Source organism: Anarhichas minor, unplaced genomic scaffold (assembly GCF_050575085.1).
Source record: "Anarhichas minor isolate MPS153535 unplaced genomic scaffold, ASM5057508v1 ptg000004l, whole genome shotgun sequence".
In the NCBI taxonomy this organism is placed as follows: domain Eukaryota; kingdom Metazoa; phylum Chordata; class Actinopteri; order Perciformes; family Anarhichadidae; genus Anarhichas; species Anarhichas minor.
In genome coordinates, this window is record NW_027466450.1 from 11,570,547 (window position 1) to 11,625,016 (window position 54,470).

General features: G+C 41.9%; 5 protein-coding genes across 6 annotated transcripts; 1 reads left to right on the forward strand and 4 right to left on the reverse strand.

Moving 5' to 3' along the window:
* Positions 1 to 278: 278 nt before the first annotated feature.
* Positions 279 to 8,909, reverse strand: gmppaa (GDP-mannose pyrophosphorylase Aa). Of its 2 annotated transcripts, XM_076109315.1 has the most exons (13): positions 8,359 to 8,909; positions 7,726 to 7,823; positions 7,460 to 7,563; positions 7,022 to 7,214; positions 6,804 to 6,863; positions 6,583 to 6,713; positions 6,419 to 6,433; positions 4,166 to 4,300; positions 3,799 to 3,896; positions 3,670 to 3,716; positions 3,477 to 3,569; positions 2,192 to 2,360; positions 279 to 1,787 (listed from the first exon to the last, which is right to left on the reverse strand). In XM_076109315.1, the coding sequence occupies exons 1-13, from the start codon at positions 8,396 to 8,398 to the stop codon at positions 1,687 to 1,689; spliced, it is 1,284 nt and encodes a 427-aa protein (XP_075965430.1). In that variant the 5' UTR covers positions 8,399 to 8,909; the 3' UTR covers positions 279 to 1,686. The 2 variants fall into 2 exon arrangements, with proteins under 2 accessions (XP_075965430.1, XP_075965440.1); XM_076109325.1 differs by lacking the exon at positions 6,419 to 6,433 and having other exon boundaries at positions 8,359 to 8,754.
* A 1,238-nt stretch (positions 8,910 to 10,147) lies between these two features.
* pnkd (PNKD metallo-beta-lactamase domain containing) lies at positions 10,148 to 17,375 on the reverse strand. The gene is made up of 9 exons (XM_076109336.1): positions 17,082 to 17,375; positions 16,676 to 16,791; positions 16,315 to 16,427; positions 15,672 to 15,730; positions 15,283 to 15,375; positions 14,989 to 15,152; positions 13,505 to 13,591; positions 13,256 to 13,371; positions 10,148 to 11,753 (listed from the first exon to the last, which is right to left on the reverse strand). The coding sequence occupies exons 1-9, from the start codon at positions 17,237 to 17,239 to the stop codon at positions 11,580 to 11,582; spliced, it is 1,080 nt and encodes a 359-aa protein (XP_075965451.1). The 5' UTR covers positions 17,240 to 17,375; the 3' UTR covers positions 10,148 to 11,579.
* Positions 17,376 to 18,356: 981 nt separating this feature from the next.
* On the forward strand, positions 18,357 to 22,721 carry LOC142969451 (protein lifeguard 3-like). Its single transcript, XM_076109348.1, has 11 exons — positions 18,357 to 18,685; positions 18,782 to 18,849; positions 18,994 to 19,058; positions 19,166 to 19,219; positions 19,375 to 19,425; positions 19,566 to 19,605; positions 19,801 to 19,838; positions 19,965 to 20,052; positions 20,407 to 20,502; positions 20,639 to 20,692; positions 21,415 to 22,721. Exons 1-11 carry the CDS (start codon positions 18,412 to 18,414, stop codon positions 21,562 to 21,564), a joined length of 978 nt encoding a protein of 325 aa, XP_075965463.1. The 5' UTR covers positions 18,357 to 18,411; the 3' UTR covers positions 21,565 to 22,721.
* Positions 22,075 to 47,533, reverse strand: dars1 (aspartyl-tRNA synthetase 1). Its single transcript, XM_076109304.1, has 18 exons — positions 47,374 to 47,533; positions 44,507 to 44,609; positions 41,834 to 41,863; positions 41,434 to 41,491; positions 39,729 to 39,821; positions 38,357 to 38,459; positions 34,384 to 34,486; positions 33,811 to 33,891; positions 31,356 to 31,415; positions 28,291 to 28,402; positions 26,524 to 26,658; positions 25,025 to 25,172; positions 24,213 to 24,359; positions 23,867 to 23,909; positions 23,681 to 23,761; positions 22,994 to 23,105; positions 22,752 to 22,823; positions 22,075 to 22,626 (listed from the first exon to the last, which is right to left on the reverse strand). Exons 1-18 carry the CDS (start codon positions 47,394 to 47,396, stop codon positions 22,535 to 22,537), a joined length of 1,596 nt encoding a protein of 531 aa, XP_075965419.1. The 5' UTR covers positions 47,397 to 47,533; the 3' UTR covers positions 22,075 to 22,534.
* A 3,206-nt stretch (positions 47,534 to 50,739) lies between these two features.
* cxcr4b (chemokine (C-X-C motif), receptor 4b) lies at positions 50,740 to 52,723 on the reverse strand. Its single transcript, XM_076109364.1, has 2 exons — positions 52,635 to 52,723; positions 50,740 to 52,400 (listed from the first exon to the last, which is right to left on the reverse strand). The coding sequence occupies exons 1-2, from the start codon at positions 52,638 to 52,640 to the stop codon at positions 51,273 to 51,275; spliced, it is 1,134 nt and encodes a 377-aa protein (XP_075965479.1). The 5' UTR covers positions 52,641 to 52,723; the 3' UTR covers positions 50,740 to 51,272.
* Positions 52,724 to 54,470: the final 1,747 nt, after the last annotated feature.

Here is a 54,470-nt window from a genome sequence, read left to right on the forward strand (position 1 = left end):
GGTCCTACAATTTGCATCGGTTTATGAATTTTCTTTGAACTACGTCTCAGCAGCATTTTACTGAGTTGATTGTGTGTCCTGCCACACACTGCCAGTTTACACAAAAATAAAGTGTAGAAGAAAAAAATAAATACAGATAAATACAGCACAAATGGGGCTTTGAACTTTTATTATGTGGTCTACTCTGGTTTGAAGCTATTCTTTGCCGTGCTGGACTCATGCCTTTCTTAAAAAACTGAAAAGGAAGGTAGTTTTGAAAAGGAAAAATTCACCAAACATCATATTACAACACTGTTTATTGTAATAAACACTATATAGACAGGTATTGCATTTTCATTTCTCCTCAGCTGGTGACTTCAAATTACAAAGACTGTTGTAAATGTGTCTTTATACTCACTATAAGACAGGTGTCACATGTACTATTGTTTTTAATGAGCAACATTTTACTTTACTTATCCGTCAGATCTCTTATTTCAGCTCGTCGAGGCACCACTGTGCATCATGTCCCAGTGAAAAGACTAATAATCAAGAAATCAATGAAAACAGGAAAAGCTATCACAAAAACTAAAGGAGCAGAGCAGTGGGAAGCCTATCTCAACTAATGAATTTTAGGATTGCCTTCCATGTAAAGAGCGCGGGGGTTTTAGCCCAATTTATGATCATCCTACCAAGAGGATGAAAGTAAGGCATCTGAATCACCAACAGGAAGCACAGGCACCTACATATAAAACCTGAAATAAACAATATATGAAAAAAAATGTACATCAACTTGTTTCTTTTACCCCATTCACTGGAGGCTAGTTTTTTTTTTGTTTTTTTTTAAGAGACTTGATTAAAATATATTATGCTGCAGTTCCTGTATCGCAATTTACATCGCTCCTTAATAGACACCCTCTTTGCAATAATTGGAACAAAAGTGCTGAAGTGATCATGAGTGCTCGAGGGCTTAATAAGTAAATGTTAATGTGCTGTATCCATAAATCGGAACAGTTCCTCCCAGTGATTGCGGATGCACAATTTAAGTATCTGCTGTTGCTGTTTATATGGCAGAGTCTCAAGCCCCCCCGCTAAGTTCACATCTTAAAAAAGGCAACAGCACTTGATTGCAATGTAAATCTCAAGCCCGCTGATTTATGTTGGTGGTAGTCAATTTTTGAGACCAACAATGAAGATGCTAAACATTTTTAATCAGAGCTCCACACAAATAATCACCTCTAGAGCCAGTAGACGGGGATTTTTATTTTCTAATAATTCCTCTTCTCACGCTGAAGTAACAAGTTCGTCAAGGATGCCCTTGAGAAAACAGAGAGCGGTTGTCCATAAACTTTTCCTTTTTTTTTTTTTTTTTTTTTTTACATCCAACCAAATATATTACACTAGTGTCTGCAGTCATTTTACAGTTCGGTAAAGTTAATAAAAAACCCAATATTAACCTCTGGCATGACAGCGCTTTGAAGGTGAATCAACATGCGTGATTAGCCTCTCGCTAATGTTGCCGACACCCAATGATGCATACGGGCTAGAGGACAAATATATAAAAATCTATCTTTCAAAAACTATTTAATGAATGCGCCGTAGCTTCATTTTTGACATCTTATATACAGTAACTCAGAGGCAGTGCCGGCGCGTGTCCGGCGGCATCCTTCATCGGTGACAGTAAGTGGACAGCCGAGTGAGGAAGATTAACTAGAGAATAATTTGGTTTTTGAAGCTACGGTTGAGGTCTTTGTGCGGGAGGACGATGGAGTTGAGTATTATCACCTCTGAGGGGATGGTCACGTTACAACCTGGGGAGAAAAGGCAAGGCTGTACTTAGTGTGTGCAGTACAGAGCACATCAGACATTGCATTTCAGTTGTAACCGGAGGATGTGATGCATGTTTGGAATGAAGACAAAGATACCCCAAAAAGGTACCTTTTAGTTTTAGCCACAGTGGAAATAGCTGTGTGGGCTAAGAAGAGCATCCTTTAATTAAATCTAATATTATTAAACAATAATAGACAAAGATCCTCTAGTATTGTATCTACTGTCTGGACAGAGGACATCTGGGAAGGGCAGTGCAAATACACGCTTTAGACAACTGCTAGAAAAAAACCTTTAAAAAGTGCAATGAGAAAAGTACAATTATGATGAATATATAAAAATGCTTCTGAGGGAATGCAAGTCTCATTTAAGGTCAGAGCGCGCTTACCGAGGATAGTGATGGAGGGTGTGAGCTTTCCTTCTCTGAAGAGGGTCTCGCTGTCAATCTTTGCGAAGGGATCATTGGGGTTCGGGTCACTTGGGGTTCCTTCTACTCTTGCCCACTTTCCAATAGTGCTGTCCCATCCCACAATGCTGTTCAAAACACAGCAGTGATCCTAACAGGAAAAACAACATCACCGATTAAAAGTGTTTCAAAGCCATTCATTCATCAGCTGAGAACTGTAATGAGGCATTTCAGGTGTGGAACAGTCGTATCAGCTCATCGTCTCTCCACGTCAGCTAACCTGCCTCTCATCAGCCTGCAGCACATCTCCCCGGTTTCTTCAACTATTCCTCGCCAGGTTGTTGTTTCAAACTCAGCGGTAGCTGCACTTGAAGGCCGACTCTAGATTTATATTCCCAGCGATTTTACTTCTTCGTGTTCCGCATCACTAACCTTGTTTCTCATACGTCTCAGTATCATCACCCGCCAGCCCGTCTCCCTCCCAGCCTGCAAAAGATCTACTAGCTTTCAGGCTAACCCTGCTTGCCACACTTCTGCCTCATTCCCCGGTCACGCCGGTCCCAGTCTCTATCATTTATATCCCTCCCCGCTGGCACCGGATTCCCATTCTCATTCATCAGCCTTTCATCCTGATCCTCTGGTACAATAAAACTCTCTTCTCACCACCACCACCCTGTCCTGCATTTAGATCCCACCTGTGTTCATCACAGTGCTAGATACTATTCCTACAAGTGGAAAAACTTAATCAAAGTACAAGTAGTAGTTTATTTTGAAGTACTGTAGAGTTCAACTAACGAATTGTCCTTGTAGGCAGTATGCAATGAAAGCCAATAAGTCACCCACAGTCTAACTTCTCTTTTAGAGGCACCCAGTGATCACTGGAGACATGGGATTAAATTATGCCCCAAATCGTTAAAAATGACATCTTTGTGAGAGGCACAGGCAGATCATATTTCTGGTGTGACAGAAGAGCTTAAAGATAAATTCTAGACACTGTCACTGTTGAAGTGTGGATAATGTTTCTAATAAAATGTTAGGATGTCACCGGCACTGAATGGGCAGAAACATTTGCATTTCAGCTCACTCAGTTTCAGCTCCAGTTTAATTCCAAACTTGAAGGTTACTCTGTGAGAGAGACTTGATGTTTACAGCAATGGCTGCTTGTATTTAACAAAACCTTGAATAATAGGTTGAAAATGTTTTTTTTTTTTTAATCATTTCTGTGTTGCAACAAGCCCTGGCTGGTCCTGTTTCACGGGGGGCTCACCTGTAGAGTTGCACCATGAAGGATGACGGATTCTCGAACTCTGACCCCGGCACCGATAGTCACTCCAGTGCCAATGGAGACATTGGGACCCAACTGGAGCAATACAGGAAGCAGAAAAGTAATATAGAGTACACCTGTTCATTTCTATGGATTCATGGTGTAAAGCTCAACACAATAGGGGAAGGATGCTTACCGTAGCAGTGGGGTCAATGTTGGCTGTAGGATGAATGTAGACATTACCTAGGGAGAGGAGATACAATATGAATAGATTTGTCTCTAATATTAAAAAGGAACAAAGCTAGAGAAGTTGAATAAATCTTACCACTTATTCTGGGGCCTCCCTCCTTGTTCGAGGCCAGTCTTTCAGGATGAGTTGTGTGATACTGGTTGAGGTACAACCGACTGGCATAAATTGCAGATCTAGGAAAATATGACACAAAACAAAATTGCATTTTCTTTTTTGAAAGCACCGATATCTATGCTATCATTATCACACAGTCTCTTTTGGGTTAGAGCAGTATTGTAAGGTTTTGGTGTTCAAGCATAATGTTTTAAATGGTAATGGTAATGGCCTATATGCATGTTCAATGTCTCTCTCCTCCTCCAACCTTTGTACAGGCTACAAGGTTGACACAAAGGCAAACGTGTGTCCTGTTCAAAGTGACCGTATTTACGACATGTGCACTCACCCTGCAGATTTGATCTGGCTCCAGAAGCTCAGGGTTTTATACACGTAGAGTTTGCCCTGTGCGGCGAGGGCAGTGAAAATGTCCTGCTCCAGCCTGATGGCCTCTGCTCGGTGCCAGCCGTTGGTTGGCTCCTCTCTGCAGGAGACAGACAGTCAGTTTATGGCACGGAGCAACAAACCGGGGCCAGGGGCCTCGTTTATTAAAAAAAAAAAAAAAACATGCAATCTTGTGCACAAAGTTAGGGGTTAGAATGAAAGCCAAGACAAAGTTGGGTTATAAATATAAACTGAGAACATTCATTCTGTTCACTACATCGTGCTAAACCCAGCCACTATTGGGGTAGGGTTGTGATTAAATCTATATTTTCTCACTACATATTTATGAAAAATAAATCAAGTTGATGTACCAAATGATAACCTAAATACTAAGCAGACGATGAGCCACTGCAGGCAAGGGTTCCCAAACAACAACCCATTTATGTCTTTTGTGACCAACTTCACCGTTCTCCCCGACTACCAAATGAACAATTTAAATAAACAGAATGTGTTGTACCATCATTTTCTTGTACCAAACATTGTGTTCGCTCTCTCTTTACCCCACTTGTACTCAAATAGTCTTTGAGATTTCTGTCCGACACACCCAGTGGCCCCATAAACTCTAAAGTTTTCTTTAAAGCCAAAGGAAAAACATGAATTTATTGCCCTGCAATCCAGCCCCTAGAATTAAATCAGAGGAGTGAGTTAAAATGCATTAATGATGCTAACTTTGATGGTGTCAGTGCCGGGTTGAAACCAAAGCTGATTACCTAGTAGTGATCCAAAACATAAGTAGAGGAGTCTGTGTGTTCCATATTAATCAGGGTCTCTGGCATCGTGTATTGTGAGAGTCCCAAGATGAAACGGCGTGTTAAATATTGATGAAAAGAATATTTTAAAGGATTGCATGGAAGTTTTACCAAAAAGGAGGAGATGTGGTTAGAGGCAAAGCGCTCCCCTCGAGACGTTGCAGCAGAACCCATCTCATCTCTATCAAGTATCTCTGATGTGTTCAATCATTTTGCTGATTCAGGGCCCAGCTTGGTTTAAGGGCTATTGATGTGAGCAGGTGGATTATGCACAGTGGGGTTTGACCTTTTGTCATATATTTCAGGTGTCCTCGTGGTGCCCAATGGTAGATCTACTACACCACAGTGAACATTTCAAAACAAAGTAAAGAAATAAAATAAAAAAATGTGGCAAATCTTAAAAAATGTGATAAAATAACAATCCATTTATTGATCCCATTTGTAACTATGGTGTCTGTGAGTGACCAGGGTGCCGTCTGTCTGCATGCATAACCAGGCTGTGATCACACAGGAAGCTCTCTCTAATGTTGGGAGTGTAGCAACTAACTAATAAAGCAAAGATTCACAACAAAACATGCAACTGTGTAACAGAAAGTTTCACCAAATGCAAGCTTTCAAATGAGTCTTTGCTAGCTAGCTACCCTACAGAGACAACACCACAAATCAAACCTAATACCAGACTACGGGTGTTTTTCACCTAAAGATATGGTTCTAAATTCAAGTGAATTCTGTCTTTACTCGAGGACTTCAGACATTTTGGGAAAATTGTATTCATTTTCTGGCATAGTTCGATGAGTAGATTGATAACTCACTCATAACTGTCCATTAAATATGAAGCTACAGTTGGCTTATTGTAGCACAAAGACTGGACACAGCTTGCCTGGCTCTGTCCAAAAGTAACTAAATCCACCTACGAGCACCTGTGAAGTGGTTTGATCCAAACAAAAACTGTCGGGATTAAAATCACCGTTCTTACACTGCGGTGTGGGGTCAATTAGTGTTCTATAAAAGGTCCTGGTAGGTGGATTTTGTTACCATTTGGACAGAGGCAAGCTAGCTATTTCCCCATCCTTGTGCTAAGCTAACCACTGAGGCTTTATATTTACAAAACAGATGTGAGAGAGGCTTCAATACAAAGTCAAATCGCTGACAGGCAAAGACCTTGTAGTGCCTGTTTCAAGGACAAAATTTGCCAAAAGGCACAATTAATTAATTTATTCATTAATTAAAACAAGCTGCTGGCACAACGGGAGGTGCATCACTTGGCAAATACAGTGCACAGAAAAAGGGCAACATTCACAAAGCAGCCTGTGCAATCTCAAACCTTCTCACGGGTCGTCTTTCTACAGCTCACACCATCCACCAAGTGCTCTACAACTACACCGTGCCGCCTAAATGCACCGACTTACCCGTCGTATGGATATCTGATGATTGTGTGAGCAAACAGAAATCATGGCAGGGAGGAGAAGGGAAGGAAAAAAAGGACAAATGAAGAGAGCCAAAGAAATGGAATAAATGGAATTCACATGCAGCCCCACACACACACACACACACACACAGAGATTCAACTCACAACAACATGTCCTGCTGGTTCTTCTGAAAGACGGCGCCGATATGCTGGAAGATGTCGGGCTTAAAGAGGTATATGCCGCAGTTTATTATATCGCTCACAAACGTGCTCGGCTTTTCCACATAATGCATGACCTGAATAAAAAGAAGAGGAGGAGTTGTTATTTCAAGGTGAAATAGTAATTAGTGACAATTCAGGGAAATACAACAGGAAGCGTTAAATACCTCATGTGTTTGCTCGTTTTCCACAATACAGCCGTAGTTCATGGATTGCTTTCTGTTTGCCTGATAAGAGAAGAACGGCGGTATAGATCAGGACACATCAGAACTGAGCTTTCATTATATTCAGCCTGCCAAAAAGCTAAATAAATAACAGAAAGAAAAACTTTTTTTGGAGTTTTACTTTTTAAAGAAAGTCAGAACTGTCAATCATGAAATCTCACCGTCGTCCCGAGAATCACAAGGCTGTCGGGTTCTCCGTGTTCCTTCTGGAAGCTGAGCATCTCTGCGAGCGGAAACGCTGAGCAAACATCAGCATTCAGGACAAAGAAAGCCTCCGGACTGCCGGAGACAATCTGATCTCTGAAGTGATAGATTCCCCCTCCGGTGCCCAGGGCTGCATACTCCTGCAAATACCTGCGGGTGGAGAGTCAGGGAGAACCGCAGACTTGCAGTCATTCAGCAGTGGCAGTGCAGGAAAAGTAGCACCACTTTAAACATTCACTTAAAAAGAAGAATACATGGACGAATGTATACTTCTGTACAAGTGGTGTCTATTCTTTCCTGAACCGCCCCCCTTATATGAGAAGCATATATGCTATAAATGATCTGTATACAAGTCACTAGTAAGCCTGTACTTGTTAAGTGACTCTGATGTTTACCTGATGGAAATCTTGAACTCCTGCTGAGCATTAACCAGGAATCTGGTCAGTTCTTCATTTGGCTGATAGAAGCCGATGAGCAAAATCTCCTTCATATTCGGTACCTTGTAACACAAAAGATGTGCATTATTGGACTGATTTCATTAAGGGCAGTCATCTGAATCACAAAGCAAGGGACGATGCACTAAACTTAAATGTAATTTATATTTGGTTTACTTCAAATTGAACACTGATAACAATGACTTTTGCATTGCAGTGACTCTCACCTTGGCACATGCTTCAATGTGATGCTGCAGCATGGGCACACCTGCCACCGGGAACAAGGGTTTGGGCACTTCAAAGGACAGCGGCCTGAACCGTGTCCCTGCAAAGCAATGCTGGTGGTTACTTGCAAATCAGATTTGTACTTCTAGTGAGCCCCAAAGACTGTAAAGAACCCCCAAGTACATCAGAAGTGACGTAATGTCCTCTCTTATGTATAAAAAGAAAATGTGGTATTTGAAATGTCCATCTTTATAGACAAGCAGATGTTTAACAAAGCTATTTATTCATGAACTGTACGGAATGAAATGTGTGTCCTAACTTAACTTATTTCTACAGTAAATGCACAACAATCTTTAAACAGCTCCTTTTATAAATAAGAGTACGTTCACTTGATACGAGGGATAAAGGGACTTTAGTTAAATGAGACAATAGTGTTAACAATAAGTGTTGCAGTCCTACAAATATACGGTTATAGTCTTAAATGTTCTTGTTTTATTTGTGTGTATCCCCTCATTATGCCACGTCAGTGATATAAACAAGCTCAGCCGGGTGTTGTTAGCATTAGCCACCTAGCTTCGCTTTAAGCAATGTACAGCCGACTCTGACAACAAGACGAGGATGAGATGTATTCTCACCTTTCTGGGGACCTCCGATAAGAATAACCGCCTTCAACATCTTGACAGAAACGCTGTGATTTGTGAGAGACAAGTCCAGCCTGGAGACTACCTGCAGCTCGGTGTGTGTGTTGTATTTCCGAATCCACTTCCTGATTTGTGACGTTTACGGGGTGAGAATAAAAACACGGAGCGGAGTCCGTTAATGAAACGGAGTGGAGGTACGTCTTCATACGTTTGTACAGGGTTGTTATACACACCAATCACCAAGTCAAATTATTGTATGTGCTAACACTGTATGGATAGGACAAACGCATCACGTGACACGTGATAACTCAAATGTATAAGTGGTCATTCCAGTAACACAAGGGATTGCTTTATGTTTTGTTGTAATCTTAGATAAAAAAAAAAGCATTATAGAATAGAACTGCTTAATCTGTCTGGTTATTTCACATACAATTACACTTACAATGCACTTGGAATGATTTGTACATTAAGAATCGATAGCAAATTAAACAAGACCATGTTTTACTTTAGCAAGCAAAACATGTTTTTTTTAACTTTGGCATTTTCGTAGAATTGTAGAAAGTGCACAACAGACAGTAACCATTTATACCATGTATACACTGTTGTCTGATTGTTGCTCAAAAAAAGAGGGAAAGCAAGTATTAATTTAACTTGTAAAAACAATATAGATTCAGCATCTCATTCAGCTTTTTATTTTATAATAATTAACAAATTCACCTGGATAGTTTTAATGATAATCCTGTCTCCTTATTAGACTAATCATTGATATTTTGCTGCATATCACTTAAATATGAGTGTTATTATCTGCTGCTTTCTAATCGTCCCCCATAAACCAAATATCATGTCAGAGCCTCGTCTTTATAATCCTGAACATCAAACAAATATATATAGGAATACAATGAAATATGTGTGTTATTAAAGTATAAAGCTGTGCAGGGATGTGTAGATGAATGTAAATGAATTCAAGGATGGATGTAAGCGTTGAGTCAGGGAGTGACTTGTTGGTCATGATCAGGTTTGATTTACAAAATAAATCCTCCATAATAGAGCTTTTTCATAGCAGACATTTTGATATGTTATGGCTGGAGAAGCACAGATGTTACTAACATTAACAATTACTCCAAAACAAAGCAGCTCGGTGGGATTCAGCCTTCATTCATTTCATTATGTACACCTGTTCTTTTACTTGTCAACATCAAAATGTCTTTGGTGAAAACTACCTAAATGGAGGAATAGTAACAAAATAAAGTGGGAATAGTACTACTGTTGACTTAGAACACATAGTAAATTGTACTTTGATTGCACATAGCTTCGTGATAGATTGAGTTTGTGTTAGTCAGGGCAGCGGTTTCTGGTTGTTTTTAATGATGCATTTCTGAAAGTATTGAGAGATTGTGAGCCAATGCAAGTCAGCGTCTGACTGTATTTAGTGCAGCACAGGTTTAGACTTTTAAAGGGCATTATAATGTTGGTAAGAACAAACTCAAAGTATTATCATTGAAATAAATAGATTCATATTTATACAGAAAACTTAAACTCTAGCGCCTGAGATGGAGCCAAGACCCATTGGTCTGTAATCCTACCGCTTGTTGCTCTGCATTATTACCCTGCTTTGTCGACAGAAAGTCAAGTTCACCTTTTATTCTTTTCCAGAGTATCTTCTGCATGTGCATAAAGTAGGTTATTCTCTTGTTTGAGTTTAGGGAAGTTACAGCAGTGGGGAAAAATAACCCAGCTGTCAGTTTTGAACACTGATAAAGACAACAAATAACACATACGCAGCTCTAATGAAGGAGTTTACTTTCATTTTCCCCTCATTAAAACGTAACCTGAAGTAAAACAGTCTCTCCCATGTGGTGGTATTCATAACTCAAACATATGCAAATAAGATGGGAATCCGCATCAAACAAACAGAATAACATTTTAGTCAACAATCACCAGGGGACGAGGTGCTTTGATACGCGCACTACTGCAGGAGCAACCTGTGTTCAGCTCCTTACAAGTTTAAAGGTGTATTCCTTTGCATTCTGCCCCATCTCCACCTAAACACAGGCGGCATCACATCTCCATTACAAAACAACAACATAAATAATAAAGTGTGTGGGAAGAAGATTGTTCATTATACTGAAATAATTTGCATCCATTGTATCGTCAGACAGTATAATAAATCCTTCAATATATTAAAATAAAATATATGTACAATTTTCCAAAGATTTCAAATTGGCTATAAAGCATTCCTTCTGAGTACCACAGTCTTTGTCACATTGTATTCTCATATTAGAAAGACAATTAAAGATCATTCCATCACCATCTTACTCTTAAATATTACACATTTGAAACAAAAGTGATTGCAAATCATAGTGTTTGCCGACAGATTGCTTGATTCAACATCACCCTGTACGTTTAATTATCTCTATTACGGGCTAACACAAGTAATCATCTCTTCAACAGCAATTCAGTCTTATTTCATACATCACAATGCGCTACCTGTCAAATCCAGATTCAGCAAAGGTTCACATGACAGGCTAGTGTACATTGTGCGAGTACCGACAGCAACGAGTGTCTGTGATTTGTACCATCACTGTTGAAAATACTACAACAAAATAAAATATTCACAATTAAATACTCAAGTCCAAAAATCACAACTTCCACAGAGAACTTAATCACTCTTCAGCAACACTGTAAATGTGAAACCAGCTTATCAACGATTTTCATGTAAGGTTATTAAAACTGTTTACTGCAGAGTCTGCTTTTATTTTAAAGCAATGCATTGAGTACCTAACATGTTACAGTAACCTGTGTAGTGTGCAGACCTGCTGTCCTTCTGTCTCACTCACCACAACCAGAAATCTGCTTTAAAATGATAATAAAAGAAAAAGCTACTCGGAATGATACGGTAGGAATGATTCAGTTCTGTCTATAAACACAAAATAAACTCATTATACATGTGTAGAAGTAATAGGCGTATTGATTAGTATCATGTAAACATGAAGTTGTGACTTCGTTCCTAGTGGTCTCTGATACACGTTGATAAAGGTCAAAAATGACTTAATGCCCTTTTGAATTGACAAAACTGGTTTCCTTGAACACACTTTCATTCAGTACCTCGTAGCTCCGCTCATTGTTACTTTACAACGTACCACTTTCCAGAACCGGTGAGCTTCCTTCCTCTGTTGGCCATTATTAAGCTGGTCATTTCATTAATACTATCAATACTATCTCCTGTTGAAGCGGTCTTTGCGTTTACGCAGCGCCTCCAGGACCCGAGCTCTGAACTGGGTCCAGTCTTCATCCTGGAACTGCTGGACGCCCAGGGCCAGATGGAGCTCCGCAGAGTGGCTGCGCAGGAAAGGGTTGTACTGCCTCTCCTCTCCGATAGTGGAGGGACTCTGAGAATAAAGAGCATGTCAAAAAACAAGCAGCCCTCCACGAAGTTTATGTGCACAGTCTCTCTAAAGCAGCCACACTAATTCACGCGACAATCGTTCATTTGAGGAACACAATTGTGGGCGACAAGTGATCGCTGCCGACTTAAACCAGCGCGGCTTTGCATTTCTGCCCCCTCATGAACAATAAATCACCTTTTATCTTTCCATTTCATGCATTTAATCTAACTATAAAGCAAATAATCTCTGCCTGTCTGTCTGTGGGTATGTCCTTTGCTTACATCAGCTGTTCATCAGATTTACTCTCCACTTGGCCGATTCATTGCTCAAGGATCAGCAGTGTCGAAGTTGGTGCACTTTGTTCTGATGGCGGTGCTAGAACAACTGTAACGTCTGAACCATTACTCTCAGAAATATATTACAATATACTTAATTAACGATATCCATATAATATCCATATAAGGCACAACCAGTTGTGTCTTGGTAGCCATTTAGAATTGTGCTCTAATCTGTTCTTTCACTGCTTATCCTGCACATTTGGAGCAATTGTCACCAAATTTGGCACAAAACATCTCTGAACCAAGTCGTAAAACGTTTCTTTGTCAGATTCATGCAGTTTAGATGGCCTTCAGTGTTTGCTGCATTTCTGTGGGCGGGGCTTGTATTACAAACAAATCTCACATTTTCCACAAGGCGGCGCTGTAGCAGCATCATCTAACAGCTGACATAACAGTTGAGCATAATCCACAGAAATAGCCAATCCAGATGATGAAACCCTGGATCACACAAGTTCAAAGCGGCTCAAACAAAGAGTTCAAGTGTTAACGAGGATCTCTGCGATCATTCTGTTTAACGTGAAGCTCTCCTTCCCCGCCACAAAACAAATAGCAGCTAATGGATATCCAGTAAAAGCAGCAGTGCCGAGGCTGAGGTAGTATCACAGCAAGCCAGACGCACCACTAGAGTTGCTAATTTGTTGTTGCGTGTCACTGTGGAGGAAAGCACGGGGGCAACCACTAAAATTAACGATGGCTGACTTCCGCTAAGCTGCTTCAGTTTCGGGGTCCTGGTACTGTGCACGCTCGCTCACTGTCCGGCTATCACAGCTTACTGGGACACTTGAAGCCATCGTTAATGTTATCAGCAACACCTGTGCTATTTCTGCTGACAAGCAAACGGTATGTTGTAAAAAATAAAATAAAAAAAGAAGGCTTATCATTACAAGCGTGTGAAACTGCCTCCAGCGCCATGCTGTATAATATGGCAGATAAAAACACATCTAAATTGTGGATAGCCACTTCACTCCACAGTAAACCTTTGCTCTGCTACAGACTGCATCACAGAGGAGGCTCCACTGAGAGCCTGGAGGAGGAGCGCTCCGGCACCGACAACACATATACTGTAGGCAGGTGATAAACCCTTTCCCTCCCACGTGCAGGACTGCATGAACCCTCTCTGGGACGGCGTGCTGCAGAGGCATAACAACGGCAGTATATCATTCTCACCGTGCACAGCTTCTGGCCCCGCTGCTGCAGCACCCACTGAGATTTGTTTTCTCTGGCAGCATTACGAGGCTCAACTTCAGCCGCAAACAGTAGGTTGTCCTCCGCATACTCGTGACCTGAGAGAGTGGAAGTCAAAGTCAAAGCACGGAAATCAAGCCACAGCGACACATTCACACCACCACCACATCTACGTCACTCAAACACTGACGCACATGTTGGAGTCTCTGACAACTGAGAAGAAGTTCCTACCAGGCCAGAGTAGAGTTTCATCACTCAGGGAGGCCACGGTGTCCAGAGATGACAGCATTGTTGTGGCACTGCCTTCAAACATCCTCCCTGAAAACAACAACACATTTGACTTAACTTAAGTAAATCTGAACATTTTAAATTACTTAAATTGGTGAACTGCTAAGAGTTGCATCTCATTTCTGATTCATCACAGGTCATGTGGGTTATTAAACCCTACTGTAAATGGGGAGTAAAAGATAAGGCACATTAGCTAATTCATTTTTAAAGGGACATTAGGCTGTGTTTATTAAAGCTGGTTGCATGCTACTGTACTACTAACTCTGCTCTGCAGTGCACCATAGAGCACAAATGTTATTGGTAATGTATAATGAAGAAAGCAAGACCTCCAATGACTATATTCAAGACATATTTCATAACAATTTAAATAATGCTGTACGTTTAATGATGTCTTAGAGACCTGCATGTTTCCTGTAATTAAATTCCTTACAGCCTCTAGGGAAGAAGTTAGTAAAAACGATAACAAAAGGAGTAGCGATGAGATTAAAACACAACCAAACATGGGAAGTATTCAACGTTAGACACGCTATAAGGACATCTACAACAAACACTACATTACATTCTGATTGGCATATGCTTTCTTATTGGAAATAGGTACAATTTGCACATTGTAGCGGTGTTCAGTTAAGATGACAGTGGCACGCATTATTGTTTAGTGGACATGCTGCTCTTGAGTGCATGTGGAGGGGCTAGGTGCTCTCTGTGTGTGTGTGTGTGTGTGTGTGTAAGCAGCAAACATAAAGGAGAGCCTGAGAATGTGATTGTAAGCTGTGCGATAAACAAGTCGGGACTAAAGATGGAAACACCACAAATCTCCGCTTCAATCTTAAAACTCACGATCCAAAACAAAAAGTCTGCCACTGACTGATGTCATGGTGAGCAATCAACCCTCAATCATTGGGGCTTTTGGAAAAGCAACACAATATAAACGGTCTTAAGACTGTGCAAGGGCAGTTTCTACCAGCTGATTGATCTCAGCATGTTCTTGTGTAAAGTAGTGCTTACTGCCTTTACATTGTGGCCACGTTGTGGACACTTATGGGTATTGCAGCATACAGTATGTGTCTCCGGTCCATGAATGCATTTTTCTAATCGCGTCTTTCTCTTCAGCTTTGTGTTGGACAATCATTAGTTTTATTGTTTTTCTTAAAGCAATATCGTCAGTTGGGGAATTCCATTATCGTCCAAACGTTACGGATTTATTTTCACCGACTGTATCGAGCAGATGTCGCTTATTTAAACTGCCAATTCATTGCCTCCTTACAGTCCTTCAGTGGCCCATGTTGTGCGCAGCATGACTTCACATCGAACAGAAAGCATCACAGAGGTGTTTTATGTCTCTTCTGTGTTTTACTTCGAAAGCGCTGTGAAGCACGTCGTCAGTTCTTTATGCTTATTTCTAAGGATCCCGTTGTGTCGTAACTCACCACATCCTGAGAGGAACACCAGGTCACCAGAAAAGAGGCTGGAGGGTGCATCCACCACCTGGCCATCCAGGAGGTAGATCATGTGGCCCACTGTGTGTCCGGGAGTGAAGAGGGCCTTAAAGTGCATACGGCCAACTGTCACCGAGTCCTTGTGTGACAGAGGGCTGGGAACAGGGAAATAAAAGTGCTATAAGAGAACACTTTATCATAATATGATAATGCACCGTGCAGTCAGCTGCTACTAGTGCTGACAGAAGTACAGTCAGACTAATTCTGTGTGAAGCAGGAACTTACTGCGTGAGGCCAGGAATGTTATCAGCTGCGTTTCCATACACTCTGCACGAGCTGTGAATCCTTTTCAACCCTTTGTTTCCCCCACTGTGATCCCTGTAGGTGAAACACAAAGAGCGTTTGTTTTTTCGCCTTCAATCTACACTCGGCGTTTGTCAGCCACGTACTCTTTGATTTAAGATCCAGTCTGGAGAGAATATCTGACGTATAAATGTAACTTTCAAATGTATTCAAATTGATGTTGGTGTTCCCCAATACGTGTTCAAATAGGGAAAAGCAGGATTTGTGTGCATGACGACACCATGTTTACCTTTACTCACTTGACACAGTTTTTATAATCTGTCATATGTGGTACATTAAGCTCCGTCATGTAGAACATCTATAAAACTTACCAATGCTTGTGTGTACAGAGTATTGCTTCTAAAGTCACTCCCTCTTCTTTAAGAACTGCCTGAAAAAGAAATTCAAAATCTGTCACAACCTTCAATCACATTATCAAACAACACTTCAGCAGCAATTTCAAAAGCCCAGCGAGCTGCAAAATATGTCCGACTATTGACACAGTGTGTCTTTAGTAATATTACTTTTGTGATCGTAATGGAGGATGCTGAGAATGCAGACACAAGTTCATTCACCACAACTGTTGACAGTCAATAGCTGTAGTAAAATACAAATAATTGTAAGGCAACAAAAAAGGAAGTGCACTGAAAGCGATGCTGGAAAAATCTGAGGAGTCATTTTACGATACCTGTAAAATGGATATTGAATCTTTTACAGCACTTTAGAGGAGGGGTTTACCCACAAAATGTCACTGAAATAGAGCCAAAGCAACCATTTATTTTAGCCCTGATGTTGTTGCAGTGAGATCTGGCGAATATCTGGCGTGTCAGTGAGGGAATGTGTTGTTCAGCAAGTCAAGCTATCCCCTCTTCTAACAAAGACGGCTACAGTTAATGCACAGGAACATGTCTTTATATGCATAGTAGCATTGATCAGATAGCCGCTTATAGACAGGCGATATCTAGAGGCGTTCACCTGAACTGTTTGAGGGTCCGCAGGGTCTATAACAACTGCAACACTGGAGGCTGTGTCGATTACCAGATAGCTGTAGTTGTCTGACAGTATCGGGATAGGAAGTATTTTGATACCTGTGGGCAGACAGAGAAATATAAATTAAGTATTCAGGACAATATTCCACTTATTTTCCCATTCAGAATGATAGAAGCAGATATGTAGTATTAAAATGTACACATAATGCTCCTAGTTTGTCTTGACATGAAAGCACCTTTGCATTATCGGTAGTAAAATGTATATACAAATATATACAAATATATATAAACATATGAACAACACGCTGTGAACATAGTAAACAGTAAAAGTCCAGACTGCTGCATACCATTCATCTCCACGGGCAGAGCTGTGGAGTGTCCAGCAGGGTAATGCTCTCTGGCTTTCCTCATTTGTCTCTTGTAGTACATGTAGCCCAGTCTGGTCTTAGTGTAGAGTGTGTACCTAGGAAACATATCAGAGAGCTAGGAAACACGGTGCGTGGTACCACCATGTCACGCCTCCTCAAGTGAAACATATGCAACTATAGCGTGGACAAAGTGACATTTTGTGACAAAATTGTCAGGGGTAACATGAGTACGTTTGTCGACTGGCAAAGCAACTTAAAATCGCAACATATTTGAATACAGTTTTGGTGTCTCGGCCTTAATAAGAATGGGTACATGTTGTTCCGCTGCGCTTATGAGGATCACCGCGGTGCCTTGTTTTATCAAGGAAGGTCACGTCATACTCACGCAATTCGGAACAGCGGCTTCTCCGTGCGGGCCATTATTGTGCTCAACAATTTTCTCCACACGACTTGTCCTTTGCGTCTGTAGCGAACACATACATATAAGAAACAGCAAAAGGATGCGGTGGCGACCAGCGTTCCGGTCCAATCAGGAAGCGCCATAGCTTCTGAGCGTGACGTAATGACGTGCCGCGACGCACACACGCCAACCCCGGAAGTGAGGAGATAAAAAAAGTAAAAGAAAAAGAAAATAGTACAACACAAGAAAATAGCGTTAATTCCAAAACATTTTGAAAAAAAAAAAAAACTTCTTTCTTTTTGTGCTTAAAGAATGACATAATGACCTTTAATTCCAATTCAAAGTTAATTACATTACCGTAAAAACACATCCTTAGGTCTAATCAAAGTAGCATTTACTATCTATTTTACCTGTAGGACTTAATTCCACTTGAATTAATTGTATATACATCAACACGGAATCGAGCCACGTTTTGGTCAACTTCTAAATAATTTAGTGACGCCTAATGTTCTGAGACAGCTATAGTTGGCTGTTTAGTAATATGCCTGACATTTGGGTTTACTGAGAAGGGAAATAATATATGATAGGCCTTTGGAAAAACTATTCTCAGGATGACTGCTTAAAAAAAAAAAAAACTCAATGTTGGGAGTAGTGTTACATACTCTACCTAACATACTACATGTTTGTAGGGCACAACAGTCTGTGGGGTTTGTTTATTTATTTGTGTTTTTTTATTATTTTGAATAGGAGCTTGAGCAACTGGAGTCACCATGCTTTCTGAGACACATCAGTAACAGTGTAAGTTTCAGTGAACATATCCTATTACAAAGATGACATCCACCTGTGGTGTTAACCTGCAAACCTCCAAGGAGAGAAAGGACAGAACGGGACAGTGATCCCATTTCAGGCTAAAACCGCCGGGTGAGTAATATGTTTTTCTTTCTTCCCTTTTATTGGTTTATGTTCTCATTTGTGTCTCTGCTCCTATAGACTTTTCTAGTATGACTAGGTTATTGTATCTATTTGTGCACGGACATATCTTTTTCCAGCAGATATTACATACATTTGGACTGCTCCTTTTTTTTTTTTACAAGGTGGATTAATCGTGTTGTAGCTTTTGCATATAATAATCATATAATAACCAGATTTAATTGTAGTAATTGTGACGATAATAAGTATAAGTACATAGTAATTAATTGGACAACTGTGTATAACAAACAGACCAGACTTGAGTAGTGAGTTGGAAGTTATGGGTATTCTTACCTTGTCAATTTGTGTCATGCCAGCTCACTTATCCTGTCTTTAAGGAAAGATCATGACGTCTAAAACTGATAATCCTCCACCCTACGAGGATGCACTACACCATCCTAAGTATGGAAACGACCCCCACCAGCCACAGCGTGGCTCCCCTCTTCCACCACCTCCGTCTTACAGCCCCAGTCCGGGCATGTACCCCGGCCCGCCTGGCTACTGGGGTCAGGAAGGCGTCTACCCGCAAGCGGGGATGTGGGAAGCCCCTGGCTTCTCTCCGTCTGGGAGGCCTACCACAATACCGACTCTGTCTGCTGGAGTGTCTCCATCCAACCAAGGTTCTGAAGAGATGATACTCAAGTCTTGCATTACATTAAATCAGCTTCTCGCCGTAAGTAGTATACATTACCACTTTGCTGTTCCCAATTCTGCAGGAGACATGGAGGATTTTCTGAGCACCCAGTGGGAGAGCACATCTATTCGGCATGCCTTCATTAGAAAGGTAACGATTTCCATCATTGGTCATGTCGCACACAGACTTTTACTGCGTGTCTTACTATTGTTCAGAGTGCCAATGGCAACCGTGTGCACTGAAACATTTTCCTGTGTGCTCAACAGAACTGCTTGGTTTTGTGTTTGTGGGCAGGTTTACTTAATTTTAACAGCACAGCTTGCCGTCACCTTTTCAGTTGTCGCTGTCTTCACGTTTGTGTAAGTGTCCCTGTTCATCACAGTCTAATATTCCAGAGTTTAATGTATCTGATGGAGGGCGAGGAACATTTCACTCCGAGTGATCCCTCATGTCTTTGCTTTCGTAGTGACCCAGTGAGGCTATTCGTCATCAGATACCCTGGCATCTACTGGGCATCTATGTGAGTTACACTCCAAGAACAAAACAACAACATACATTCAGTGCAATTAACCATAGACAGAGCAACTCCCCAGAACAAACCATATTCTCACTGCTATTTTTCTCATGACATGCTGTTATATAAAGTAACAATAATAGTGATTTATCTCTCCATAGTGTGGTTTATTTTATCGTTTACTGCATTCTCGTCTGCTGCAAAGAGCCGAGGTAAGCATGGCCCTGGCCTTTTTAATAAGTTAGCAATACTTTTTCTACTGATAATGTTACATCTTAAATTAATATTCATAACCCATAATCACACTTGAGCGTGTGAACATTTTTAAATATTCCTCACATCTTGTGTTCAGGAGGCGTTTCCCATGGAATCTTGTGCTGCTGGGAATATTTGTAAGTATTCTTTGTTACAGATGTTGGGTCAGCAGGCAATATTGGGTATGATCCACCAGATCCATATGGCCAAACTGAGAACATGTTATGAGGAGTGAGTGGAATAATAAAGCAAAACAGAACAAAGGGGGGGGGGGGGGGGGGGACCTGAAAAAGATTTCAACCCACTCATTGTTTTCATGTTTTATCTTGCAGACTCTCGCCTTGTCTTACATGTCTGGAACAATTTCGAGGTTAGTTTTTGGCTCAAACTCAGGCAATACACCACAATACACAAATGCTGTACATTTTGATGATGATGCATTACACTATGTGATATTCTTAGTTTTTGTTTTAATCACTATATGTCTCTTTTACAGCTATTATGAAACAAAGGCGGTGTTTCTCGCCATGGGAATAACCGCATTAGTGTGCATCGCTGTCACAATCTTCTGCTTCCAAACCAAGGTAGACGCAGATGTAAACTGTGTCTCTCTGGAGCTCGGTAGGCCGTGGCTTGTCAGAGAATGTCTTTGTTTTCAGTGTGAAAGAACGCCTTTGTCTCGCATTACAATGGGGCACCGAGTTCCTTTAAATATTTATCGACATTTTGGGATAAGATGTGCATCCAACTTCTCTGTCTGATGCAACTCGAGACGAATAAGTAACATTTTTTTGCTGGTGCATCACACATCCACCCAACGTTTACTTTTCCTTCACCTAATTCTGATCCTCTTTCAAATTATAAAGACTGCTCTTTCATGCTGCTTCAAGCATATTAGCTTCCCTTTCATCCCGTTGATGACTTGTTTCTCACTACAGGTGGACTTCACCTCCTGCGGGGGACTTCTCTGCATTGCTTCCGTTGTGCTCATGATCATAGGGATTGTTACGGCTATCGTCCTCTCCTTCCAATACGTGAGGACTCTTTTGTTGAGTTCTTTCATTTTATTCTCTCTACTCGTGTTTCTCAGTGTGAGAAGTAGAAGCTCAGTAGAATGTATCTACTGCGTCTGATTTCACATTCAGAGGCCTTTCTTATGTCACTCAACAGGTCCCTTGGCTGCATATGCTCTACGCCGCAATTGGAGCTATCGTTTACACTCTGGTGAGTCTACGCTCACATGAATTTAAGGAGAGCATTTGAGCCTGGTATTTATTAGAAGGTTATTGTTAAATAGCAAGAGGCTTAATGCTCCCAACACCTGAAATACATACATGTTTGTTAGACCTAACAGCATGCGGATCATTTGATATTTCTAGAGCCTTAGATCCAATAAAACTCAACATCCAGTCGATGGGTTGGCAACAAAAGATATTCAAAATTCTCAGAAGATGTATCTAAATGGCCGCGATGGTCCCTTGACGTGTGTTTTACCCCCACCAAGAGGTTCACAGTAGTGGTAGTTTTGAGTGAAATGTCTCAAGTATTGGATGTGTTGCTGTGACATTCATGTTATCCTCATAATGACTTGTAATAACTTCGGTGATCCTCTGACTTCTTCTCTTGCACCATGTCCTTTTTTGACATATCTAATACTATAGTTTATGGACAATCACCTATGAAAATAATGACACTCCCATCAGCCTCAGGTGTACTTTGTATACTAGAAAATATAAGTAAGCACTCGTGCTTAGATGGGGAACAGAGTAAATATTAGCATATTAGCACTTAGCTCAAAACACGGCTGTGCTTAGTGCTTGTGACTGTTTGAGGTTAACAAGAAAATCAGTATGTATTGCCAGCTGTTGTGTGTATCTCCTCCCTATCTTGCACATAACAAATGTATATTCATTATTTTTATAACTGTCCCATCTCTTCTCTGTTAGTTTTTAGTATACAACACCCAGCTTCTTATTGGGAATCGGGAGTTGTCCATCAGCCCAGAGGAGTACATCTACGGAGCCCTCTCTCTCTATATTGACATTGTTCACATCTTTCTCTTCATCCTTCAGGTCAGTGGCTCTGCTACTGAATAAGCCCATGGGTTGGAGCTTGTAGTCTGCAAGTTTCTGCTTGTAGTCTGCAAGTTTCTGCTTGCAGGAAATTGATTGACATTAACCATAATTCTCTATGTAAACAATTATCACTAAGGATGTTTCAATACCAGCTATCAATGTTTCAAGCTATTTAATTATATATGTTTATTTTTTTAATGTCAGTAACACTTGAGCACTTTTATTCTCGCACTGTGTGAATCAGTCTTTCACCTCCCCAAATGTGAATGAGGAGAGAAACTAAAGCATATGTATGGGTGTTATTTCATATATTGCCTTGCCTGTGTTATTGTTAAGTGTTATTTTAGTAGATCATGCGTGCGTCATGTAGCCAAGAGATATTACATTGAGCATACACTGGAATGGACATAAATGTGCACGTTTATAAAATGCATTACTCTGTAAACTATTACTTTTATCAGATGTCATCTGTGTTGAATTCAGAGGCAGTTCACACGAAAAACATACAAAAAAAAAATAGCAAAAAATGAATTGATGGCTTCAGAATTTTTATTATTTGTGTTTAGTCCTCTGATGACGTACAAAACACCTGTAGTTACAGGCATAGTGCATTAGTACTTAGTCTGTGCTGGTAGTAGGAGGGACTCAGATCTGTAGTATGGTAGTTTTTTTTTTCTAAACATCTCCATAGAAAAGAACGTAGACAAACACTGACTCGATTAAAAGAAGGTTTACGTGTGAGCACCTTTACAGGAACTTCAGTAATAACCCTTACTAACTCCCTTTTCTCTGTTATTTGCTGTTGATAGACAATCAATAAAGTACACCCTACTGTTGCAGATGCGTCATTCTCTCATCTTAATGTTTAATCATAGTGGCACGTTAAAGTCATAGGGTGGCACTAGCTCCTATATTCTCCCCCTCTCTGGATTGTGGATTAGTATGGTTTTCCCGTCACCAGCATCTGCTTCGTCTAAAGGTTGTTTAGCAATCAAGGCGTCAGGCGCTTCGGGTCACGTGGGAACATGGAGGTTTGACGGATGTTGTGGAGACCCAGGTACAGCATGCAGACCCTCTCCAGTCCTGGAAGACATGACAGTTCAGTCACATATAGTATATTATTTGAATGCAGGTGTTCAATGAAACAGGAAAAAAGAAAGTTCTGTCTCCTGTGTGTGTGTTGCACAAAAAAAACTGATATTCCTTACCGATGCCTCCACCGCCATGTGGTGGAGCTCCATACCGGAAGGAGTCGATGTATGCCTTGATCTTCTCCAGATCTGTAGTATCACAAAAACAAAGAGGTTGCTAAAGAAACTGTATTTTTTACAGACCACTGATCTAACACATTTCCTGTAATTCACACTGGTCACCAATAGAGGGAGACAGAAATGACATGTAAATCACTTAATGCAGCTTCATCAGAGCCATCTCTACACACTACTCTTACCAATCTGGTGATGGACGGCCCTGTCAGTCAGCAACTGAGCATCGTGCACTCTCTGAGCTCCAGACAGGATCTCCTCGCCCCTCATGAACATGTCATATGAGTTGGAGTATTTCTGGCCAAAAACAAAAGGAAATGTCACTTATAAGGGTCAAGATTCTTTTAAAAGAGAGACAGACAATACAGGAAGACTTTGAAAGTTGAAAGAAGCACTGCAAGTTGACAGCGCTACAGTCTGGATCAGCAAGAGACCACAGTGGTACAGAACTCCAGAAACATTTTAAAGTCGTCAAACAGTCAAATCTTTGGTACGACAAGCCAGATGTGGACTTTTTCCACATACTGTTTGGTGCAGCACAGTGGCTTTTCTGCGACACTGCTAGCAGGTTTCTCGTGATGCTATAAAAATGTCTATTAGTACTTAAGTTAAATTCTTCATGACTACACTGCAGTGTCTTTTACTTCTGCAGCAAAATTGTGTATTGTTTTTCAGTCAGCTGGCTGGACAGGCGGCGGAGGAGTCTTTGGCTAGTCTAAAGATGCTCTCTGGCAGGAATGCAAGTTTAACCGAAAAATATTCTTATTCGCAAACATTTACATAACATTTGTCACGGCACATTTCCTACTATGTAGCCAATAACTGTGTGTGTGTGTGTACTGTTTGTGTGTATGAGTAGGTGAGAGACTTACAGGGTTGTTTGGATCAGGCATCGTGTAGAAGGGTCTAACAGCCAGTGGGTACTTATCCAGCACATAGAAGTCAGTATCATACTAAAGGGGGGGAGAGAGAACTGGTTTTAAAAGCCTGATTTTGGATTCAACAGATACCTGTGGATCAACCATGACAATGATCTGAATGAAAACATTTGAGCATACCTTTTCCTTGACGAGACGTCCAAGCAGCTTTTCATTGGGCGTACTAGAGAACAACCAAAAAGACAAACTTCAAAACTGGTGACTTGATCTTATTGCGTCACATTGTTTTGCCGTAAGATGCCTGAAAGTGAACAATATAAAATGATGTATTTATCTTGTAGTGGTTTTACACCAATAGCAGAACAAATAAGTGTTACACAGAGAAAGGCCAAGAAATATTGCTGAGTTATTAGTCTGATGTTTTACTTCCTCACTTCAAACTCGTGTCCATTTCCACTTTTATCAACTTAAATCATCTGACAAAATGAGTGGGATGTGGGACACAGGGCGTGAGACGTATTCTGACCTGAGGTCCTCCTCGTCACCCATCTCCACCCCGGCCTCGTGCAGCATGGCCAAGCCCTCGGTGTACTCCAGCCTCAGAGTGGGCTCCAGGAATTTGAAAGGCTCACTGGGGAACTGCTTGTTCACCATCTGGATCTCTGTCTGGAAGCTGATGAAGACAGGCACGCACACATCAAACCACCTTCTTCTTCACTAAATAAATGTTCCAGCACATCAGCCACATTTCCCTCAATGTTTGTCTTCCAATCATGCCAACTGCTTTACGGGACAAAAATCTAACAAGTAAAGGTGCAGAAAATTAAATGGGTAACGATAAACTGGCACTAAAACGCAGAATAAGCCATCAGCCTGTGTGGCAGCTCAGAAGGCTCTTCTTTGCTCGGTGCCATATCCAGTCAATGCTGTTCTTCAGCAGTGCTGCAGTGATGGTGGGATGAAAAATAATAAATAAACGTGCACGCCAGAAGAGCTTTAACCACTAGTTTATATGTATCCATGTATTCAGATTTAACAGCTCTCTACACATGCTGCACTGATTCACACCACTAGGAGGCAATGACGCCACATCAACTGATATACACCAACAGCACTGGGTGACCACACTTCATATGGATTCAACAGCTAAAAAAAACCACAATATTTGATTTTGTTTTTGTGGTCCTCTCCAGGAATTTATCCATTCAAAATTCACCTCTTGTGTCGAGTATGAAAACAAGACTTGAGCCTCTATTCTATGTAATTTGCATCAATTTCTGACAAACATATTACACCCCTATTAGTCTGAGAGCTTTACTGTATGAATCCTAATCTCACTTGTCTCTCAGGCCTTTGAAGATCTGCACCATGGTGTCAGTGATGGAGTCAATCACTTCGTGGTAATGGTAGCTGAAGGCCATCTCGATATCCAGACCCACAAACTCAGTCAAGTGACGGTGGGTGTTGGAGTCCTCGGCCCTGAAAACTGATACGATGCAGATTCAATGTTCAACGTCCAAACAAAGTAAATGGAAGTGGAGGAGAAGTGGTAGGTCGCAGCACATCTTCAAGTGAAACGGCATTTTATTCAGCCTCATCACGGAATTAGCACAGTGTGCTAATCAATGCTTTGTGCTCCATTGAAGCACGATTCACTATTTTGTTTCAGGTGCAAGCGGAGAGAGGGAAAAGAGAAAAGTGAATAACTTTGCTAACTGTGCGAGAAACACTGAGTGCCGGTACGATGAATTGATGACATCGTGAGAACTACATATAATTAGCCAGAGTTGTGCATTATGGTTGTACAGAGTCAATGTCGGCTTACTAATGAGACATTGAGCTCGTCTGGTCTTTTAAATTACAGGTCTTTAGACAGGTGGAGCAGTCTGCATGCAAGCAGTTGATTTAAGGGTGCGTCTACATCCCGCATAAGGCCGAACGGTGTGGAAATCAGGTATGTGCACACGCATGCAGTGTCACAATGATCGAGAGCTATAAAACACAGCCATGCATATGTATGGCTTTATATACATACATACTTCTGCATACAGAGTTTTATCTACATCCTGCACAGTTGAATGACTCCGGCATACATTAACAGAAAAGAGTAAAAACTCCAGACATAACTAACAGGACATCCTGTTTGTTCTGTGTGAACATTTAAAAGAAACGGTACTTCTGGCCGAGGAGAGCTGATCCCAATTATCCTTCCTTGCAGAATTGGTGCGACTGTAACTAAGGCAACAGTGGCGAGCACATTGTTGTTGCTTTGAAGCAGAGATGACCTTAAGCCCTTTTATTTCTCCGGTGGAGCTCACCGCCAAGCAAACAAAAGACCTCAGTCCGGTATGTAGAATACGGAATGAGCGAGCACCCCTTCTTCTCAAATGTTTTATTGATCTCGGTGGTGGAATTGTGTTCCGCCGTGAAATCAGATGCAAGCAGCAAATTTAAAATGGAAGGCTGTGAACAGCATGTTTTGTATTCAATGCAGGCTGTTTCGTTGCATGATGTATGTATTCAATCAGATGGTGGCAGTGTTTGCTTACCTAAAGAACTCGGGGTCTCTTAAAACTCAGTACAGCGCCATAAAGTCTTTTTTTTATGACTCCCATTGTGTCACTAACACACTGAGCTCCAGAGCGGCTCTGACCACAGTGAGAGCAACAGAGGGAGGTCTGTTAAAGTTTAACAATCCAAAAAGCATTTGCAGCCATTTTCAGACTGTCATCTCAGTTAATAGGGTCTACGGCTTTCACGACACTCCTGCCGCTCGTGAAGCCGTTTGCCATAAGTGAATGGAAACGTGTGAGTGGACAGTCGGGAGGCATTCTTACCTGGACCCACACAGAAGACCTTGTCAAAGTCAGCACAGATGCACATCTGCTTGTATAGCTGGGGAGACTGGGCCAGGTAGGCGCTGGTTTTAAAGTAGGACACGGTGAAGACATTTGCTCCACCTTCACTGGCAGCTGGAAGTGGACAAAGACAACTGTTAGATATGGGATGAGGCTTCTACTGCCCCACAGAACTAAGTGGACATCAACTGCATAGTTTAAAAAAAAAAAAAATAGTTTTTGACAAATGCAGGAAAGTTCTCACTTCAAAAACTCATCCCCCCCCCAACCTAATGATGATAAACTGTTGCCTGTTGAGCAGATGTGTCAGTTGGGACTCTAATTAGCCAGCTGACAGTCATTTTTGTCTTTTTTTTTTTTAAATGAGAATATTCATATGATAGCTGCGGGCCAACAGAAACTGTGCCACAGACCTTTTGACTGCAAATTACTGGATGCTGAAAAGTCAATAAAAGTCAGATTTTTTTAACGTTCATCTCATAAAGTTGCCAAAACAAACAAGGCCAGACTTACATTATGCATCTGCGGTTCCCTATTTGACAAAAACTCACGTCAGAGCGTTATCTGATCTTCTCACATCGTCAATAGTAGGGTGGGGGTCCGCACGGCACAAACAGTTCACTGTACGTACTTTGGGTGTTGGCAGACAGGAAGATGCGGTTTTTGCAAAAGCACGCAGTGTTGATTCACAGGTGCCGCCAAAATGAGAAGAAAAAAAAGCGCCAGTTTTGAATTTAGCAGTGGCACGCTAAGACGAGATCATTGGCTCTTTAAGAAAAGAAGAAGTGAGAGTGTCAGGAGTTTCACCACAGTTCGTTTCAAATGTAAGAAGCGTGTGGGAGGCCGAGGGCTTGAGATCAGTGAACGATGTACTCTGTTGTAAGGAATACAAAGTATCTATTTGGACCGCCACTTGCTGTAAATTGATGATTTTAGAACAAATCCGGTACCTAATCCCCCATCTGCAGCGTTCATTATGAAATTAGATACACATAACTGAGCGTTTTCTCTCAGCTTTAAACAATGAATTCATTTCAGCTAAAGAGTGGAAAGCTTCTTCCCAAGGTAAACTTTATACATGTAGAATACCAAGTCATCTCTCACACCTGACGTTGAGTAAAAGATCCCAGGATAAGAGAGACACGCTGTGCAAGGAAACGCACAAAATCACTGTCTCTTATGAATGTCTGGAAGGTTTCGGTTTGAATCTTAAGTAGTTGGTTTTTTTTCCCAGCCTTCCCTTCTTTCAGTGAAGTGGAGTGAGGTCTTTCGGGAGCAAGCTTAAGGAAGGCCTCCCCGGTCGAATCAGAGAGGCATTGTGTGGAAATGTAAGAGTAGAAGAGCTGATATGAGGGGTTGGTCGATGCATCAACATTCCAAGTGGACTGGATTAAAATCCCGATAAGTCCAAAACAATAAAACTCTCTCATACGCGAGTCTGCTGTTTGCATGACTCACATCGATGTGCATGACCGTGTTTAGGTGCATAAACTCACTGAAACCGTTTTTTGAGCTTCAACTGAACTTCAAACTGAATTGCAGTCTAGAAAAACAAAAAATGGACAGCACACACACAGACACAGGAAGTCAACTGTACAACTGTCACACGATGAGTCACAGGACACCTGTGGGTGGTGATATGGAAACAAGCGCTCCGCTACTGAAACATCTAATCTAAAATGATTCAGTTAGTCTTACTTTTCCCCCCATGGGGCAGGATCAACGTGACAGAGAGTGTGTTTGTACCTGATATGATTTTAGGGGTCTGGATCTCCACAAATCCCTTCTTGGTGAGAGTGTCTCTGAAGAGCAGGCACACTCCCGACTGCAGGCGAAAGATGGCCTGGCTGGTGGTCGTCTTTTGGAGGGAACACACACAGAGAGGCATTACCACACTTAGCGTGATTCATTGGATTTATTACACAACCGTAAAACAGATGTGCGAAAACAAGACCGCCAATTTCTGTCCGTGCAACTCCTCCCGACAGGAAGGGTTATCTCAACATTTATCTGCTGGCAAGGGAAAGACGTGCGTTCGAAGCCAGCGAGAGCCCCAGGTGCTTCCAAACTATCATTATAAATGTAAATGCTGAAACTAAGGCGGGGAGAAAAATAGCTCAAACCAAGAGATTACTGTAAAAACTTAAGCCCCAAATCTCCCTAAACTGCAACAGTTAGGCGATAGAGCATGGCCAAAAGAAGAACACTAATCGACTGACTCATCTCAAATTGACCACAAGATTTCTACAACCGAGCTTTACAGGCTTTCTACTCCACTTATTACACTCTCATGAAGACAGACTCGGGTGCTTCCCATTCAGAATGCACAAGGTCTGCGTTAATTAAAAAAGGTCTCATTTCAACTCTTCCATTACTAGTGGCTATCCAGTGCCGAGTAGGCCACGTCTGACTAACAGTTTGCAGAATGGAAAGGTGATGATGTCCAAATAGTAGCAAGCTCATTAATCTGCAGACAGTGCTTCAGGGATGTCTGGCTGTAACTTTTCCTTCAGCCACAATCTGAATACTTTACAAAAAGAAGAAGAAGTGGAGACAAAACACTTTAACCCAACCTTTGAAAAGCAGAGAACCAGATGAGCCACATTCACCTCGACTCCTATGACTCATTTCTGTATTACGTTTTGGGCTGTGGCCCATGTCAAACCTGGGAAACCCGACATAAAACCAGTCAGTGCATGAACACATTATGAACATATCTGTAGAGAGAAGGTGTCGAGGTGGGTGGGGTCACATGGTGGGTAGCAGTTGGGGTGCTTTCAAACTGGCACTCTGTCTGCTAGAGTCCTAAAGCGAGGGGCCTCTTGAAATAGACCTGAAGCTGGCATGCCTCTCAGTGGCACACGAGACACCTACTTGTGGTGTCGATCCACCACAGGAAGGTTTCAAAGCACGAATAAAAACGTTCAAATATTGGGCTTGGGTTCACACCCTGGCTCACCCATATTGCTCTTTTCAGTAATGCAGCCAAACGACAGATGAACGATTGGATTCTCCGTCCCCGACATGTTGTGTACTGAAGTTTGAGTGCAATGCATCAAGCCTCTCTCGTTTGTCTATTGTGCTACAAGTCAGTAAAACGACTTCCCACCAGTAGCAGAACTCTCCTTATGTGACAAGAATAAGGCAAGCACAACAAATTAAACTAAAGCTGAAACAATGAATTGATCTACAGAAAATGAATCAGCTATTTCCATAATACTTGTTTCAGCTTCTCAAATGTGAAGATCTGTTCTTTTTCTAGTGTGACAGTAAACTAACTGACTATAGATTTTGGACCCGTTACTAGACATCCCCTGGGGCTTTAGAGAATTGTGCTTTTTTCCCCCAATTCTCTGACGTTTTATAGACCAAACAACTGCATGATAAATCAAGACAATAATTGGCAGATAAATCAATAAAAATGATTGTTAGTTGCCGCTTCAAAATGAACAAATGGTACACTAAGATTGGACTGATGCTTGTATGCAATTACAGTATTTCTTACATGTCTATGATGCTGAGACACTGTTAGAGGATTCAGCGCCAACTAACTAGTCAGGTCCAAAAAAAATGTCTACTTGCTGCGTTATGCCAACTAAATTCAAATGAATACAAGCCATATTTGTAACGGTACAACACAGTGGGAAATACGGCTCCTCATGGTTAAGGATGGTCAAGTTACAAGGGGAGTTTTTGTAGGAACTAAATTATTATCGGGGGAGGTTTACGGTTCCCTTTTGGAGTGTCTGTCTGCCAGTGTGGGAACCGCTTTATAGCTTCACTGGGCTCTAAAGTGAAAAAAAACTGATGACAGACCCCGAGTCCACGAGCTCAAAGAGCTCAGCGTTACAGAAACAGGTGTTGCTGCGAGGCTCGTGAGCTACGCGGCTGGTTGCTGTGGTGTTAGTGCCTTCCTGTCTGCTGCATCGTACACGTGGGAGGCGCAGATCAAAAACACTGAGGCGCTCTGCGGCTCGGTCTCCACTGCTGCTGGCATAGGTGTAGCACATCGACCACACTGCAAAAGATTTCTCCCACTAAATCACAGACTGGCTTGTTTTCACTTTAGAGGTTCACCTCAACGATAAAGAATGCTTAACATTTCTCCTCTTATTGTTTTAACGTTGTAGTGAGTACGATTTATTTATAAAGCGCTTTTCACAGACAAAGTGCTTAACAGGAGCAGAATTACAAACATAAACACAATGTGACCATATAAGGGCCAATCATTTACATTTAAGAAGGCACAAGGAAAAGTACTAAATTAAAAAATGGCATAAAAGCAGGCCTAGGGCATGAGTTTTAAACAAACGCCAGTCTAAACAGGTGTATCTTGAGCTGATCTTTGAACGAGTTCACAGAAACAGCAAACCGTAAGGGTGCAGGCAGAGCCTTCCACAACCTTGGTGCTACTGCCTCAAAAGCTCGGTCACCACGGGTCTTAAGGCGAGCGCGTGGGACGGACAATAGTTTAACACGTTTGACCGGAGAGCGCGGGCGGGTGAATAAGTGTGAAGTAGTTCAGCCACATGTGTAGGAGTGTGACCGCGTAGTGCTCTGTCAGTGACAGTGAGAATTTTAAAGTGGATCCTAAGATGTCTTTTATTACTCGATACTTTATTGTAGCATTTGTAAATTTAAGGAGGATTATTAAAACCATTTATTCTGATGGTAATAATGAAACTTAAACAGGAGTGGCCTCGTGTATCTAAAGTAACAGCGTTTTTCATCTCACCAGACAAGCACGCAAGCTTTAAATGTGAACATGTCACTTGCAAGATTAGATACATTAAGATAGATACTCAACTTACCCTGAGATCAATCACCCGGTTGTCCAGCTTGGTGTCCTGGTTGACTGTGGCTCTGCCTTCCTGAGGGCAAACAAAGAAAAAAACATCATCTCATCACCAAAAAACCCTCAGACAATGAAATATTAAACAACTGTTCTGTTCTTTGTGTTTGTGGCCAGTGATGTGTAAAATGATTTTTTTTCCCCTCACAAGAAAGACAATACCAGGAAACGTGCAATATAAGTCATTCTCTGTGTAAAATAAATAAATAAATCCGTGTTCACATTTTAGCTATTGGCAGATTATAAGCATGCATAAACAACAACTCTCGTGCTATTTATTCTAATAAAACACAACCACGCTCGTGCAGCTTATACCAACAAATTGGGACATCAGGGCAATAAAAGAGAAAAGAAGATAAAAACAAATGAAAAGAATAAATGTTTCATCACAGGAGGAACCACAGCTTCCAGGGTCGTGGATGTCAGGCTTCCTCCGGACCCGCTGGGGTTTGAGCTAATAGCCTGTGTAGCCACATCCTGCTCCAAACAGCCCCACGCAGAGGGACAGAAGGTTAGACAGGCGTACAGTCGGATAGACAGGGCTGTTAAGGCCCGTGTCTCTCGGGAAGGCAGGTGCTGCTGCAAGTGTGTGACTGACATGCTGAAAGCACCTGGGATGCTGCTGCAGCTGCACAGATTGGCTTACCGGATAAACACGGATCAGCTCTCAGCTGTCTCTGGTATGGTGAGAGAGCCATATATCGATTTGCTCATGATGCGTATATTAAAAGTAATGCGATATAACATTTTGAATAAGACGGATCCACGGCTACAGAAAACCGATATTTCTTCTTCTGCATCCGTTACAAATGATGTTGATGCAACAGTTTCAATCTGTTAATAAAGAGGTTTGCGTCAAACAGCAACACTTTGAATTGAGCAAATGGAGTTCTTTAGAAAAATATATAATTTCCCAAAAAGGCAGCTCAATACCTCTTGTCATCGGGTCTTTTTGTTCATAAGGTAACTACATCAAACTTTACTTTACAGACGCTGCATCTTTACAAACAAGCGTGTCAGACAAAGAGAGCAACCGCACGCTTTTGTTCCTCCGAACACAGATCAGAATTAGAGCAACGTTTCAGTTTCCCAAATAAAGATGGACAGCTTGATAAGATGTCTGCTGTACGGGAACTTCATAAAGCTGCACTCAAGTCCTGCAGGAACACTACTAAAGGATCCAATCACCTGTTTAAAAAGGTGAACAACCTGTCCACCGGCTGCAGCTAGTTCTGCTAACCTGCCAACTATTAATGTCGTCAATTTGTTTGACAAGACACAGAGCCGACTGCAGCTGCTACCTGCACAGAGCTACACTTATCTAATGATTTTTGACAACACATGCTGGTTCAAAATTCACAAAACATCGTTCTTGAATTGAATCCCCCAACCCATCACACCAGCGTCAAACTGACTCGCCGTTTGTCAGGTCTGCGATTCACACTCCCAAACAGCAGCCTGAAAGTTTAATGACCATTAAATAACCAACTAAACTGTGGGCCGGAAATATAATGACTTCTTAAATGGATCACGATTCTCTCAAGTTATTCAGTATCGATCATCGGAATTCAGAAGGCAAACTAAACCCTGGCTGTTGGCTCTTAACACTACGTGATGAAATCACAGTTTGCATGGAGACGGGTGAGTCAGACGAGGTGGTGTTGCTCACCGAATGTGTGGTTAATCAGTAAGAGTTATTTTGCTCTAAATCTTGTTTATTTGAACCAGGTTTGATTACCCAATCCTTGGGTTTGCCAAGAACATAAATTTCGATTCTCCTTACCGACGTCTGAGAAAGGACGAAGTCAGTTCACTCACGGATACGCTGCAATTTTGCTTTTAATATAAAGTATACAGATACGTTTAGGTTTAAATGTTCATTATTTAGTTGTCATTGTATTGTCAGACCTATCAGATCTATGGATGCATGTCATGAGACTCAGACAGCGGATTCTCACACTGAGAAGTTGAAGTCTTCTTGAGTTGAAGCAGAGTCTGGAGTCAACAGATCTTTTTTTTTATTTTGTCTGGCTGACACTGAGCTGTCTTATCGGCATTTCATGCCGATTCTTTTCACCTGGAAAAGTTGAAAGTTCCTCCTTGAGAATGTACCAGATTTGCTATTCCACTCCCCTCCATTGTTGGTGGGTGGAGTCTCTCTTTTTCAGCCAAACCACAACACATAGTGGATCCTAAAGAGGCATTAATCACCTACCTACTGTCATACAATGAGTGTGAGCTGCAGTGCATTGCTTCATTGAAAGGAATGAGTGAGATTCGCTTCGGGTGTCTGCCAACACGTGACATTAGTAAGCACAGTGCAGAAAATGGCATTAGAGTGTCAATGGTGAGAATTTTGGGTGAAGCACGCCTTCCATACGCTCTAATCCATCCATCCATCCATCCATCCTCACCTCTTCCCCCTCTCCATCAGGCCTGACGGCATCCTCCAACTGCAGGGGGAGACGAGGCTCTGCCTGGCTGATGACAAAAATCTGAGAGGGACACAGAAAGAAAGGCCATTACAATTCAGAAGGGTGATAAACCGCCAACGCTTCCGTAAGATGTTCTGACACTGGAAAGTACCTGGAGTCCACATAGCACAGCAAGTAAAAGTGAAAAGCACCGACAGCCAAACCTGTTAAAACCTCATCTATGTGTGACTGACTAGGCCGGATACCACGCTCGTGACGATCATGCGCAGCCCAATACTGTGCACCTATTGTTGTTTTTTTTGGTTTTTGAGAGTGTCAGAGAGTTTGTGGTGTTGCATTGCATTGCATTATATGTGCCTGAAGTGTGTGTGCGCCTGATATTTTGCCACTATCCCTCAAATTTAAAGTGCTCACTACCTTAAGTGCCACAAGTATAGTGTATTAATTAAAACATAAACACACATGATGTTTCGGAGATCATGAACTGTGTTGAGTGAAGAGTCTATGTGCATTATGAACTGTGTGTGTTTTGGTGTAACAAGGTGTGCCCACCCTCTCGATGTGCAGCTCCACCTCCTGCTGGGAACAGCTCTCGATCTTCTGCTCCACTTTCCTCACAAACGCCTCCACGTCTATGATGCTCTCCTTGGTGATGCTGGTGGAGACAGTTGGGAGGGTGGAGTGTAAACAGCAGATAGCACTTAGAAAACAAACTCATCTGTGTGGGGGGCGAACAGCCCGAGAACAATATTTCCATTACACTGGGACTGATGCATGCATGCAGACGAGCGTTCTCATGTTTCTCATGGTGCCATGTGCAAAGGCGTCGTGTGGCATATGTTTGTGTGATTTTGAGTTGGGGCTGCAACAAGAAGCAGATTTCCTCCTTCCTGTGTCTCCTGATGTTAGGCTCAAAGTGTTTCACTGTTTCAACACATCTTTATTGGACAGATTTGGCCGTCTGCTACGGAACATCTCAAAAAATACACCATGACACCACAATTTTAGTAACTAATAAATAATAAATTCAGGACAATGGGACCCTGAAAGGACCCCCGTCACAATATTATTATTTTTCCCCAAAAAGGAGTCCTGTTCAGATTCTCTTTGAGGGGTATAAGGTCCTACTTGCCCCAACCGTCCATCAAATGGGGCGTGAGCCATCAAACCAGAACCAGCTCATTTCGAGGCAGATGGCAGCGAGGACACATTATAGTAATTATGCATAATCACATAGTTCAATGGCCTTATTCATTTTGATATCAGTCAAAAAGGAGAAGTAAATAAATAGAAGCCGGAGAGTAAGAGGGGGATTGTCGACCTTTGAGAAAACGTGTTGCAGCTTACATCATTTTACGGCTGCTGGAAAGTACCTCGCACAACTACAACAACGTATTGACCCCGAGGGGCAGGAATTCCCCAGTTGTACAGTTCATAGAGTAAACTGCAGCATGTGAAGAGAAGCCGTTTACATTGTTTTTGTCACTGTGAGGTTTTCAAAACAATGCAGCATCTTCCCACACAGCTTTCTCACTTGAAACCCAGAGCATCGTCACAGATAAGAGCGACAACACCAACTGTCGTGCAGCGCAAGAGGCCAGATGGGAAACCTGCTGTAATCCTTCACTCCTCCTCATTAAAAAGCAGTAATGAGGGACTGAACACTGGGGTGCTGCCGTCCCTTCAGCCCCACGACAGCTGCCGCCGTAGTTCTTCCCCCTCTAGTAGGAAATCAGTTGGATAAATAAATCCCCACATTAAATAACCACTGTTGCGTGGCCCAGAGGCCGGGCGACTGAGAAAACGACTGATTAACTCAAGACAGAGTTGACAGTATCACGTGGAGATGAGAAATACGAGTAAAGGGGAGAGAGACTGCTTTCAGACTGAATCAGTGTCCCGGGAACACAACACTGTGGCCATGGAAGACGCATGTGGCGTTTCCTTCAGCTGCTAATGCAGCACTAAATAACCCGACTGGCGAGCAGAGCTCACCAGACTGACTTTCCAACTCCAAAAAGGTGGAAGACGCTACGCATAGTGGATGTTTTTCCAATCCTGTTGTTTTCAGTCCTCGTGCCAGACGTTACCCTCGGGACCCGAGATCTCTCTCAAACTCATTATCCTGCGAGACTTTTGACCGCTTTATCGCTGAGGCAAACAAAAAGGACGGACAGAGATTAAAGATTCAGCAGAGCTGCAGACCAACATGATGGTTTCCCAAACTGATGCAGGACACCTGCTACATTCAGAGTAAGAGACGTTGCAATGAGTCTTTTACGTTTCTAAATAAAGAGAGCTATGAAATGTCATTCGCCTCCATTGTGTTGAAGTGGAACCAGAACAAAACACAAAGAATCTGATTGGCTACATACCTGTAGATGTAAGTGAGAGTGTTTTTACCCTTGAAACTACTTGGAGAACATTTGATGGAGGGCTGCTGCTCTCATTGACTAGCGAGGGTCTCACACAGGGCATGCTCGGACTGAATCAGCCAATTGAGGATTAAATCAAACCGTCAAACCTCAGTGTACACAACAATCAGCCACAGTTCCCTCCTGCTCTACAGTGGGCACTCGAGAGGTACTTGAGTGGTGTTAATGAAGATCACTTAATTAAATCGTGTGAGTGAGAGGAAAATGACTTGGACACACAATATGTGAAAGGAGACCACCCCTGTAATGCCATAACGGCCCTCGGCATGATTATGAGAGGATTTACTTGTAATCCGGGGTTTTACCGAGCTCGTCAATCATCGCACCAAAGTGTGTGAAACTAGACGTGGGCCAGAAAGCCACAGGAACCGATAGGACCAGCTGTTAAAGACTTAAATATAAAGTGCACGTATGGTTTTGATACTACCAGCAACGCTCAAAAACCCTCTCGGTAAATTGTTACACTGTAGCGTGATTTTGCAATTTCTTTGTTTTGTTGTAAGACCGTGTTGTCTTGGCAATCGTGTAACCACAACATTACAGAATCAGATTGAAAAACTGCTACAAATAAAACAAGTTACGGTATAAAATGCAATATCCTGCGACATGATGCAAACCTTTCTACAACGCTAAACACAATGCAGTTTGAGCTACAAAGCACCGTGGGGCAACAGACACTTTTACTCAGACGGCTGGGAGCAGGCCGGCTGAGTGCGCGGCGCGGTCAGGGGATTCTGGCACTTCTAACAAAGTGGGGTCAGTGTGTTCAGGCTGCAGAGGTCAAGAGCAGCAGTGACGTCGCCCTCATTAGAAAAAAATGTTCCCGTGTTCCTGTAAACCTCAACATACGGCAAGAAATTGTATACGTGTGTAAAATGGTAATTTATGCACATTTTCATCAGTCATTTAGTAGCCCTGATTTGTTTGGATATAACTCAGTCGGGGTGTGTACATAAACTCCATCATTAATCAGTGACTCATTCCATGAAGTCTTTCATGTGTTACAATAAATCTGGCTGTATGCATGTCAATGTTTCTCACCGTAGTACAAGAATTGCTATTGCTATTTAATATACCTTTTAAAAGTCTTTTTTAGGAGTGTTTTGCAGCTGTGAAGAGACACTGGTCCTCTGGTCAACCCAGAGTGGCCTCAGCGCTGGGCATCGTCTGCAACAACAAGGTAGCTCACGCATCCCAATGTTGTTGGAAACTGCTCAGCCAGTGATGTTAATAGCTTTAATCAAACTGATTCCTTTTAACTTTTTTGGAAGATTTACTGGGAAACCGCAGACGTGGCTGTAATGCTACGATAGCTGCTGCTCAATAGGAGGCTTGTTTTAAATACAGCTGCAATCTCTGCATTGCTTAAGTTCTTTATTATCCAACGTCTTAACTGCCATTTCGTTGTGTGGTGGATTACAGTTGTGGGTGTTGCCCTTCACTTAATTAAGCAATGTCTGAAGAGGTGCCATTTAAGTAACACATGACAATTATGTTCTTCCCCATTTACAAACGTGTTCAATTCATCAAACAATGGAATGGAAAGCAGTGGAGAAACAGATGAATTTGCACATCTGATTAAAAGTGCTGCATGTTTCACGTACATTACATGAACGATGTCATTAATGTGTGATATTTGAAAAACGATTTCATGAAGGACTCCCCTAGTGAACATACAATGTCGGCCTAAAGCAGCATTACTCACCCCCTCCCCTCCCGCCTTCCGCCTTTTTAATAAAGTGCATATCCGCTGATAGCTGCGTTCATTCATTGACGACCACTAATGGGCTACACTTTGGCTGCTAACATGAATAATGACGCTTGGCTCTGAAGTATTTCTTCCTCCGCTGACCCGAGCTGCTGTATCCGCCATCTCGACAGGAACTGCTCCATTAAAACACCGCTGTATGCCGCCTTGTTAACAGCCAGCTTTTGTTGTTGAGTGAAAAATAATGGATTCCCCCAAACCCCCCCCCCCCCCCCCCTTTTACTCAGAATGTGTGAAAATGGATCGGTGGACGATTAGGAACCAGGATTTTCCCACCATTGTTTTTGCCCTCTCCGACAGGAAAAGCAGTCTCGGTACTCACTTTGCGGCAAACTTGACCATCTGCTTGCTGGCACGATCTCCCACCGCGACCAGTGCCTGCACGTTGAACTGCTGTTGGCGCAGGACCAAGAAGCATTGCTTCCCTGAAAACAAAAACAACAACAACAGATAGCGCCGTGGCTGTTAAGATCTCTTCTACGCAAGCTTAACAGGATTGTCACAATAAAAGCTCGGGCACTCTCTCTGAAGCAACAGTGCCTTCGTTCAGTCAGAAGGTCTACATGTGACTCCAGATGAAGAGGCTGCCCCCCCCCCCCCCACCCCAGCTGCAAGGACCTTCCTTGTCAACGACAGGTAAAGTGTCAAACATATGGGAACAGAGTCCTCTCTTTGAAGAGCACTGTGTGGAGAAAGGTTGATTGCTACCTTCCTAACAAACACACACACACACACACACCTAGGAGGAGTGTAAACAAGTTAGTCAACAAAAACCTCGGGCAGTAGACAGTCAGACCACCCAGGTACTTTGATGTTCGTTGCCTGTGAGAAAGGAGGGGGGGGGGGGGTGATGGAGATAATAGCAATGCCAAAATCCCACCAAATAGACGCACCTCATCCCAGACCAAATCAGGATGTTATTCCGCTCACACGGACATCCTTACAGCGAGCAGAGAGAATGAAGACATGAGTGGAGGGGAAGTGACTCTTGAAGTTATTGTAAAAGGAAATGGCCAAAAAGATAATCATTGAGACCCTAGTTTATTTGTAATTATAGGTTTATAGCACAGCAGCAGAAAAGGGCTGACACAGAGATGCAAGAACCCAGCAGGGCTGAGTAGCTTCATTGTATTCAAATAGAGAAACTCCACGGCTGCCAGTAGCAGGAACCCGGCAAATAGAGGTTATCCGACTTTGCAGTTGGCAGCGACATGCTAGTCAAGACAATGATATCAAAAACACCCTCAGGTTGTCAAACTCTGCCCGACGTGAAAGGAATGGAAAAAAAACAAAAAAATAAAACTGCTCTGCAAGTCTGTGCACAATCGCACAAAAGGAATATAAAGTAGAAAACGGGGGGTAGTTCAAATTGATATTTCATACTGGGTTACAGTTTGGATTGGATTTTCGCAGTAAAAGCTTCCCGTTTCTGAGCTTCCGTGTTGATCAGCCTGCAGAGAGTGTTATCAGTCATCTTGGCCATGAAGATATAGAAGCAAGTCAGAGGCAACCGGTTTGGTCTTGAAAAGAAAGGGAGTGACGTAGAGAGCTGGCCCAAGGGCAGAAGTTTTAAACAATTGACTATAGCGCACCAAGGATTAGCACGGGGGTCATCTAATCTTGCCTGTTTGTGTCTCTAAGCTATATAAAAAAGAAAAAGAAAAGTGGTGAACAAAGATGGGGTGTGATCTCACCTTTGGCTCTGCTGGTGTGGACTCGGGCACGCAGCCAGATCAGCTGGTCAGCTTTCTCAGGAGAAAGGTCTTGGATGCGCACCAACACCCTGTCTGGCTCACACACACACACATAAAGGATTTATTACTTCAAAGGACATTTCTGCCTCGATTTCACCACCTCTGTGTAAAGAATCTAACACCCCTCCTAATCCCCCCCCGCACACTCCCAAAGGCAGAAAGAAATCTGAATAAGCATGCATGTGCAGACATACGCACAATAAAATGCTCAAATTACAGAGGTGCCTAATAAATAAGACACACTAGGAGGGCTGCCGAAAAAGCTGTCTGACTCGCCCATTCTCTGTGGGCTATATGACAAATTGACTCTAGTTTCACCTGTGTCACTCAGAGGCATGCTTTCTCCTTATTATCAGCGAGCAGGAGAAGCAGACACCGAGGCTACACCAGAGAAAACAGAGCCGCCCGTTTGGCTGAGAACTCTCCGTCAACCCACATGAAAGGGCCCACACACACACACACCGTCCCAATGGCTAGGCTCGGCATGCAGGTGAAGGAGGCCCTAGTTTGTTTGCTGCCACTGGAGCTGAAAGAGCATCCAGACAGATGGACGACCTCGACAGGTCCGCCTGCTGCCTCTTTCATCCACACTATTAGTTACTGCAATTATCGCCGCTGCAATCGTGTTGAGAGAAGAGACCAGAAGCATTTTTCCTGATGTCTATCTGCTGTAATCGTATTATCTGTAACTCTTGACAGCCAGATTAAGGTAATCTGAGAAGTTCCTGGATCAGGACGTCGTCTTGTATCACAAAACACAGAATTTGAGAGTTGCGGCGCGTTCTTTATTTCAGGATGCCTCACCACAAGAGTGGATGTTAAGATGAAATATGCCATTTAACCCTTTGCACCAAAGCATCTATGTTCAACCTGCCCATGTGTGACTTTAATGAGAATGACTTGAATGAAGCAGGAAGGAGTGAATGGACTTTGCTACACTAGTCTATAATTGCACCAGTTTAAGACATTAAAAACAACATAAAACACATTTTCAAGCAAATTTTTAAATGAACTACTATCCTTGGTAAGGCAAAGCCACACATTCAGATAAAAAGACACAGCAGCTTGTAGTGATGTGTGTTTTTAAGAGACTTCCACTTCTTAAGTGCCAGATGATTGACAGGAAATTGAGAATAATGCAGCACACAGATAAGAAAGAAAAGCCCCCAACACTAATAAATAATATTAAAAGAGACGTCTGGTCCAACGAGAGGAAGGCTTTCTGTTTACTCCGTATTCTGTATAATCCTGTTCTGTGAATTGATTTGCGATAAAGGGTGAATACATTTTTCATGCACTACGCTGATATTGTGCAGACACGCGTTTGGAAAAGAGAGCGGCATCAGGGACAGCTGTCACATAATGAAATACACTAGAAACTATCTGAAGAGAGTCGTCCGTCAAATGGGATGAATGGAGGCAGAGGCAGCGCAAAACGTTACTCCAACCGAGTGAAACCACATTCAACCCTTCTGAAAACATCAAATATCACCGCGTGAGACAGAGAAAAGGGTCGAAACATTAAGGAGAAGCAAAATGTTTTTTGTAATTAGTACTTTTGTAATTAGTACCATTGTAAATCTTGTGTTTTCAGCAATGAGAGGACGTTTGGTTGTTGAGTGAAGGAAGTAACTTTCTTACTAACCCAGTTTCTGTTGGGACTGGATCATAGCCGACACGCCATATCTGTCCTTGGCGAAGTCCTGAAAGAATCAAAGCGTGACATCTCCGCCATTTCATCAAACGGCTAAATAAAACATTGCGTCACGTTGAGCGTATGCGCATCAACTCTATTATTCTCATAACCAAACTCCACCACTTTTGATTTCATAAGCGACAGTCTGTCTACCACATGTGAGATAACAGACAGAACAAATAATGACTCTTATCACAATCTAAGGAGAAAATTGCCAAACAGAGACACAGAGCTCAGTGTGCAGGCATTTGCATACAAACTGTTGCAAAAGGTGTGACGGCAGAGGTAGAGTCAGGCAGTGGATTGATCTGAGAGGATGAGCACTGTGGTCCGGGGGGGGGGTACTTACATCTTCCTCGGTGCTTTGCTGTTCGTCAGCCTGAAACACAAGGAGGAGACCGGGATTTAAAGGGCATTGCAAATAGCCAGGAAATAACAACAAGAGGACAATCTATTAATTCAAACGTTAAAAAAATAAATAAAAGAAACTTTAAACGTTTTGCTACAGCAGTCACGTGAATTGTGTTTTCATCTTGTGCCATCAGGGGTTTGAATAAAGTTAATAAATCATCGCTCCGTCCTGGAGCCGAGCCTTGGATCCCTGGAATGCACTGCTCCTCTACACGTTGCCCGAACACATCACAGACAATGAGTAATGGCAGGAGGAGATATTGCTTTGTAATAGAAAGAGCGTAAGTGGACAGATTCTTTATCTCCGTATTGACTTCTAGGCAAATGACTCCCAGAGTGCGATGAGGTTGTGCCTTGGCAAAGTTACAATTCCATTTCCTATGCAAATTGATATTGGTGTAGGGAAATGGCTGGTGGCGGCGGAGTGAATTGGAATCGGCCATCCTTGTTATGATAATCCAGTCACATGATGGATGATATTGCAGCTCATGATCAACTGGATATAGACCGGCTACAGCCGTGAAGCGACTGGCTCTCACGTTGGGCCACTAAAGTGACAAGTGTCAGCACAAAAAAAAAAATAAAAATAAAAAAGTGCACGATGGCAAATAACCGAGCTAACACTGCACTCGATGAACATTCAAACTCAACTTCCAGGTCCTCCCCGAGGCAATGCTTGCTATGCCACACCGATATATAGGCAGCAATAGCCAAGATATAAAGCAGTGGCAACACCTGCTACCTCCGTGAAACATGCTGACAGGACGAATTCAGCTGGAGGACAGGATACTTTGCTGCTTCCACCTATAAAAGGCTGTTGGATCATGACACACTGAGGCAGAGGGAGTCTAATTAGTCTCGGATAAGCCAGTGTCAAACCAGATGACACATTTTAAACAACGGATACCGACTAATCATTTATATCCTGCAGATTTTTGCTTCGACGGACTGCCTGAGGAAAATGATACTGACCTCGTTGCCCTAATTGGATATCAGTCAAACTTAACCAATCCACAATAAATACTGACCTCATTCTGATACTGTAATCTACTTCTGTGACTCGTCAAATCCAGCATGGGATTCACAAAAAAACACATTTAAAGTGACAGCAGTGGAAGGCCATTACTGTGAAACCAGATGTTTGCTGATGTCACCAAAGACTCAGTCAATGTGGTTCTACGAGTACATGTCCTGCTCTTGTCTGGAAGGTGTTTGGAAACACTGCATCAATAAAGTAACATTAATATCTGGAGCAAAACCGACCGTCTACAGTCAAGGTGCTTAATTGTGGCCACATTGTTAAAGGGACAGTCAGCAGTGGTGTGACACTGGATATTAAATGTCCGTCTGTAGCCGTCCCGGTAATATTTGTCTATTGTGTACTGAAGTATGATATCATATGATTAAACTATGTTTAAGTCAAATAACTGAGGATGTATTTATTGTTGCTTTGTTAAACAGACATAGGTTAGGCTTCATCCCATGGGAATTAACAACGTGCCCACATTCTCAAATGTTAGTGGTGAGGAGGAGCAGCATGTATTTATGGACAGTCTGAAGATTACACTGTACATCAACTAACACTTGACAACTTTACTGCCAATTCCACTTCTGCTCTGATCACCAACGCCTGTACGCGTCCACCCTAACTCTCTCTCTACCACTGAACTTCACTACTCTTGTAACGCTCCCTCTCAATCTCTCAAATGAGTCTTTCTGGGGGACGGTTTGCAGGTCGAGTAAGAAACGAGTTGTGCAGCAACAGCCACGTACGTAATGAGGAAGTGAATCAGCAAATCGATCTCGGAGGCAAAGACGTCACCAGTGGAAACAATATCGCAAAAGAGCCGAAGCCGGTGGGGGAAGCTCCAACTCAACTCAGGGTGTAACATGAACGACATCACTAACTTTAAACAATGGTGGAACTTCATCACCTTGAGTTTGGGGTACAGGCATCAGTATCGGGTCAGAACAGATAAAATCGTTGCGTCTCCAAAGTTTCTAAAAGCTCATACAAATCCAAAACCAGTGACATCTGTGGCAATGAAACGCAGATGCATGCACCGATTGCTGTCACTTCATATTTGCTGGTGAGATACAAAAAACTAATGTGGCACTCCAAGTACTTTGACACCGGCTACTGATCCACATGCTTTGTTGGATATAAAGAAACACGGTACTCAGTTTGCACAGCATGAAAGGACCAAAGAATCCTGTGCAATCCTGATTTATTTTACTCCACTTTACCAGATACAAAGGTCTGTCGCTTGTAAAGTGACTGTTTGACCGTGTGTGGGATTTCAACAACTTTGTAGTGCGTTACTGTGTAAAACGTTTAATGTCCTCTCGACATGCACGTGTGTTAAAGAAGCGCTAGTATGTCGTGAACTCAGTGTAGAAGAAAATAGCACTTTGTTTGGCTAGACATAAACAAATCCAAAATGACAGGAATACTTAAACAATGGATACTCTTGCCTCCCTGCGGCTAACTGACCCTCCTGGACCCACAATGCCCTGCAGAACCGCACGTCACAGCCTTGCCAGCTGTAAGAGGGGGAGGCGGATGTGAAACAACAAACCAGAGGAAAAAAAGAAAAACAACAACACTGACCAGCTTGGCCTGTTTCTCAGCCTTCTTTGCAGCTTTCTCCGCTTCCTTCTGCTGTTTCTTCAGGCCCTTCTTTGACTGAGCCTGCTGCTCCTCCTCCGCCGCCCTGAAACAGGAAGAGGTACACAGCACAAACATTTAAGTCAACTTCCACCTTCTATTTATCCTGCGTCCCCCATGAGGAAGTTGTTGACCGCCTGGGAAAATGCATTGTGAGCCATCGCCACCCCCCCCCCCCGGCTTCTGAGTCTGAGCAGTACCTTTAATCCCATTGTTGTTTCAAACCAAACAGCTGTAGCCTGAGTGAACGGAGAGATGAAGAGCGGCTAAAAGCAGAGACGTCAGAGACGTAAGATTAGCTCGATAAACACCAGAAGAAAGTAGTCTCAGCGGCACTTTCTAATCCATTATAGAGTTTATGTAGAATACAGATTCATCCGATTATGATAACATTTAGTTTTATCTGAAAGTAAAGGTGTCTTTATTTGCTAAATGCCACACTACACAATGGCAGTGCTGATAAGCATGCGCCTACAAAGTAAAGGCTGTTTTGTAGCAGCAACAGGACAGTAGACTAAATACAACAGTACACAACACGCACAAATCGCCATGAATCTAATCTTTAAATGTTAAGCATAAGTTTGTTTTTGTGAATTAAAAAAAACCTGCCTTTCAAACTGAAAATTTAAAAAAAGAAGTGCAATGATTTATGCCGGTCTACATTGCTTCATGAGGGCGGTACCTTTGGCTGACTGAGGAAGAGATAAGACAATATGTTAGGTCAAAGGATAAAAGGCTGTCAAAGAAACAGCTGCAATAAACCAGGTGGACACAGACTTAGTATCACAAATGTTCTGAACTTTGCACTTTTCCCCAAATCAGACTTGTGTGTGCTAAGACTGCAGGTCAATGAGTGAGTGCAGTTTCCCCGACCGCCAGGTGTGTAGCGCTTGAGGAAGCCTGGGAGCAAAATGGGAGCTGCTCCTATTTAGTCACAGGAAACAACAAAGACCAAAGGCCGACTATACATAGCAATAAAGCCCAAACAAGAAACAAGTCACAAAAGATCAGGTCCTCGTCTTCCAAGGGAGGACTGTCGACCATGTTTTAGACTTCCTCAAATGTAAAACTAACACGGTTCCAACGACCTGTCGACAAATCCTTTTGGATTTCCCATGAGAACTTTTTACGCTATACGAAAATAGCTGCACTGCACTAAGATCCCATATTTCACTGTCACTCCTGAAGATAAATTTGTCGTACAATTGATTTAAAAATGTACCGTTTTGAATTAGCATAGCAGCTATTAAGCAAACAACAAAACATACGTATGAGTAGCCTAATGCTACCTTGAGTTGTGGCCGTGTTATGAATCTGGACTAAAGATTAAAGGAATGTTTTACCCCCAATAACAATCACCTGTTTATCAAATTGCTCACCCCTTGAATTTGTGAGGAAAACTTAGGTTTTCTCGCGTGCCTCCAAGGTGAATGAAGAATAATTTTCACTTAAAACAGTTTGGCAGAAACAGTTCTCACACGGACGAGTAGCGCACCTGTGCAAGCCTGAGACTGTTTATGCATAAGGCCTTTTAAATATCAATAATGCATGTGTTTGGGAAGTATTGGGCGTACGACTGGATAAATAAAACCTGGATTAAACCGCACGAGTTGTGTGAGAATTCGTAAACGGATGATTTGATGTAGTTCCCCATTTACCTCAATTCAACAATCATTTTCACCATTTTTGGATCACCAAACAACTACAAACTTCTGTCAAATCAAAACGTAAACTTTGGCGTTGTCCATTCTTCAAACTGTAAAATGAACAGAAACATGATTATATGTTTCACAGTTAAACATAAACAGAATCAGTAAACTGCCTAAACTGAACAACAGATATTGACACTTGAGTGAATACATAACATGAAAACAATAAATGGATGGAACAGTTGCACAAAAAAAAAAAAAAACTGTCAGCAATCCCTGCATGAGGCTTCGTCATCCAAGATCTTTGCTTTAAAAAGCAAGCTAAGCGGTCCTACAACTAGCCAGCCAAACATTTTGAGTGTATTCATTTCATCATACAGTATTTATTTGTTTCTGGTCACTCAGTGCATTTTAGACAAGAAGTTAAAGTAACTTGAGGTGGACTTCCTTATTTGACAGCTCAAACATTCCTTCCCGTCTAGAACTCAAACTTTAAAACAGAACTCGAGTTGGCCCCATGACCAGAGGAGACACTGACAGGAGCACAGCGGTGGAATGTGACAGGTTGGGATGTGCAGACTACAGACTAACATCTTGGAATATGACTCAAGATGTTATCCGGGTGATAAGGGAGTCAGTTATCAACTATGGATCTTTGCACTATTTGACATAATTACTTCATTCCCCTTCAAGCTTCGAGTCTGCAACAAAGAACAAAGTGGGCTTGATATAAAGGCTGACATTGTTTTTAATATTAAGCTATTAGATGACGAAATCACAAGACAACTAAGGGACTTTGTAACGTCTTGTCACCTGAATCTATCAAAAGGCAAATCGCTTATTGAGCAAGGCCATCATAAACTGTGCGTCTCTTTCATGTAATTCGGTGTTTAAAGAGAACAAATCAATCCCAACAGCGGATACTTAACTAATCCGTACGGGCTAATCTTCTGTTAATCTTTATATTGCTGCTATTTAAACCTTTTGTTCACGTGAGTAAAAACTTCATGATGGCTTGACTTAAACTGTCAGATGATGCAATCTGCTGCACGTTCAGGTAATGCTAGCTAGTTGCTACCCGTAGTACTGCTAGCACTCGCTCGTGAAAGCGCCTCTGCGAGACGTTGGTTATGACACACACAACTCCCCCACTATTCTTACCCCTGAGCTTCCTCTTTAGTCATGTCGAGCTATATTCTTGGAGAACGAGGACAGAATGTTTTCACGGCTGTTTGGCAGAGAGAGAAGCACCACATCAGCTGTTTGGAGCATGGACGTGCACAGGAAAGAAGGAAGGACTTGTTTTGACGGAGCACCAAATGCCGGATACTTTGGGTTCCGGCTAGAAACGAGTGTCTTTAAAGTGTAGTTCCGACTAATTTATTTGGTCATGCCTGCTCATGGGCTAGACAAAATAATGGAAGCACCTGATGGAAAATGGCTTTAACCGTATCTCAGGGTCAATTAGATCATAGTTATACATGTTGCTGCGAAATGGGATCATTTTATGCCAATTAGAAATAAGTAGGCTAGTCTGATAAGTGAAATATCTGAATAACAAGACAAAATGGACATAGCCTTCATTCAATTTTCTCTCTCTCTCTTGCACTTACATATAAATATAAATAACAGCTAGGAACAAGGACAACAAAGCTGGACAAATAAAGGTAAAGCATTGACAGGACGGGTATGTACACAGGTGGCAGAAAAAAGAGGTGTAAATATATATAAAATGCACCAATGACCAACAAAACAACTAAAATAAAATGTTTATTTACAGATCAAGTGTTCTGTAAGTTGTAAAAAAAAAAAAATACAAATAATATAAAGAATACTGGATGGATATGCATGGACTGGATGATTATGTACAGTATGTACAGGTAAAGATATATATTGTATATACAGCATGGTGTGCACATATGGAAAACATTAAGCTATTGACAGTGTATGATTCATTTAATTGTTTGTGTCTACAGGCCTACATGCCAAAAATAATAGGAATAGCTAAACGACCACCATGAGAAAATCGTACTCTGTGGTCTAAAGTATTTTTAAATTTTAAATATCTGAAGTAACTAAATCAACACTCACACCAGCAACAACATGCACTCAAACACCACCATGCCTTGTCATACATAGTTTTTATCTACCCACTTGAAACACTAAAAGTGACACTCTCCGTGAAAAGAACTTCCATGCCTTTGGTCGAGTGCACTAAGTGCATCCAGGTATCCAGTGACCTTTGCGGGAATGGCCGAGCACAGCAAGTGATGGTGGTTTGAATACAGTAGGGGGTCATCAAAGCTCTTCTCAGGCTGTTGGCCACAGGAGCTCCTGATGCAGGAAACAGCCTTCCTGCAGCTCACTTTCCAATCAAAACAATGTAAACATTAGTGGAGCAGGTCATTGCCCAAAAGGAACCTGTGGTATTTATTTTCCTTCCATCCTTAGCAATAGGCCTTTGAAACAATCTCTGCACTTACCGGTATTTATACTGTCACTCGTAAGTTTAATTTAACAACAAAACTTAAATGAGGCCCTGCAGATTCTGGACAATGGTCTCAAGTTACAGCTAGAAACTTAAATGCACACTGGTAATGAATCACCAGTAGAAAGCAGTTCCTTCCCATTCCAATAGCTTTGCCCTTTAACCCACAAAACAAACAAGAAACTCTTCACTTCTTCAACGTACACACATTCGTTTGTTTTAGATGGCAGAAAGGTTGGAATTTTGCAACAAATTTGCACAGGATTTTGCAAGAGATGGCTACAGTATCATGAGAATATTATCATGTGAAAAACTGGTTAGTCTGGAGGAGGCAATAAATGTTGTGGACAGTGAATATTTTCTCATCACACAGAGCAAAAGCTTTATGTAAGAACACCTTCTTGCAACCGAGGGTTTATTCCCAAAGGGGCCCTGAGTACTGTTTGTGCACTCAAGTGGGTACTTTTGACACTTTGGATGAAAGTATTATCTTTTGTTATGGTGATAATGGTTAAGTATTTAGAAAATGGTATGCAATACATCCACAGAAGCAAAATAATCAGTAAAATTCATAGAAACAAATTATTTTAAAATGTGGTGAACTCAAAGGAAATTACTTCATATTGTTGTGTATTTGTGAACCATGTCCTCCCTGTGGTCTTTACAGAGCCTCTGTTTTAAGCAAATTATATCAAAGTGTTTCAAATCATGGTTAAGATAAGATGAAATAAACCTTTTATATCTCGAGAGGAAATTGCTAAGAAGGGTTTAGAGTTTAATCTATATATTTTCCAAACACTTTTGTTTCATTGGAGTTTGCAACAGTTATTTTGTAGAAATTCTTAATATCTGTAGATTTCAACCATTAGTATTCGGGATATCTCACATGTAATTTAGGTCCATATTACCCCCACTTATTATCAGTTCACTATGTAACTGCATATAGAGTATATGATCATGAAGCCTCTAACAACCCCTTCCTGATGACGGGCATTCATCTGAACACTTGAAGTGTTAATCACAGATCTGTCCCTGCTGACGGAGGCAGCGCAGCTCTTATGCTAATTCTGAAACATCTGAGATCATTTCCAACTGAAAAAGGCACCTTTTGTTTTATCCTGTTGCACTGTGAGAGACCAGAGACCCTGAATTTCCATTAACCTTGTGGCCTGATGGTGGCACTTCACACCTTTTTTAAATGTAAAGCAATGGAAATGTGCCTCCTTAAGAGTTTTTGAAGGGATGCCAGCATTACATTGCTCTGCGGCCATTTTCCGGCTCCGTTCTCCTTGACATCTATTGTTGCCAGCTTCCTTCGGTCTCCAACTTGACCATCACCCTGTCACCAGTCCACCCAAGATTAAATCTCCAGCATGTAGTGAAGATAGAAGAGCCCACAAAAAGATTGATGTCAGCGTCTGTGTTTGAAACATGTCAACTTTATGTCTTATCTTTTCATATGTAATTCCAGCAGATTTATTGCCAATGATATATTGCATGAGTGCTAAACAAAGACTATGACTGCCTATTTGCATCTTCAGAATATATAACCTGTCTCCTGAATACTATTGTGTTTTGTTTTGGGAGCAGGGAAATTGCTAAATTGACCCACTGACCCACTCTGTGAAGTGAATGAGGGTAATACTTGTTTACAAGCCAATCATAATAGAGGCTGTATATCTTGCAAACTGAAAAGAAAGAAAACTGGAAATTAAAGGAGAACTTAACATGCTATTTTCCTTGTTAAGGAGCCATATGGTTGCTAATTATAACCAAAGACTTTAGCTTTTGTGTCATGGCTTAAGATGTAAAAGTGCACAGATGTTCTTGAAATTACAGGGCCTGTCTGCTCAGTCCTTCCTCCTTCTGCTTTCTAGCCAGATCAGGTGGAGACATTTGGGTTGACCCCCCCCTCCCCCTCCCCTCCTTCCTCCTCCCCCACATCCCCTCCTTCCAACACACACACACACTCACACACCTCATCCCCCACCCCCTGAGGGAAGGAGAAGTTGGTTTTAGGTCAAAATGCACACCACACATTATGAAAAGCACTACAAAATTTTTATTTATTCACATAAAAAACGGTAAAAAAAATAAAAAAAGCAGCATGCATGCAGTTCCGTTCTTTTACAAAACGTCCAGTGGGAATGACAGCAATAAATAATAGCGTTCAGATAATCACACAGCTTAAGTGCGAACACACACATTCTACAAACTATGTACAAGTTTCTAAGAGCAGCTACCATCCATGAAAACAGAGTAGGGCATTTTCTGAGCTTTGATACAGCAGAACAGATTGTAAAGATGAAAACAGAGAAAATGGATCTTGATTGTAGAGCTGAGTGAATGGAATTGAGGCACTGCCTGCGGACACAATCTGCTTTGAGGAACATCAAACTTGCACAAATTGCAATAACAACACAATTGCAGTAAACAAGGCGAACAAATCAAAAAGTACAAAAACTCTTATTTTCCTTTTTTGTACATCTGTACAAAATGTAGTAAGTTCTTTGAAATTGAAGCTTAGTTGTTTTTTTCACTCCTGAGAGTATCAAGGCAGTTTGACTGTTTGTTAACTTGATAAAACACTTGAGGACTCGGACTCAGTTGACACAGATGAAATTGGCCCTCGCTTTTTTGTCATGAGAGTTACTTTCTGACTTGATCTGCTGGCTGTCAGTGCACTCCTGGCGGATTTCTTGAACTTAACTCCCAGGAAAGCGTAGAGGATGGGGTTTAGGCAGCAGTGAAAATAGGCCAGCGCCTCTGTGATAGAAATCCACTTCTCCACCGCTTGTTGCATTACACAAGAGGAAGAGATCACGTTCAGCATCATCAGGTTGTCAAAAAAGATGCCAACACAGTAGGGCAGCCAGCAGAAGAAAAAACAAAGGATGAGGATGATCGTGGTCTTCAGCGCCTTCCTCTTCAGAGCCTGGCCCTTGGTGCCTCGCGACAGCCTGTTGATGATGATGCAGTAGCAGATGAGGATGACCAGACCGGGCAGTATGAAGCCCACTAGGATGTGCTGGAAGCGGAAAACAACTGTCCATATGAGACTGGTTTCTTGCGGGTAGATGCGCTGGCAGATGATCCTGGAGTCTGCCATCGCCATGCTTTCGTCTGAAAAGAGGAAGTTTGAAGACCCTTTGTTTTGCACCCTGGCAAACACCAGGTCAGGTACAGTCAGCACAGCTGCAGGCAGCCACACACCCACATAGATCACTTTGCTTGCAAGCAGCTTCCTTGTGGCTTGGCTGTTGGTGGCCCGCACAACTGCCAAGTACCTGTCTAGACTGATGAAGGCGAGAATCAAAACGCTGCTGTACAGGTTCACTGTGTAGATCATGTGCACAGACACACAGAGGAATTGCCCAAAGTACCAGGTTTTGACTGCATCCACGGCCCAGAAGGGCAGCGTGAGGACGAACAGGAGGTCCGCCACGGAGAGATGGAGCCGGTACTTGTCCGTCATTGTTTTGACCTTTTTCTGATAGCCCATGACAACAACGACTAATCCATTGCCAATGATTCCCAGAATAAATATAATTCCGTAAACCGTTGGTAGGAAGATCTTGTTGAAGTTGTTGCTGAGAGCTCTGCCACATGGCTCCTGGTCTATGTCAAAGTCTCCAGACTCCTCTGAGATGTTGTCAGAACTGTTGTAAAAGAACTCAAATGACATGTCAATGTCGTGACTCTGAAAGAAAAAAAGAATTGAAAAGTTAGAAATTGTTTTTTACTTTACTTCACACAATTGCTCTTTAAAAGAATGCATTCTGCTAAATTTAGAGTTGGCTAAAACATTTTTCAAAGCAAACACGGGTGGAAATTTTTTTTTTTTTTTTTAAATAGATCTACAGTAATTACAATTAACAGCTTCAAGAACAGTCCTAACTGCCACATGTTAGAAAAAAACAATAAACGAACTCACGTCCATGTTTACCACTCGTTGACAACGTAACTTCAGGACTAGTTTGTGCGTGCAGCAGGGTGATGAGTTGCTTGTCCGTAAGCACACAACTCCTATAGGCCTATATATATAGGTCTACCGCCGGTGCTCCTGGCCCCTCCCCCTCCCCCTCCCCCACGAGGAGGAGCAGCACGATGCCGTCGGCTCCAAAAACGGGTCGACTATAAAAGCGAACGACTCTGCGTGTTGTGAGGGCGTCACTTTGTGAAACGTTTTGTCAAAAAAAACAACTTGCAAGTTATTTTGTCACCTTTTAAAAAAAAACGAACAACAACAACCTTAAAACAAGTCTCTGGACACCACATGTTAAAGGACTGTTGTTTGAGAGTGTGTCATTATTAATTGGCCACTGTGACATTTATTTAATGACACAAGACTTAGATTAATCTTCAATAGATTGCTGCAGATGTCTGCTCTCCATTCTGTATCAGACTCACTGTATGCAGAGTGGCTCAATGCAATAGGAAGTAAAGACCTCTGCAAACAATGTCTATGCTGATCCTCTGATGTATTTTGGGGAAGAATATAGCCTGATACACATGACATTTACAACAACATCATTATGGGATTATTATAGGGAGGGGAGTCAGAAACACCATATTAGGATCACAGATACACTATCACGCAACATTGGAGTATAACAAGAAATATAATTCATATTAATGTGATAACATAATAAATAAACTATTGTCAAGTGCACTGAAAACCCATAAAATAGAATGTTGCAATGTAACCACAGCAGATACAAAATGCTCTTAAATTCAATAAGGTCACTAGTAATTGGTATATGTTTCAGGTGTCTGTCCAGAGCTTGGAAAATTAGAGCAATTTTGGGATTACACATGCTTTTCTGGTACATCATCAGCTCAGCAGGAGCCTCATAAATAGCACCTCCCGCCTCATTCTGCATGAGGCAAGGACTGACATTTAGATTGGTCGTTCAGGGACTTCTTCCAGCCTCGTATTTCTCTCTACAAATCACTTTATAACTGTGTCTGATGACAGTTTTCATCAGCGGAGGTTTGAATCCGTCCTCACCTTTATACACACCCTGTCTCTTCTCAAGTGCTGTTATGTCTGCGCTGCCAAGTGCTAAATGACCCCCAGTGGATTCGAAAATAACCACACACCATGTAATGTGGGATCTCTATCAAACGGCTATCGAGCCTCAGAGTGTAGAACATCCATTTTACTCACTGCTTTACCCAACCCGCTCTGATTTCAGTTAAGGTATGATGACAGGGCCGGGCCACACCAAACCGCCCAACCTCTTCTCAAACGGTTGTCTGAAACCGAATCTCCTCCATGTGGCATTCTATGTCTTTGATATATGAGAGCAATGAGTCAATCTGCATCATTGATTCCATTGATGTCTCCTCCTCGTGTTAAAGAGGGATTTTTAGAGCCGCGTGACAACATAACATTTTGAAAACATCAGGACATCAGCACATTTCCATAAAACAAAAAACAGCATTTTTTTCTTCTCTAAATTGCATTTATATTCATAAATTAGCAGATTATGCTTGTTTCCTCTATTTATCAGATTTATCATGTTGTGCATATCAGCACTGTAAAGATTTCTCAAATGGCTTTTCCTACATCAGTGGTTAGCTAAGGCATGATTAAGATGTAGCTACTGTAAACCACTGTGTTAAAGGTAGGCTGCAGCACATTTCAAAACCGCGTTGCCTAAAATCCCCCAAAACTCACCACAATTTACAGTTGGGTTTCAAAACATCAGCTGTGAGCTGTGATGACAATTTATACAATAGGGGGCTTATACAAATTAGGAAGTTT

Coding starts and splice junctions, on each gene's coding strand:
- dars1 (XM_076109304.1), bottom strand. CDS start 47,396: ATGACTAAAGAGGAAGCTCAGGG. Junction 22,824..22,993: donor GGCCGTCCATCACCAGATTG/GTAAGAGTAGTG, acceptor GTGATACTACAG/ATCTGGAGAAGATCAAGGCA. Junction 22,627..22,751: donor ACATGGCGGTGGAGGCATCG/GTAAGGAATATC, acceptor CATGTCTTCCAG/GACTGGAGAGGGTCTGCATG.
- pnkd (XM_076109336.1), bottom strand. CDS start 17,239: ATGGCGCTTCCTGATTGGACCGGAACGCTGGTCGCCACCGCATCCTTT. Junction 13,592..14,988: donor GGTGTTCCTCTCAGGATGTG/GTGAGTTACGAC, acceptor TGTTGTTTTCAG/GGAGGATGTTTGAAGGCAGT. Junction 11,754..13,255: donor GGGGCCAGAAGCTGTGCACG/GTGAGAATGATA, acceptor CTTTATTCTCAG/AGTCCCTCCACTATCGGAGA.
- gmppaa (XM_076109315.1), bottom strand. CDS start 8,398: ATGTTGAAGGCGGTTATTCTTATCGGAGGTCCCCAGAAAG. Junction 7,824..8,358: donor TATCGGAGGTCCCCAGAAAG/GTGAGAATACAT, acceptor ATTGCTTTGCAG/GGACACGGTTCAGGCCGCTG. Junction 6,714..6,803: donor AAAACGAGCAAACACATGAG/GTATTTAACGCT, acceptor CTTTTTATTCAG/GTCATGCATTATGTGGAAAA.
- LOC142969451 (XM_076109348.1), top strand. CDS start 18,412: ATGACGTCTAAAACTGATAATCCTCCACCCTACGAGGATGCACTACAC. Junction 19,426..19,565: donor GTCTGCTGCAAAGAGCCGAG/GTAAGCATGGCC, acceptor TCTTGTGTTCAG/GAGGCGTTTCCCATGGAATC. Junction 19,606..19,800: donor TTGTGCTGCTGGGAATATTT/GTAAGTATTCTT, acceptor TTTATCTTGCAG/ACTCTCGCCTTGTCTTACAT.